The sequence below is a fragment of the Trifolium pratense genome, linkage group LG2 (genome assembly GCF_020283565.1).
Source record: "Trifolium pratense cultivar HEN17-A07 linkage group LG2, ARS_RC_1.1, whole genome shotgun sequence".
Lineage (NCBI taxonomy): Eukaryota > Viridiplantae > Streptophyta > Magnoliopsida > Fabales > Fabaceae > Trifolium > Trifolium pratense.
This window is the reverse complement of record NC_060060.1, coordinates 69,076,640-69,148,728: the sequence shown is the minus strand read 5'-3', so window position 1 is coordinate 69,148,728 and position 72,089 is coordinate 69,076,640. Positions and strand designations below refer to the sequence as shown.

The following is a 72,089-nucleotide window of genomic DNA, read 5'->3' as shown; positions in this document are numbered from 1 at the left end:
CTCAGATTTGAAATAAAAATTCTGCACGAAAACAGAGTATCAGTATGCTGTACTATAATGCTACAGCATCTCAGTCCAGCATCTGGCTGGTTGGCTTTTGCAAAATGTAGCCAATCAAAACACCAACATAATTGAAATGAATTATGTTGTTACTAACAAATATGTTAGAAACTTCAATCCCAACTCCAACAATAAAATTTAATAAAGAAGAATATTATAATAAGAAAATGATATAGAAAAACAAGCACAACAGAATATTAAAGAACACATAAAAATAATTCATTCATTAAAGTCGTTGACACAAAACAAGAAACAACGAAGATTTAGTAAAGAAGGAAACATTTGAACGTAGACAAAGATTGAGGAAAGTAAAAGATTTCCTCTACAAACTCCCGCTTATTTATTTTCAATTCCAAAAAGAGCTAGACACTCTAGAATAAGAAGCAGAAAAATTTCAACCCCACAGTCTAGAAGGCATCTTGAAAACTCGTTGCTGAACAAAGGTCCACGTTAGAGTCTGTTAGTTATTATGAGAAAACAGTTGAAAACCAAGAGTCTCTGATCACAATGGTTCCTATACACAACATGTCCTATTCCAAGTCAACTCCGATCAACATATACAGTCAATATCGTTTAAGAATAACTGAGCGCTATATTTCCCTTATTCCAACTTATGCCATGACTCAAATTCTTACTATATAATTATAGAAAGGCTTAATTAGTCTTTTGGTCCCTTAAAGATATTTTAGGTTTCACAATGGTCCCTTAAAGAAAAAAAGATCAGGATTGGTCCCTTAAAGACACATTTGTTTCTCAATTGGTCATTTCCGTCAATTTTTTTACAAAAAACGTTAGTTTTAGTAGGCTGAATTGTGAATGTTATTAAGTGTAAGTGGTCCACCAAGAACCTTATTAATTTTAAAAATTTTAACCATTGGAATTTTTTGTTATATTTGGAGTTAAAATTTAACGGAAAGGACCAATATGGCAAAAATATATGTCTAATCCAGACATTTTTTTCTTTAAGGGACCAATCCGGACTTTTTTTCTTTAAGGGACCATTGTAAAACCTAAAATATCTTTAAGGGACCAATAGACTAATTAAGTCTAACTTATAGAAATGACTTTGGAGACAACTATTCCAAATTGGACTAAGGTCCAATCATATACATGCTCAGCTAGAGGCACACCGTACCTTACGCTTCACTATCCATAACAAGATAATGACCACTGTATGAAATGTATATTCCTCAACTCCACTCACGTAATGAGGTCTACAAGGTGTAACACCCTAACCCATACTACCCTTAAAAACGTAATTTTAAAAACTTTTCAACAAGTGTAAAGGCAGAGTGCCACGCGGTAATTAAAACACAAGCATACACACAGAGCATCATGAAATTTAACATGAAAAGCAACAGCGGATTCATTTCAAACCAAGCATGCATATATATACATATATAAGCCATAAGCCATATTCATCCCTAAGGATGTCACTTATACAAGAACTAGCATAACAAAAAGGTAACACCGATATACGATGAAATCCAAGCGTAACCCCGACTCGATGTTACATTACCAGAGCATTCACTATTTACAAACTCTAGTCAAAAGCTAGTACTAAGAGGAGTAATCTATGCTAAGTCTCCTCACCAAAAGGTACTTCAACACCACGCTAGAACAGCAGTCTAAACGTCGGCACAATCCTCAGCCTGAATATCTGAACCCCCAAAGGTCCAGCAAATAACACAAAGCAGAGAGTTAGAAAACATAATCGCATATCATACGAGCATAAGAAAGACCTTACACTTTCGAACTACATCATACATATTCTAACTCACGTCAAAACATCGCACTAAACAATTATCAATTAATAAGGTTCAACACCATTCAACCAAATAATGTCACTTACCATTTATCAAATATATGCGCATTTACCCTAAGGTATCTAATGCCAATTAATTCACTGTCATGCCATCCCTAGACATAACTAAATGCATGTGGTACCAAGATGTCTCACCAACGGTGGACCAAGAACAGTTTTATATCATGCTGGATATGTCGGAACTTACCGAACCATCTTATCTCCCTTGGATAAGCCAAAACAGTTTTATATCCTGTTGGATAGCAACTCCGGACTCATGGATTCATCTAATCCGATCCTCGGCTTCATTATGGACACATAATCCATTTTCGTTATTGGAACCCAAGTTTCCAATGTTCACATACAATCATGAATGCATGTATGCATACACATATCAACCATATGATATTCTCTAGCTCGAAGCTACTCTTTTATGAATGCGGGAACACAGATCCTAACACATTCACTTAACATTGCACATTAATGCCAAAACATAACATTGCTCATTTTAAGCTACAACTTATTGCATACACGTTTATCAATCATATAACGATTAACAATAAGCATTAACAGTATCAACATGTATCAACAATCATGTAAGGATACTCTTAAACCATGTTACAAGTGCCTAATTGCACTTAAAACAGTTATCAAAAATTGCTGTCACAGAGGCCTTCGCTAAGCGAAGCCTTAGCGAGACTTGGCGAACCTCACCAGGAAGTCACCTGCTCATGGCGAGACTTGGCGAGACTTGGCGAGCTTCAACGAACTATTCGCTGAGCGAAGGCTTAGCGAGCCTAAGCGAACCTCACCCGGGAACCACCTGCTCATAGCGAGCTTCGGCGAGATCCAGCGAACCTGTTCGCTACAGCGAACCCCTGGTCGCTTAGCGAACCACACCAGAACAGAATATCTGTTCTTGAGTTATCTAAGGCGGTTTAACCTCAAATCCACTCAAAAATCCATCCAAACATGTTATAAATTCATATAAACAGCCATTCCAAACATATATGGTATCAAGGAACATTAATCATCCCTTCCAAACATCCAAATACCTCTAACAATCAAAATCATGGCAATTACTTGAGTTTTAAGTAACTTTCTCAAACTTTTCAAAAATGATCCAAACACATACATATTCATCATGGAATCAAACTAGTGATTAACACATACAAAGTGATGATGAAGAACATCACACTCACATACAAAAGCTTAATTAAAAGTCTAAAAGAAATTGAGTGGGAGAGTTCGGGAACGGAGACATAGACAATCTCCCCCCTCCTTGTCACTCAAGAATCATGAATTCTAATCTCTTACCTTAAGCAAAGATGATGATTCAAGCCTTCTCTTGCTCAAGCTTTCTCTTAGCCAAAACCCTAGCTCTTGCTCTATCTTGCTTCTACTCACTCAAACTCAAAGAAAATGAATTTATGATACTATTCATAAGTTGGACTTGCTACTTATACTACTTCTCAAGTGTCATGAACCAAGCCCAAATGGCTTAGGCCCATGCCTCTCACGCCCCTTTAAGCCCAAAACAAGGTTCTCGCGCCTAATAACTTACGATCGGCTAAATAATTATTCGTCGCTCACTAAAATAATAAAAGCCAATTAATAAATAAAATAACATTTAATAAAATATACGAATACGAAAAATGGGTCGTTACAATCCTACCCCCCTTAAAAGAATTTCGCCCTCGAAATTACCTAGAAACAGATCGGGATAAGAATCTCTCATCTTGTTTTCCAGCTCCCACGTTGCATTCTCACCAGCCGGTCCTCCCCACACGACTTTCACGGATGCAATCTCTTTATTTCTCAACCTCTTCACTTCTCTTCCTTCGATTCTCAAAGGCACAGTCTCGATGGTCAAGTCATCCCTCACTTGAACATCGTCCGATTCAATCACGTGTGTCGGATCAGACACATACTTGCGCAACTGTGATACATGGAAAACATCGTGCAAATTCGCCAACGATGGCGGTAATGCAATCCTATACGCAACTTTCCCAACTCGCTTCAAAATCTCAAACGGCCCAATAAACCTCGATGTCAACTTCCTTGACTTCAACGCACGTCCTACTCCAGTAGTCGATTTAACTCGTAGGAATACATGATCCCCCTCTTGGAATTCAATATCCTTCCTCCTCTTATCATGATAACTCTTCTGTCGACTCTGAGACGCCTTCATCTTCTCACGAATCATCCGAATCTTCTCTGTTGTCTCTTGTACAATCTCTGGTCCAAGAATTGCACCTTCTCCAGTTTCATACCAACACAGAGGTGTCCTACACCTTCTCCCATACAAAGCCTCAAACGGTGCCATTCCGATACTAGAATGGTAACTGTTGTTGTACGTAAACTCTACCAACGGCAAACAAGAATCCCAATTCACGTTTTGTTCCAAAACACAAGCCCTCAACAAATCCTCTAAGGATTGTATCGTCCTCTCCGACTGACCATCTGTCTGAGGATGATACGCTGAACTCAACCTCAACTTCGTTCCTAAAGCTTCTTGCAAGCTTTCCCAAAATCTGGAAGTAAATCTCGGATCTCTATCCGAAATAATACTTGTTGGAATACCATGTAGCCTCACAATCTGCTCCACATAAATCTCGGCCAACTTAGGCACCAAAGTACCTTTCCTGATAGCAATGAAGTGAGCACACTTCGTCAGACGATCTACCACTACCCAAATCACCTCGTTACTTTTCTTGGTCTTCGGTAAACCTCCCACAAAATCCATTGCAATGCTATCCCATTTCCATTCGGGTATAAACATTGGTTGTAACAAACCAAACGGCTTCTGATGCTCAATCTTCGATTTCTGACAAGTCAAGCATGAATAAACAAATTCAGAAATTTGCCTCTTCATTCCCGGCCACCAAAATAACTTCCTCAAATCCTGATACATCTTGGTTACTCCAGGATGAATACTCAAACCACTTCTGTGACCTTCTTCCATGATCATTCTTTTCAATTCGGGTACATCCGGTACACAAACTCTTCCTTGAAATCTCATGACTCCACTTTCGTCAATCTTGATATTGGTCTCCTTACCTTCATTGATGAGTACCATCTTCTCCATCAATCTCTTATCCGATTTCTGACGTTCTTTAATATCTTCAAGAAAAGGATTCGTCAATCTTAACATTCCAAGCTTCACACTTGTAGAAGTAACCTCGCACACAAGACTCAAGTCTCGGAATTCCTCAATCAACTCTAACTCTTTCACCATCAATGATGACATATGCAAAGTTTTCCTACTTAAAGCATCGGCCACTACATTGGCTTTTCCGGGGTGATAACTCAATTCAAAATCGTAGTCCTTTAAGAATTCGAGCCATCTACGTTGCCTCATATTCAACTCCTTCTGGTCGAATAAGTACTTCAGACTCTTGTGATCACTAAACACTTCAAACCTCGATCCATACAAGTAGTGTCTCCACACTTTCAAAGCAAACACCACTGCGGCTAACTCCAAATCATGCGTCGGGTAGTTCCTCTCGTGAACCTTCAGTTGCCTTGAAGCATATGCTACCACGTTACCCCCTTGCATAAGCACTCCACCAAGTCCTAACTTCGAAGCATCGCAATACACGACGAACGACTCTTTGGCATCAGGTAAAATCAACACGGGTGCAGTAGTCAATCTTCTCTTGAGCTCTTGGAAACTCTTCTCACAAATACCATCCCAAACAAACGCTTGATCTTTCCTCGTCAACTTGGTTAACGGCAAAGCCAACTTCGAAAAACCTTCGATGAATCTTCTATAATAACCGGCCAAACCAAGGAAACTTCTAATCTCTGAAACAGATTCCGGCGTTCCCCACTGTGACACAGCGTCAACCTTCGCAGGATCTACCGCGATTCCTCCACTTGAAATTATATGCCCTAAGAAACTCACTTCTTTCATCCAAAATTCACACTTCGACAACTTGGCATACAACTTCTTCTCCTTCAAGACTTGCAAAACAATCCTCAAGTGCTCTTCGTGCTCTTCCTCGGATTTTGAGTAAATCAAAATGTCGTCAATGAACACCACCACGAATCTATCCAAAAATGAATGGAAAATTCGGTTCATATACTCCATGAAAACTCCAGGTGCATTGGTCACACCAAACGGCATAACTGAATACTCGTAGTGCCCATACCTCGTCCTAAATGCAGTCTTAGGTATGTCTTCCGTCTTCACTCTAATCTGATGGTATCCAGATCTCAAATCGATCTTACTAAACACGCAAGCTCCAACTAGTTGATCCATCAAATCATCTATCCTCGGGAGTGGATACTTATTCTTGATCGTCACTTTGTTCAACTGACGATAGTCTATACATAATCTCATGCTTCCATCTTTCTTCTTCACAAGCAATACCGGCGCTCCCCATGGCGAAACACTCGGTCGAACAAACCTCTTCTCAAGCAGCTCTTCAAGTTGCTTCTTCAACTCATTCAACTCTGACGCTGACATTCGATACGGCGCCATCGATATCGGACTAGTTCCAGGTACTAGGTCGATAGAAAACTCTACCTCTCGCTTTGGAGGCACGTCAGATATATCATTTGGAAACACATCTGGGAATTCACATACGATCGGTAACTCTTCTATCTTAACTCCTCCTTCGAGTTTCAATGATGCAAACATCATGAACATCTCGGCATGTTCTTTCAACGCTTCCGATACTTCCTTCCCATTCATCAAATGCAAGTTCTCCTTCGGCTTCGGAAAAACAACGGCCTTCTCACGACAGTTGATATGAATTCGGTTGAAGATTAACCAATTCATACCAAAAATCACATCCATACCACTAAGTGGAATACACACTAAATCCATACCAAAGTGCTTATCAAAAATGGTTACGGGGCAGTTACGACATACTTGTCGGGTAATCACTGAACCATTAGCAGGAGTTTCTATTTCCATCCTACCCATCATATCCGTTAAAGGAATACCAAGACGCTTCGCACAATCCAAAGAAATAAAAGAATGCGTCGCTCCCGTATCTATAATCGCAATTAAAGGAGTGTCATAGATGAAACACGTACCTCTAATGAGATTGTCCTCAAGGCTAGCATCCTCTCCACTCAAAGCAAACACCTTGCCCATCAACTTCTTGGGCTTCTTACAAGTCGGACTCTTGTGGCCTTCTTCACCACAGTTGAAACACACCACCTTTGTCCTACACACTTCGGTCTTGTGGCCCAGTTTTCCACAATTCTTACATCTATCTCCTTTCTTAGGGCAATCATAAGACATATGACCCCTTTCTCCACAGTTGTAACAACTTCCATTCACCGGCTTCTTACCACCACTTGTATTACCCCTACCGCGGTTATCATAAGGTTTCCCGCGCTCTTGTCCTTTCCCTTTTCGGTCGTTCACAGCCTTGTAGTAGTTCACCTTAGCTCTACCATCCTCATCACAGATCCTACTTTTGTTCACAAGGGTCGCAAAATCCCTTATCTGCGAAAATCCAATCATATGCTTAATGTCTGGACGTAGACCACTTTCAAACTTCACACACTTGTCGTTCTCCGCTTCCATAGTGTTGTAATGCGGGCTAAACGCACACAAAGTCTCAAACTTGACGGCATAGTCAGCTACCGTCATATTTCCCTGTTTCAGTTCCATGAATTCCACCACTTTCTTGTTCTTCACATCCACAGGAAAATACTTAACCAAAAATTCTCTTTTAAACATTGCCCATGGTATAGCCATACCACCGGGTCCTAGCCTCAACTTAGCGTTCTTCCACCACACGTTCGCTTCCTCACGCAACACATATGTCCCAAGGGTTGTCTTCCCTTCCTCGGAACAATCCATTGCTTCAAAAATTATCTCAAGTTCCTCCAGCCACTTGTGAGCTCCATCCGGGTTGTAACCTCCGGTAAATGTTGGCGGTTTCTGCTTCATGAACCTTTCCAACCTCATCTCTACCTCTCTTCCAGGTTGATGATCTCTAACCACAATGTTGGTGAGTGCGGCCAAAGCCTCCGCAATCTGAGCATTCGTTCTCGCAGCAGCCATGATTCCTGAACGAATCACAACTAGACGTTAGAAAGTACTAACAGTGTTCCCTACACATGCTCATACGGGGAAAAGAAAAGTCCTAATTGGTTCACACGAACCGACCTGCTCTGATACCACTATTGTAACACTGATAACACTGAAAAATATAGTATTTATTTTATAATATTAGTTAAGTATTTTATTATTTTCTTTGCACTTTAGTAGTATTATTATTATTTTTATTGTGTATTACAGGTATTTTAAGGAACTTATCTCAAAATAAAAAGCCACAAAATAAATGCAAAGTGTTCAAAAACACATTGGATCAATGGAAGTGCAAGCCCAAAAGAAAATTGGACGAACAGTGCCGGCCACACACAACCAAAATGTGGCGCCGGCCACACATAATAAAAGCATGGCGCCAGCCACACTTCATAAAAATATGGCGCCAGCCATGCATTACAAGGCACCTGCCACTACTACATTTAAGCAACTGCCACATGCTATTTTGCCACAGTCATAAGCCTTCGTCCTCAAGTTTCGGAGCACGTGTGTTCTTAAGTTGCTTTTCTTTTGGTGCAAGTTCCTAACCTTCCGGTGCAAGCTCCTATTTTTGCGGTCCAAGTTTAAGTCTAGATATTTTCTGTTCGTGCCTATAAATACATACCATCACTCAATGTATTTTTCTTGGGCCGGAACACACGCAATTTTAGAGCTAAGAGCAAAACAGTTTAATATTTTCTGAGCATTTAAAGTGTAGCTTGTGATTTCAATTCCAGTTCCGGTTCCAACTCTGTAAGTTACATTCAGTTTTTAATTTAAGTTAATTTCAATTCCAATTTAATTCCGTACTGTTATTTAAATTTCCAGTTCCTATTATTCACTGCCATTTGATTTACTCTTTCCAGTTTTATTTTTTATTCAACGTACTGTTATGATCTTATCCAATTTAATTATTTATTATTTTATGAAGTCTTCATTTATAATTATGTCAGGCTAATTTTATATAACTGGAATGTAAATTAAGGAGCTGATTTGGGTTTGGTAATTGAATTGTTACTTTTATTTTCAAACTAGTTTTCTGTATCAGTTTTTAAATAAACGATAGACTATAATTTTGCACGACAGTGAAAATTAACTAAGGTATAAATCAACAGCGCGACAGTGTGAGATTTGTACTAGATAGTAAAAACTGGACATTAACTTTAAACACCGCGACAGCTCTTTAAAGTTAATTAAACTATATTAGTTTTCAAAAAGTATTTTATAAATAAATGTGAGAGCAAGAGTGAAGCATTGATTTTATGAAATATAATATCAGTTCAATAGCGCGACGGCGTGAGACCTATATTTTTAAATTAATATTGTTTTGTGAAAACTAGATTCTTTTCTAATTAAATTATATTGATTTTCAAACAATATTTTCTTAAGTAAATGAAACAGTGACAGTTAAACATTTACTTTATTTTTATATGATATAACTCAATAGCGCGAGAGTGTGAGAGACGTATCTGTAAATCAATATTATTTTATTAAAAAGAAACATTTTTCTGAACACAATTTAATTACCGAATCCTTTGAAGCGACTAAAAGTAACATTCCAGTTTAATTAAACCTTATTATTTAAATCTTATTTTATTGTCTTATTTCCCTTTACAATTAATTATTAGCCTTAACCTTACAATATATTAAAAACATAAGCGAATTGTTGAAGAAATAGTCCCTGTGGGATCGATAATCTTTTATAACTACACGATAGGTCTGTGCACTTGCAGAAATATTGCATCAAGTTTTTGGCGCCGTTGCCGGGGACTAATTTAGTCAATAATTCGCAATTAAGTTTTTAATCCGTGACGATTAAGGCACCTTTGTTTCAATCTTAGGTGAATGGATCACCCATATTTTCTCTACGACTACCACTCCCAGTATTTTGAGGAACCACAATATTCCCATAAATCCGCCCTCGAAATATTAATGGAGAATTTCAATGCGACACTAACTTACTCCCACCCAAATTACCTCTACAACTACCAATCTCAACATTTTGAAGAACCGCAAGAATCCCATAATTTCGACTTTGAAACATTAATGGAGGATTTCGATGCGACGCTAACTCACTCAAGGCTAGAATCCATGATAGGGCACTTTGTAGAGATACAAAATGTCCAAAATGAAACCCTTAGGCAGCTGAACAATGCGATTGAGTCCCTCGCGACTCACAGCATGGCCTTGGAGACTCAAATCTCCCTGTTTGAACAAAAACTTCTAGGACCCTTCCTTGAGGAGCATGTGGATGTTGTAACAACCAGTAGAGAAAAACAAATTGAAAATCCTAAGGAAAGTGATACTGAGGTTGAAGAGAGTAATAATGAGGTTGAGGAAAGTTCTGGTGAGCAAAGAGTAGAGATTGAGAAAAATCCACCGACACCACCCGAAAGGGAGGTTGTCAAAGAGGTAGAGAAGGAAGCACCTTATGTTGTTCCTCCTCCCTATAACCCACATATTCCTTTCCCGCAAAGATCTGTAGAAGCTAAAGTAGACTCCCAGTCTAAAACGTATGTGGAGGTACTGGAAAATATCTACACTAACGCACCTTTATCTGAGGTCCTGCATAAAAAGAGAAAATTAGAAGACCATGAAACTAGTGAAATCATTAGTGTTAAGAAGGGGAAAGTAGCCTGTGAGGTGGTGGATGAAAGAAATGAACCCAAACTTGAAAATCTGATACTCAAGATAGACCCAGAACCACTGCCACAAGTTCAAGAGAGTGAACCACTCCACAGAAGAAAGAAAAGAAAAGGTGAGGGATATGTGAGATGGCTTGATAAGTGGCCATGGAAACCGAAAAGTATTAAAAATTTGATCGAGGAGTCATTCTCGAGAAAACCACCATGAGTGTTTGCACTCTTGAGTCGTCGAGCTATCGACGTTAAACAAAGCGCTGCGTGGGAGGCAACCCACAAGTTTTCAATTTAATATTTTTGTTTTCATTTGTTTATCAGCAAATAAAGAGATTGATCGCTTGGCACCTATCAGCTGCATACAGGCGTGAATCTCCAGGTTTCGCGCTCCAATCCTACTCTTGAGTCGTAACATTGAAGACACTGTTGGATTTAAGTTTAGGGGAGGACTTTATTGCTATTATTTACTTTTCAGTATAATTTTTATTCTAGTTTATCTTTCCCTTTTTGCAAATAAATTTTTTCGGGTTATTTTTAATTTTTCCAAAATCTTGAGCCATAACAAAAAAATTTTGAGAAACAAAAAATTTTGATGTTCCAAAGTCTCTGACGTAATTAAGACCAAATTTTCTTGTGAGTATATTTTTATACTAGCTATATCATTTTAACACCATAAATTTCTTAATTATGTAGATCAATTTGGATATTTGCCAGAACCCAGCTTAAATTTCTTAACACTTTACTAATCCTTGAGTAAACCCATAGGTAGTCGGCACCATCTACGATCACTATCTAAGTAGTATAGTCGATGAATATAAGTGAATGACTCCGAAAAAATATATAATAATAAAGGTAGTATAAATCTGAAAAGGGAATACGCATTCTAAGTCAGGTGACCCTCACCCGGTCATTTAGCCCAACTGCGAAATACCTCTAAGATATAAAACTATCCTATGCTAAAAAGACAATAAGTAATATGAAAAAAAGAATCGGGTCATAATCACTAACAGACTTTCTACCATGTGTGTGTGAAATAGATAACGGGCTTAATGTGATTACCAAGGGTTAAAAAAGGATGACGAAAGAAGAAATGAAAGTTAAGTTCGGGTATGGCAAAATAGTTCGGAACGGTCTATATAAGGAAGAAATTCATGATCATATTTGATTTGTGTTTTCATGATATTTTTAGTAGGATAAATAAACTAACTTGTTTAATTTGGTTGAGATTAAATATGTGACTTTAGGATGTCTTTTGTTTTGTTTTCTCTATCACTAAATGATATATCTTTTTGCTTGAGGACAAGCAATGGTTCAAGTTTAGGGGAGTTTGATAACACTGAAAAATATAGTATTTATTTTATAATATTAGTTAAGTATTTTATTATTTTCTTTGCACTTTAGTAGTATTATTATTATTTTTATTGTGTATTACAGGTATTTTAAGGAACTTATCTCAAAATAAAAAGCCACAAAATAAATGCAAAGTGTTCAAAAACACATTGGATCAATGGAAGTGCAAGCCCAAAAGAAAATTGGACGAACAGTGCCGGCCACACACAACCAAAATGTGGCGCCGGCCACACATAATAAAAGCATGGCGCCAGCCACACTTCATAAAAATATGGCGCCAGCCATGCATTACAAGGCACCTGCCACTACTACATTTAAGCAACTGCCACATGCTATTTTGCCACAGTCATAAGCCTTCGTCCTCAAGTTTCGGAGCACGTGTGTTCTTAAGTTGCTTTTCTTTTGGTGCAAGTTCCTAACCTTCCGGTGCAAGCTCCTATTTTTGCGGTCCAAGTTTAAGTCTAGATATTTTCTGTTCGTGCCTATAAATACATACCATCACTCAATGTATTTTTCTTGGGCCGGAACACACGCAATTTTAGAGCTAAGAGCAAAACAGTTTAATATTTTCTGAGCATTTAAAGTGTAGCTTGTGATTTCAATTCCAGTTCCGGTTCCAACTCTGTAAGTTACATTCAGTTTTTAATTTAAGTTAATTTCAATTCCAATTTAATTCCGTACTGTTATTTAAATTTCCAGTTCCTATTATTCACTGCCATTTGATTTACTCTTTCCAGTTTTATTTTTTATTCAACGTACTGTTATGATCTTATCCAATTTAATTATTTATTATTTTATGAAGTCTTCATTTATAATTATGTCAGGCTAATTTTATATAACTGGAATGTAAATTAAGGAGCTGATTTGGGTTTGGTAATTGAATTGTTACTTTTATTTTCAAACTAGTTTTCTGTATCAGTTTTTAAATAAACGATAGACTATAATTTTGCACGACAGTGAAAATTAACTAAGGTATAAATCAACAGCGCGACAGTGTGAGATTTGTACTAGATAGTAAAAACTGGACATTAACTTTAAACACCGCGACAGCTCTTTAAAGTTAATTAAACTATATTAGTTTTCAAAAAGTATTTTATAAATAAATGTGAGAGCAAGAGTGAAGCATTGATTTTATGAAATATAATATCAGTTCAATAGCGCGACGGCGTGAGACCTATATTTTTAAATTAATATTGTTTTGTGAAAACTAGATTCTTTTCTAATTAAATTATATTGATTTTCAAACAATATTTTCTTAAGTAAATGAAACAGTGACAGTTAAACATTTACTTTATTTTTATATGATATAACTCAATAGCGCGAGAGTGTGAGAGACGTATCTGTAAATCAATATTATTTTATTAAAAAGAAACATTTTTCTGAACACAATTTAATTACCGAATCCTTTGAAGCGACTAAAAGTAACATTCCAGTTTAATTAAACCTTATTATTTAAATCTTATTTTATTGTCTTATTTCCCTTTACAATTAATTATTAGCCTTAACCTTACAATATATTAAAAACATAAGCGAATTGTTGAAGAAATAGTCCCTGTGGGATCGATAATCTTTTATAACTACACGATAGGTCTGTGCACTTGCAGAAATATTGCATCAAACACCCTAACCCATACTACCCTTAAAAACGTAATTTTAAAAACTTTTCAACAAGTGTAAAGGCAGAGTGCCACGCGGTAATTAAAACACAAGCATACACACAGAGCATCATGAAATTTAACATGAAAAGCAACAGCGGATTCATTTCAAACCAAGCATGCATATATATACATATATAAGCCATAAGCCATATTCATCCCTAAGGATGTCACTTATACAAGAACTAGCATAACAAAAAGGTAACACCGATATACGATGAAATCCAAGCGTAACCCCGACTCGATGTTACATTACCAGAGCATTCACTATTTACAAACTCTAGTCAAAAGCTAGTACTAAGAGGAGTAATCTATGCTAAGTCTCCTCACCAAAAGGTACTTCAACACCACGCTAGAACAGCAGTCTAAACGTCGGCACAATCCTCAGCCTGAATATCTGAACCCCCAAAGGTCCAGCAAATAACACAAAGCAGAGAGTTAGAAAACATAATCGCATATCATACGAGCATAAGAAAGACCTTACACTTTCGAACTACATCATACATATTCTAACTCACGTCAAAACATCGCACTAAACAATTATCAATTAATAAGGTTCAACACCATTCAACCAAATAATGTCACTTACCATTTATCAAATATATGCGCATTTACCCTAAGGTATCTAATGCCAATTAATTCACTGTCATGCCATCCCTAGACATAACTAAATGCATGTGGTACCAAGATGTCTCACCAACGGTGGACCAAGAACAGTTTTATATCATGCTGGATATGTCGGAACTTACCGAACCATCTTATCTCCCTTGGATAAGCCAAAACAGTTTTATATCCTGTTGGATAGCAACTCCGGACTCATGGATTCATCTAATCCGATCCTCGGCTTCATTATGGACACATAATCCATTTTCGTTATTGGAACCCAAGTTTCCAATGTTCACATACAATCATGAATGCATGTATGCATACACATATCAACCATATGATATTCTCTAGCTCGAAGCTACTCTTTTATGAATGCGGGAACACAGATCCTAACACATTCACTTAACATTGCACATTAATGCCAAAACATAACATTGCTCATTTTAAGCTACAACTTATTGCATACACGTTTATCAATCATATAACGATTAACAATAAGCATTAACAGTATCAACATGTATCAACAATCATGTAAGGATACTCTTAAACCATGTTACAAGTGCCTAATTGCACTTAAAACAGTTATCAAAAATTGCTGTCACAGAGGCCTTCGCTAAGCGAAGCCTTAGCGAGACTTGGCGAACCTCACCAGGAAGTCACCTGCTCATGGCGAGACTTGGCGAGACTTGGCGAGCTTCAACGAACTATTCGCTGAGCGAAGGCTTAGCGAGCCTAAGCGAACCTCACCCGGGAACCACCTGCTCATAGCGAGCTTCGGCGAGATCCAGCGAACCTGTTCGCTACAGCGAACCCCTGGTCGCTTAGCGAACCACACCAGAACAGAATATCTGTTCTTGAGTTATCTAAGGCGGTTTAACCTCAAATCCACTCAAAAATCCATCCAAACATGTTATAAATTCATATAAACAGCCATTCCAAACATATATGGTATCAAGGAACATTAATCATCCCTTCCAAACATCCAAATACCTCTAACAATCAAAATCATGGCAATTACTTGAGTTTTAAGTAACTTTCTCAAACTTTTCAAAAATGATCCAAACACATACATATTCATCATGGAATCAAACTAGTGATTAACACATACAAAGTGATGATGAAGAACATCACACTCACATACAAAAGCTTAATTAAAAGTCTAAAAGAAATTGAGTGGGAGAGTTCGGGAACGGAGACATAGACAATCTCCCCCCTCCTTGTCACTCAAGAATCATGAATTCTAATCTCTTACCTTAAGCAAAGATGATGATTCAAGCCTTCTCTTGCTCAAGCTTTCTCTTAGCCAAAACCCTAGCTCTTGCTCTATCTTGCTTCTACTCACTCAAACTCAAAGAAAATGAATTTATGATACTATTCATAAGTTGGACTTGCTACTTATACTACTTCTCAAGTGTCATGAACCAAGCCCAAATGGCTTAGGCCCATGCCTCTCACGCCCCTTTAAGCCCAAAACAAGGTTCTCGCGCCTAATAACTTACGATCGGCTAAATAATTATTCGTCGCTCACTAAAATAATAAAAGCCAATTAATAAATAAAATAACATTTAATAAAATATACGAATACGAAAAATGGGTCGTTACACAAGGTGTTTATACATATCCTCATCCATATCCTAATATATATATACTCACTCTCAAAGTACACACATTTCACTCAATATATACACACTCAGTGGCGGAGCTAGACCTCAATGTTGGGGTGGGTCGCAACAGAGTTGTGAATTTTTTTATGAGGACTAAAAATGTATAAACCGTTAATCTTAATTAATCTCAATAACATATCAAATGAAAGAGAAACTTAAAAAAGATTTCAACTCACACTTTTATTCAAAATCAAAAAATTATAAACACCATTTTTTATTATTTCGTTAAACTCGATACCCCGTTTACATATATTATTTATAAAAATATATATATACAATCTAAAAATTCATAAACCATTAACATTTGAATAATGTTACATTATTTAATAACGTCTAAATTTTGAGATAATCATGTAAAATTTTAAAGAAATCTAAAATAATTTAATATGTTATTGAAACTCATTAAAATTAACGGTGTTCAATAAAATATATAAATTTTTATTTTTGTTGAGTTCCAATAACATATTAAATGATTTTATATTTTTGACAAATTTTACATGAATTTATATTTTGTGAGTTGAACTCAGACCTTTTGGTCTCAAAACAACTTCCTAACCAAACCACCACACGAGATGCATTATCTAATAATATGAATAAAGTCAAGGTTATTTGTCTTTCTCTCTCCTCTTCTCATTCATTCTCAATCTTCATGCATTTGATATTAAATGCTATTATTACAATAATTAATAATTAAATTAATATATTTTATAAACAATTCATATTTGATTAAAAATTCCCTTATTTTGAAATTAATATATTATTTTCGTGCAAGTTTTTTTATAAAAGTTCTTTTTTTTTCAAATATAAATTAAAATAATAATAGATTTTAAAATATTTTATAATAAATTTCGAAATTATTATTATTGTTGTTATTATTTTATTGGAAGGAATTATTATTATTTTTTATATTCTACTATTTTTATTATTATTTTATTTTTTATAATGAAATGGAATACATATGCCTTTCATTAATAGTGAATTAATGTGTGTAAAAGTCAAATAATTGTTATCATTAAAAAAATCGTTATTTTTTAAAATTAGAAAAGGAATCAATATATTTGTTTTTAATGAGTTTAATTGCACATGCCCATTTTTTTCTCTATAAATATAATCTTTGTGTGAGCATTTCATCTCATTCATTTTCTAACTCTTTTCTCTTTCTAACCCATATTTGTTGTGTTTACTTTTATTTTCTTCTTTCTTCTATTTTTTTTTAATCTTTTGATGATTTTTTCTTCATCTATTTTTTCAGGAATATCAAGAACATCTTGGGATGAGTCACAAAATTGAAAACAACAATGGCTTACTGTTAATCTAGATTTTTTGTAGAAAAATATTTCTTATGTAGATGTTAGTGGGAAAAGTGGTTATGAGAAGATGAACAATCAAGCTTTTTGATGGATAATATATTGTTTACTGCACTCTAAACTAACCATTTAATGCTAAATATTAATTAATAAAATAATTTATGTAGTATGTATTTTTCTTTTTTTAAAAATAGAATAAAATAATATATACAGTTTCTATTTACTAATTTATAATAAAATAAAACAGACTTTGTATTAATGTTGAGTGTTTTTTCATTTTAATATAATATGTTCCTCGGTTTGAAATTAAGGTGATGTATATAACGAGAAATAAAATTGGTAACAAAAAATTGAGATGATTTAGCAAATTATTAATGTGAAGAATTATATATGACATAAAAAAAATATACTATGCTATATATAGTAATATAAATATGATATTGTAGGTGATCATATATAATTGAAAAAAAAATGAATTGAATAACATAAACATATTAAATTGGAAAATAGATGACAACGAATTAAATTAGAATCTATTATTATATTATTTGGGACCATTTTTTCAAAGAAATTTGTACGCATGACATTGTAAAAATGATTCTCTTCTCTTGTGCATTTAACAATTAATTCTCACTTAGTCAAAAACAATTAATTATCATATTAAATTAATTTCATCAAATGAATTATTTTTCGGTTTTAACAATAGTGATGGGATGCATTTGCGATTTTTGGATCCGTAAAATTTGGCAATTAAAAGTCACATTCATTCTTTCTATACAATTCTTTTTTCGCAAAATTGGTGCTGATTGATATTAATTAATTGATTCACTCATCAATACATTTTTTTTACTGCAATTAAAATCATATATGGCAAGAATTCAAAGAATTCTAATTCTAATAAATGTTTACTAGCTCATTTTTTTCCAGCAAATAAAATAATGAAATTGAAATATATTAATATATTTGGGCATAAATTAGCCACGCGTTTTGTTTAATAAAAATGGAAATATCAATCTATATAATTATAGCAAATTCGAATTAAAAGTATGAATAAAAGAATATCCTCTAAAAATAATTTTGTATTAATATTTGGCATAAAATAAAAAATTAATTAAAAGAAGTATCTATCTAAATGATTTTTTTATATTTTAAGGAAAAGGATTTTAATTTTTATATTTTAAATAAAAGGTTTTTAATAATTTTTATTTTTTAAAAACTATAGGTACATTAAAACGAAATAAATTTTTTTAAAATGAAATATTTTTTATAAATAATTATAGCTACACTAATTTCTTTTTATGAATATATTAAAAAAAATTGATCGTAGTATATTTAAAATAGTTGGAAAATATATGGTAATGCAATATACTTTTGGAAATGTCAAATATTCGATGAACCCCATAAATTAAGGCAATTTCAAAAATTAAGTGATTAGTAAAAGCTTGTGGTGGTAAACAAGAGGGTTAATACCAAAAAAATATGTAAGTGTGGTCTAATATTGATTACCAGACATATAACACCATTAATTTTTCATTTGGAAACTCTTTGGACATCAATGCATTTTATAATCTGTGCGATACGAAAGTGGTTTTTCTTTTATAATGTAAATGTGGTTTATTAGCTTTGCTTCTATGTGACATTAATGTGTCCTTTGAATGGATGCGATTGTTTCCCATTAGATTATATTTTGTTATTTCAATTTTTGTTTTGAGTTCGGTTTTAATGTTATTTTTATTTTTATATGGTTGTAGAAGAATGATCACAACAAGGAGATTAAAATGGATAAAAGACATGTTAGAGGAAAACATAGATAAATTAATGCAGATAAATCTTTTGTTAGAAAATAAAAATTTGTTTTTATTCTTCTCTAAGATGATTAACTTAGAATGAATCACAATTTTGTTTGTAAAAAAAAAAATCAGATATTTCTTTTGTCACAAGATTTACTCTACCGAATAATTGAACAAAGAATAAAATTGAGACCAATTTTGTAATTCAAATACATGTGAATTTTGAATATGATTATACATTAAAAACACTTAATTATGTCCCAGAATTTTGACTTGACTTCTCCTACCATAACTTTTTCAACTTAATAATGGACATTTATTAAAAATTGAACTACAATAAATATCACAATTCTCAATTAATTATTTAGAATTATGAATTAAAGGAACGAAAATCATATCTTCTCAATTTCTTTTATTTTTTGTTTCAAATTGTCAGTTTTTCTATACATAATCAAAATAATCAATGATTTTTTTTTTTTACTTCTAATGCAAATTTTTTTAACACTCTGTCAACGTACTAATCATATACTTCCACATGTCAAACTCTACATGATTCTTAAAAAAAAAAACACTACATGATTCTTCTGATTATTTTTTAAGGAAAAAACTATTCAGATGCTATAAGAATATAATAGTGAAATATCCTAGACTTAATGAGTCACGGATAGTTTTAAATTAGTCAATTCAATTTCAAATTTTAAATGACTTTTGGTAAAAAAGAAATGTAAATGTGTTTTCTAGAAAAAAAAATTCAAATGTTATTATACTCCTAAATAATTACTTTCATCCTAAATAATTCCGTTAAAAAATATATTCAAATTCATTTTTATATTAACTTTTATTAAAAAGAATTTAAGGTAGACGGGATGATACTTACTCTAAGACATGAAACACCTTAGAGTTCAAAGAATAGTTGCAAAAAAAATTTTAATTATGAAATTAAATGTTTCATTAATTCATATAAATTCATATTTTCAATTTTTGTCAAAAAATAAATCATATATTCAATTAAATGTGGCAAAAATAGTTGTTTTTTAGGTTTCATTTCATTTTGCTAAGTGTTGTAAAAAAAATTCATGTTGCTAAGTGTTGATTATGCATCTTTTTCAATAAAAAGTGGTTAGTATACTTAAGTATGCAGAAATATTTGGACAAAATCGATGAACCCAAAAAATCAAATCAAAGTGAAAATCACTCGATCTTTTTTTGCTTTAAGTCAAAAAATTTACTAAACCAAAAAAACTAAACTGAATTTGTTTGTTTTTTGTTTTTGATTTTAATTAACCAATGAACTGCAGCAATAAATTTATTAAGCTTACGAATTCCACTTTGACTTTGCCTACGAGGTAACACTCAAACAATACGAGTCAACAACCTAAAATTTATCATTCTTTTTATCATTAAGTTCAACAAAACCATTGTTCTTCTCTTCATGCTTCAAATTATGTGTTTCAAGTTCTCTTGAATAGTTTTCTATTTGTGTTTTCATTTCTTTAAATCCATTGCATGCATCAAGTTCTCTCGGATACAAGGGCGGATCCAAACCTGACACATTGGTGTGGCAAAAAAAAAACACGTTCACAAATTTCATAGTTGAAAAAACATGTTTGATGCTTGCAGTTGCTATCGGCAAGACCAAAGCCAACTTCAGAAGCTTATAAACCATATCAAATGTGTTGCACTTATTTGTTTTCACAAGTTTTGCACAAAGATCTTATGTTTTTTTAACTTTGCAAATTTTGAGTCACATCGAACATAATTCTGAAGCTGATGTCAGGATTATAGCTTGAAATTTGAGACCTAATTTCTAGATGTGTTTCCAACAATTCATAATCAACAACTTTAACACTTTCATTGTTTGAGTTGGGTAGAATTTCAGCGTAGTATTAGTGCAGCCTGCAGGATATGAAGTAAGCAAATTATACAATTATAATTTATGCAAAATCAGAATTTACATAATTCATTTAGGGGTTAAATATGCAAAAGGTCCATGTACTTACGGGTCATTTGAGTTTTAGTCCCTGCATTTTAAAAACCTTTCATTTTGTCACTGCACTTTCATTTTATTTTTAAAAAATAGTTCATAAGCTGACTTTTGTGCTAATATCAAGAACAAGTATCCAGATTTTAAATTCTATTTTTTTATGTTGTCCTTGAGTCAAAGAGACCATTGGTGATTTGATTTCAACAATGATGTGATTTCTAAATCGGTGGAAGGTGTACTTTTGAAAATGAAGTTGTTGTAAAGAAATGTTTAAGATGTATTCCAGCTCTTGCGGAACATTATGCTGCCAACATGTTATTACCCAAAGAGATGAATGAAATTCATGTGGATATGTTCTGGTGAATAACTGAGTGGAAATAAGAACAAAAAAAAAGTCAAGCTTTGGAAGGTACTGAAATATAACATATTTATTAGAAATCACCTCACTAATAAGATTGACATAGGAAAATGTCAAGCTTTGGAAAGGAATTCATGTGGATATGTTCTTGGTGTTGTTGTGTTTGTATATTTTATTATTGTTGTTATATGAAAATGGCATGTTGTTCCATTTGCTTTGTACATTGTGGTCAATCGGCTGCGGTTTCATATATGTGTCATTTAATTGCCTTTAGTTATGGCAATTCTTAATCTCTTGCCTTTAGTTAACATTCTATATGTGTCACAAGCCATTCATATAAATTCCTTTAAAAAAAAAAGGCATTCATATAAATGACAATAGCTCGAAGATTTTTACCCAAAATCCACTACCAAGACAAATGTTTAGTCTTACCACCGAATCGGTTTCATTTGATTTGTTTCATGATTTTAAGTTTTGCTTTATAATCACTATAACAAGCTTTATCTTGAATTTTATTTGTTTTGTAATATTATACTTATATTGAATATTAACATTCAATATTTGATGTAGAGTAATAAGTCAGATTAGCAAACAAGTTCTTCAATAGCCAAGTTTTTGGTCAATGTAAGACCTCTATAAACAACATAAAGTTTCGCAAGCATCATGTCAGACGACTCACGAATGAAGCCAGAAAAGTCTGGTAAGTAAAAATATAAATTGTATCTGATAAGACCCTCATAACTAGCTCTAATCGGGGAACCTAAACAACTACGGTCAACGTTGAGGACCACACAAGAGAAGTTTTCATTGTGCCATTTGATGAACATGTACCAACGTGATTAGAGGAGAAAAAAGATGTGAAAATCTCGACCAAGCTCTGGATGTTGAAGGATAGCTGATTTAAGGACAAGATTCATTGTTTAAATAAATTAAATTATGATATCTCCATATACACCAACACCGCCCGAGAAGGAATTAGCTTGGGGACACATGGAGCCAACCTTGAGCCAATCATGTGCGTCAATTAAAGAGAAGAAAGTTCAGTCATTGAATTCAATGTGGTGCCAAAGGTTTCTAGAGAAGAAAGTCGTTTCCTGGAGGCCTAATCGAGTAAAAATAGAGGAAGTGTCCAACTTCCGATGATTGAGTAAGGATAAAGCAGGAACCGAATTATGACAGGCTAATCGTAAGAAAAAGATGATATTCGCATGTAACTATTTTACTTTAAATAAAATGCAGAAAGTCAAAAGTTTAGAAATAAAAAGATGATCTTCGAATGTAACTACTCTACTTTATTTTATGTGCGCATCAAATTTGAATTGTGTTAAATTGTTTTTGTAATAAAAATAAATTTAAATGTATATTGGTCTTCATATTTTCATAAAAGTAAAATTTAGATCCCTTATTAAAAAAAAAGATTTTTTGGGTTTTTTTTTTTTCCAAAATTTTAGTCATTATTTAATTATTGACATTTTAATTTTTGAAGTAGCAAAATTTGTTACACAGATTTTTAAAGACAAAAAAATTTGGTGACTTATTAAACATATATATTAGTGTAATTTATCATTTTTTGTGTTAGATAATTATGAAATTTGAAATATTAAAATCTTAATTTTTATAGTCACTTTTTAACCCGTGTTTAGCACGGGTCCGTATACTAGTTGTGTTATAAGATAGCGTTTACAACAATTAGCAATGCACATCTTGTTCAACTGGACAAAAATAAATAACCATTAATTATTGTTCAAAAATTTCATTAAATTATCTAGACTCACTTTACTAATTTACACCCACTCCAAATTCAAAATTTTAAGAACCCAAACCCTAGTAATTAGAAAACACGCTACTCCTTTTTCCCAATCAAATCGACTTCAATTATTTTCCCACGAATTCGCAGCCTCCTAATTCGACCTCCGGCATGCCGGAAACCACAAAAGAAGTCCTCGTCTAGATCACGTTTGGTACCATTCTCAACCAACCCCATTGATAAATACTGTCAATCTCACGTTTGGTGAGTTCGCTGTCATCCGTCTCGGCTGACGTGACGAGATCCAATGGCCACCGCCAAGGATGAAACCGTTGTAAGGTGCGTTGTTCTGCTTTGTATCGATCCCCAAATCTACTAGGATTCCTCATACCATTTACTTACTGTTGGAAAATGAACATAGTAGTGTTCATTTATGTGTGGAAGTTGATCTGTTCTGGGCCGAGCTTAGAAGCTCGGTACACAAACCAACGAGCTTGTGTAGTCGAACTGACCCTTGCCCACCGGGCACACCATAAATGCTCGGGATACCAACGGCTACTTCTCCATAGCTTCTGTAACGTCTAGACACCGGAATGATGAGCATTAACTGCGCATCATGGCTCCTTAGCCGTTTTCCGGCAGCCACTTGATGGCCATTAATGCCATCAAGGGCCTTAGCCCAGCGCTGGGGGCTATATATATGCATCTCCACTTCATTTGCAAGGTACGCATTATTTAGCTGAGAAAACCTCTACAAACACATACTGACTTGAGCGTCGGAGTGCCTGCAGGTACACAACCCCCCTCCGCTTCAACAGGGGTCTCAAACGCTCTCAACCACCGCAAACGCCGGCGAAGTCGCATCTTTCTGGTCTGCACGATCAGTGGCGCCGTCTGTGGGGAGATAGTTTCCCTGTTTATTCAAACCAAAAACTAAAAAACTTCCTCAAAACACCCTTTCACGACCAATGGCTGGCGTTAACAACCACCAAATCCCGGAGCACGTGGCGGAGAACCCTGGATCGCCGATGGACTACGCAGCGTACCACCCAGGGGACGGCCAATTCGCCTCCGTAACGGAAGATGGCCAGGGAGAGCAAAACGCGCATTACGAGCCCTACAACCCAGAAGAACCGCAGATCCCTGTGGCTACCCCGCCACAGGCGACTCCGGCAGCGGCTATCCCTCCGGGCGTTCCCATGCAAGAAATGATGGCTGCGCTGGTCAATGCAATCAACCGCCAGTCAGACTTACTGCTGCAACAGAACCAGCGATTCGAGCAGCAGAATCAAAGGCTCGAGCAACAAAGCCGTCGCATCGACGCAATTGCCGAGTCGAGGATCACGGCGCAAGCTCGCCCAGCTCGCCGTTCACCCACACCAGTGAGGAGCAGAACCTACTCCAGATCTCGCACACCACCTCGCCACAGAAGCGAAAGGAGGTCGAGCCCAAGGAGAAACGAGGCTATATCTCGAAACTCCACCCCGCCGAGGAGACATTCCCCTAGAAGGGACAACCCTCCTCGCCGCCAAAGGAACCGATCCCCGGAAGAGAGGGACAGTCACCAAGGCCCCCTCTCACGAAGGATCCGAGAACTCCCCCTACCGGTCGGACTCGAGAAACCACCGGTAATGGATACCTACGATGGCTCGACAGACCCGGACGAGCACCTCGAAAATCTTGAAGCTCTCCTCGAGTACAGAAATGTACGAGGCTCTATCAAGTGTAAGCTCTTTCCCACAACTCTGAGGAAAGGCGCTATGGCTTGGTACAAGAGCTTGGCGCCAGGATCCATAGACTCTTGGCCGGACCTGTGCGCCCGCTTTCGGGCTCACTTCACTTCCTCGAGGCGTCACCCGAAAACTGAAGCGACCCTCGAGGCTATCATCCAAGGCGAGAACGAGCCTCTAAGGGCCTACCTCGAACGGTTCAACAAAGCAGCCGTAGAAGTGAAGGTCGAGGAGGGCATGAAGCTGTATCTCCTCGACAGGGGATTACATCCGGACAGCGACTTCGCTAAAGCTGTCGGGATCGAAGAGCCGAAAACGCTGGATGCATTCTTCGAAAAGGCGAAGAATTACATCGCCTACGAGGAAAAACAGAGGGCCAAAGATCTAAGAAGGCCTAAAGGACAAGAGAAAACCAGGAACCATGAGAAAGATGAAGCTGGAACCTCGCGAAGAGGTAACGAAAAGCAAAGGGAGGAAAGGATCAAAGATTCCAAACCTCCTCGGGGAAAATTCACAACATATACTCCACTGAATGCGTCAAGAGATCGCATTTTTGCCGAAGTCTCCGCTGCGGACTTCAAAAAAGGCTGGGATCCACTTCCCAAGACAGCAGCCCATGAAGGCAAATACTGATACGACGAAATTTTGTCGCTATCATAAAAGCCACGGACACGTCACTGAGGACTGTGTCCACTTGAAAGATGCCATCGAGATTCTGATACAAAAGGGTTATGCCCGAAGATATGTTCAGAACGACGAACAAGCACAACAACAACAACAACAACAACAAAGGCGGGAGCCTCAAAAGGTCGCAATGGCCATCGATGTTCCCGAGCAGGAAAACAGAGGCATCGTCCCTCAGGCGCTTGCCATCTCAGCTCCTGAAATTCCACTCCCATCCCCGGGGTCAGACGAGGGAGCACTCCTGAGGCATTTCAACGCCCACCTGAACGGCTCATGGGAAAATTTCCCAAAAGCACTGGTGATAACAGGTGGCGGGCTAAACAAAATCACCCTCGGATCGGTGAAAAGAAAGTTCGATGAACTGGAGAATGTTTGCTCGGTGACTACCATCACCATCACCAAACCTGAGGGAGACTCCGACCCGCTAGCCTTCTACAAATCAGAAGTTCCTGGGGGCTCACCAAATTATCAGATACCACTATTGGTAAGGGCTCGTATGGCGAACTTCGACGTCCACCGCATCCTCGTAGATCAGGGGAGCTCGTGTGACGTAATGTACTCGGGGCTATTCAAAACTCTACAGCTGTCGGAGAAAAACTTGGTCCCTTACGTAGGACCCGACCTTCAGGGGTTCAATGGGTCGACTACCAAGCCTTGGGGATATGTGGACCTCATCGTCACCTTCGGCGAGGAAAAGGCTATGAAATCCGTGAGGACGCAATTCATGGTCGTCGACTGTCCCTCGCTGTACAACTGCATCATCGGCAGAACTACTTTAGCGGAGCTGTTTGCTGTGTCGTCCACCGTCCACTTGAAGCTGAAATACTACACACCGGACGGGGAGGTCGCCACCATCAACGGCGACATAGCTGCTGCGAGGAGATGTTTCGAGGCCGCGGCGAAAAATCTGAGTACCGTGGCAACCCCCAAGAAAACTGAAAAAAAAATCCAGGGGTAAACACTATTGGAGGATCCGTCGACATCGATGCTCGACTCACAAAAAAGGAGCATCAAGAAGAGAAACAAAAGGACCTCGCCGATGCTGAAAAGAAAATCTACCGCCCCATCCCGGACGGAGATTTCGAACTGGTGCCCTTGGGCGAAGACCCCCTCAAAGGGATCAAGATTGGAACTGGACTCCCCGACTTGGTCAAAAAGCAGCTGATCGCCTGCCTTAAGGACAATGCTGAACTGTTCGCCTGGAGCGCTGCAGAGATGCCCGGTATCGACCCTGAGGTCGCCTGTCACCAGCTGACTTTAGATCCTAAGGCTAGTGCCGTTGTTCAGCGGCGTAGGAAGCAGTCTCCCGAAAAAGCGGAGGCTGCCGAAAAAGCTGTAAAAGACCTCCTCGAGGCAAATTTCATTTCGGAAGCTAGGTATACCACCTGGCTATCCAATGTTGTACTTGTTAAGAAATCGAATGGAAAATGGCGCATGTGTGTTGACTATACCGATCTTAATAGGGCTTGCCCTAAAGACGCTTACCCTTTACCTAACATAGACAAATTAGTGGATAATTCATCAGGATTTAAAATACTATCGTTTATGGACGCGTACTCGGGTTATAATCAAATAAAAATGGCTGAAATCGATAAAAAGAAAACAGCGTTTATGACCGAATCCGGTAATTATTATTACAACGTAATGCCTTTCGGGCTTAAAAACGCAGGCGCCACCTACCAAAGGATGATGAACAAAGTCTTCAATAATGAAATCGGAGACATGCTCGAAGTCTACATGGATGATATGATCGTCAAGTCCGAAGAGGAAGTCGATCATACAGCCCATCTAAAAAGAGTGTTCGACCAAGCGAGAAAGTATAACATGAGATTCAATCCTGAAAAATGCACGTTCGGCGTAAAAGCTGGGAAATTCCTCGGGTTTTACTTAACCGAAAGAGGAATCGAAGCTAACCCCGATAAATGCAGAGCATTCTTTGAATTCCCTACGCCGGACTCAAAGAAATCAATCCAATCATTAAACGGGATGCTCACAGCCTTATCTCGTTTTGTCGCAAAATCCGCTCAACACGCGCTACCTTTATTCAAATTACTTAGAAAAGAATCCACATTCGAATGGACAAAGGAATGCGAGGATGCGCTACAACACTTAAAGCGAGCATTATCCGAACCCCCAGTCCTAACGCGACCCAACGAAGGGGAAACCTTATATCTTTATCTCGCCGTAGCTTCGGAGGCCATCAGCGCCGTTCTCATAAGAGAAACCGAGCAAGGGCAAAAACCCGTCTATTTCGTGAGTAAGGCTCTGCAAGGACCAGAACTCCGGTACTTACAGATTGAAAAAACGGCCTTAGCAGTAGTCATGGCCGCGAGGAAGCTAAGACACTATTTCTTAGCTCACTCCATCGTGGTTCGAACTGATCAACCGATCAAGCAACTCCTTGCGAGGCCGGATATGACAGGACGAATGCTAAAATGGTCGCTCGAGTTGTCCGAATTCGAAATCTTTTTCGAAAGCAGAAAGGCTTTAAAAGCCCAAGTACTGGCAGACTTCATAGCCGAGATGACCACACCATCTACACCAGACAAAAACAAATGGACCATCTTCGTAGATGGATCCTCGAATCCACAAGGGAGTGGTGCGGGTATCATACTCGAAAGCGGTGAAGGAGCGCTCATAGAAGTTTCACTCGAGCTCGCCTTTCCAACCACAAACAACCAAGCCGAGTACGAAGCTTTCTTGGCAGGATTAAGGTTGGCTCAGGATATGGAAGCTGAGGAAATTAAAATATTCACGGACTCACAGCTCGTCGCATCACAAATAACCGGGGAATACCAAACAAAAGACGAGCGACTCACGGAATATTTAAACTTGATCAAAGAAAAATTAACCAAATTCAGACAAACCGAAATCAAGCACGTTCCTCGCGAACACAATGCAAGAGCAGATATTTTATCAAAGCTCGCAAGCACTAAGAAAAAGAAGGGCGGAAATCAATCGCTTATTCAGGAAACGCTATCCAAACCAAGCATAGTAAAACCCACCGAGGTATTCCTGATATGCGAGATCGACGCCAACAGCTGGATGACACCCGTGTTCGAGTTTCTGAACACTGGAAACCTCCCACTTGATAAGAAGGAGGCGGCTAAGGTAAAAAGGAGAGCCTGCGCATATGTAATCCTAAATGGAAAAATGTACCGCCGAGGATTTTCCATCCCTCTGCTAAGGTGTGTCGAGGAAAGCGAGGTAGCCTCGATCCTCGGCGAGATCCACGAAGGAATAAACGGTCAACACATCGGTGGACGCTCCTTGGCCAGAAAGGCCTTGCGAGCAGGATTCTATTGGCCTACCATGCAAGCAGACGCAAAAGAGCATGTCAAAAAATGTGACAAATGCCAACGTCACGGGGATATGCACTTGGCCCCTCCAAACGAGCTAAGAACGCTATCGTCCCCGTGGCCGTTTTCTTGGTGGGGGATGGACCTCTTAGGACCATTTCCAACGGCAGCAGGACAAAATAAATACCTAATAGTAGCTGTCGACTACTTCACGAAGTGGATCGAAGCCGAACCTCTCGCCCACATCACAACATTCAACGTGTTGCGATTTTTCAAACGCAATATACTTGCAAGATTTGGGATCCCTCAAGTTGTCATTACAGATAACGGGACTCAATTCACGGACAAGAAAGTGCGAGAATTTATGGCAAAAATAGGTACAACCCAACATTTCACCTCTGTCGAACACCCTCAAACGAACGGACAAGCCGAAGCTGCGAACAGGGTTATACTACGAGGACTCAAAAGAAGGTTGGATGAAGCAAAAGGAAAATGGACAGAGGAACTACACAGCGTACTCTGGTCTTACCGAACCACTCCACATTCTACAACGGGAGAAACGCCTTTCCGACTGACGTACGGAACAGAGGCCGTAATTCCAGTAGAAACCGGAGCATCCTCCTTCCGAACAGAAGTACCCCTCGAAGGGGAAGACAACCATGAAATGCTCAGAGAGGAGCTCGACCTCTTGGAAGAACTCCGAGACGGCGCAGCCCTCCGAGAAGCTACCCTGAAACAAAAAATAGCAACGCGGCACGACAAAAAGGTCATCAAGCGAGAATTTGACGTTGGGACACTAGTACTCCGACGCAACCAAAAAGATTCTCGTGAAGGTAAACTCGCGGCAAATTGGGAGGGACCTTATCGTGTTCGAGCCAAAACCGAAAACGGTGCCTATTATTTGGAAGATCTTTACGGAAAAGAAATTCCCCGACCTTGGAATGCCGAAAAGCTCAAACAATACTACAGTTGAGAGAAGGTCAAAACCATCCCTCAACGAAGGCTGTGTCTTCGCCCATGAGAAACACGCCTATACAACGGAGGAGTGCTTAGGTACGGGCATGAATCTTAAAATATAAAACAAAGTCGAGACGTTTTGAGCTCGATGATGTTGGCGAGGAAAGCTCTAGACCACGGAGCACCATCGTCGTAGTACACGCCCGGTAGAACCCCAGCTCGCGATGGGATGTTCACACCCCGAGGAGGAAAGCTTAACAACAGCCCCTCTCCTCGTTGTTAGTTTGGATTAACATCTCCAAACACTTAGAATGGTTCCCCACACCTTCTAAGCCCGGCATCAAATGGTACCAGCTACCACAACGATGACCACCATCCAAACACACACTAGCGCGAAGAAACAAATAGTTCGGCGTATAGAATGTTTGGAAAATTACCAAGTTAAAAACCTCAAATTTGGTCGAGCGCAAACAAAAAGACAATCAAAGCATAAGCTTAAAAGCGTCGAGCGTATAAACGATCGGTTCGAACATTCAGAGGAAATTAAAAACGTCGCCATACAAACCCTAAATCTAGACGAGATAAAGGTAAAAGAGCAGGTGGATAAATTAAAGTACTGATAGTTAAAGACCCCGAGGGGCCATAATTGTCGATTACATCAGAAGGGCAAACGCCCGGACAAAATAAAAGAAGGAAAATAAAATTACACTTCGTCATCAGGGGGGGTAAGGATAACCCCATCACGAACTACCTTATCCTCGTCCAAACCCTCCAAAGTCAAAACCTTGTCAGCATTCAAAAGCTTCAACTGCTCCACGGCATTGGTAAACTGAGAACTCGCAGCATCAATCATGCTATCATTCAGCTCCATAATCGTCTGAACCAGACGGGCTCGCGAGAAATCAGCATAAACACCAGCCGGATCCACTTCCTTCTCTTCCTCATCGACAACCTCAGGGACCACCTGCTTGGCACACGCCTCCAGCTTCAACTTCAACTCCCGAATCTGACCCTCCAGCTCTTTAACCCTCGCCAAGGACGCTTCCCTCTCTTTGGTGACCTCCTCCAACTTCACCTGAGCAGACTTTAGGGACTCCTGCATCTCCAGTTGCAAAGCATACTGCTTCTGGTAGTCCGAAAAAGCAGCTTGAGTCGAGCTCAGATGACCAGAAACCTCCTCCAACTTGGCAAGAGCAGCATCCCTCTCCTGCAAATAATGGCACTCTCGACCATTCAAGAAAGTTACCATCTCTAGAAGCTTGAACATCGCCACCGAATGCTTGGCGATTTCAGCTCTGATGGCAGTTGGTCCCAAAGAAGAAAGGATGCCGGAGTCGGGCTCGGATACAGAAATTTCCGTCTGATCGTCGAAGATTGGGTCGTGAGCATACACGGGAGGGAAAACAAAATGGGCTGCAGGTTTGCCGGGCTGAAGTTTGTGGAGACCAGATGTCGAGTTCATTAAATCATCGACATCATCCACCCTACGATGTCGACGGGAAGAATTCGTATCTTCAAGATCCTCTTCACGGGTACGTTTCTCCCTCGATGCATCAATAATCTCGAGAGAAGGGGTGGGATCCTGCCGAATTGAAGAACTGGCCGGCATCGATTGCGAGCCACCAGCAGCCTGCATAATCTTTTTCTTGGCAGTTTTAGCCTGGCGAAGTTTTGCCTGAGCGCTCGACATCTCAACTGCACAAACAAAAGAGGAGAAAAATCAGTAAAGTAAACCAGATGGAAAACTAAAACAAAATAAGGGCATAACAAACGAGCATACGGAAAAAAGCGGCCACATCCCCATCAGTTTTACAGGCCAGCAGCCTCTTGGTATCGATTAATTTCGGAACTTTTTTCGGGCGGCCTGCCTCGTCCCGGATAAGATTACCGTTGCTATCCTCCAAGGAAACCTGCGGAAAAGAGCCTACATAATCCTCCAACCTCTTATAGTCCGCCACCTCCTCTGGGCTCAGGTCGGATTTCTTAATGGACAAATCCCGGGGAAGAAGGTCATAGTGACCCTTATTCCAGTAGAAGGGAAAACTCCCATAATCCGCCTCCACCGTCGAGCCGCTCGGGTCCCTGATTATCTCCCCGTTTGCATCTCTCTTAGGCCCTCGATAGCAAACACGCTTCCATCCCTCCACGCTAAGGGGACGAACGGCATAATATCTCTCCTTAAAACCTCGGATCGAATCCTCATACATCCGGAAAAAGCTCTTCCTCTGTCGAAAGGACACCCATCCGAACTTACCACCCTCCGTCACCTCGCCACTTCTGAATGCCTTCCCTTTGGCTTTTTCGCCCTTGGGACATGAGCGTTGGAGGAAGAAAGCATGGAAAAACAGTTTCAAGGTGGGGGCAATGTTCAGAAATTTGCACGTCACTTGAAAAGCCCGCAGAAAAGCCATCGAGTTCGGGTGAAGCTGCGACGGGGTCACCCTCAAGTACCGGAACACGGCAACTTCGAGGTCGTTAAAGGGAAGCCGATACCCCATATGCTCGAAAATTATTTGGTATACCGGGATCGTTCCCCAACCCCAATTAGAGCAAATCCTCCTTCCAAGAGGGGGCACCCTAATCTCCCAATTGGAAACACTGGGGTCCTCGACCTCGTAAAACATCTCCTTGTGGCCACCGGTACACCCTGAGAAAATAGAGGGCGTCTCTCGAACCTCATTCGCTACCCACGAAATATCTACGGACAAACGTGGTAAGCCCTCGTCTGGCCTGGGTTGGTCGCCCTCCATCGGATACCTGAAAGCAGAGGAAGGAAATGTGAATTCGACATTCGCAACATCAAATCCACCCTTCCACCGCCAAATCAAGTGAAAGGGCGTGGATAATAGCAAGCGCGTGGTCGCCCAGACGCCAAGAACGCGAAACAATAACAAAGGGGGAAATCTATTCGAAAACCCTAAATACGGGCGCAGGAAAACCTAAATACGGGCGCAGGAAAACCCAGGAAAGGGTACACTGACAGCCTAAAGCTTTCTAAATATACGCCCACCAAACCTGGAACTAAGACTAACCACACTAGTCTCAACGATTGAGATCGCTGAAATACCTATTTTGGGAGCACTAACCACTCTAAAACAACTCTCCTAACCACTACACCAAAGCAAAAAGCTAGGCAGCAAAAGCTAAAAATCTAAACAATCGTTCAAACCAGAGATAGAGAAAAGACTTACTTAATCGGTGGAAAGAACAAAGCTTCAGATAAAGAAGGTGAAGGGAAGAACACGCTGAGAGCCGCTTGAAAACTTGCAAAATATAAAGTGGGAAGATGGAGAGAGCAAAGGAACAAGGGAAGTTTGGAAGAAACTGTAAAGTTTCGTAAAACATCTCCTTCCCATATATATAGGCAAACGCAACTGCATACGCCAAATCGCGCCACACCACATCCTGAACGTTGCTTCGATCCAACGGGTGCGATGGCAGACAATCCAACGGTACGGAAACGATCCCATAAAGAAACGATAAGGCGCGAAAATCCAACGGCCCAGGTAAAGCCTCGAAATTCAAAACATTTCAAATAGCCACTCAAGTGCTATTTGAATAGCTCACACACGTGGCGCAAAGAAACGAAACGACTCGTCCCTTCAAGTCACTTCCACCTGCACGCAAATCTCGCGAAAACCAACACGCTATAATCTCGGGGGATAACGTCCAAACACGCTTACCGAAATATCGGGCACCATCTATCCGAAATTTTCGGCAGAACCAAAGGAATATCTTGCGATACCTACGGAATTGGTAAACGCCCGAAGTGAGACACTTGCTCTCGGTAAAACGTGCAGTTCGATAAATCACGAACTTCAAACTAAGTGTATGCTCGCGATAAAACGTACAGTTCGACAATTGTGAATTTCGAAAGAAAAAGACTAGGAACAAGCAAAATTTATTATTATCATTATAAAAGGCAAAAGGCCAAAGTACAGAGCAGGAGGCAAAGGTACAAAAGAGAACGAGCATCTACTGCTCGTTATCCGAATCAACTTCCACTACGACTACAGGCTTGGATTCCACCGTCTTCTGAGAACCCTCCTCGCCGCTAGAAGCTGAAACTTGAGGGTATGAGTCCTCAGACTTATACACCTTCAGAAACTCGGCATAATCTTCATCAGTCTCGTCCAAGTCAGAAGAATCGGAAGAAAGTACGATCACCTCAAACTTGGCCTTTCTGGGACGCCTCAAACGAGCAGACCGGCGAGAGGGTTGAGGCCTGGGAGGCATGGTTCCCTTGCTCACGCGAGAACTCCTCTTATCAGCAACTTCTTTGGTATTCTGCCGTTCCATCTTGCTTACCTAAAAACACGAGTAAGGGTTAGGGAAGGGAGCCAGGTATTTATAAGAAAAAACTTGCCTCTTTCCAAGAAAGCCCAATACCTCTGTTAAAAGGCCCACTTCAAGAGAATGGGCGGCTGCAATTCCCAAAGAACGTCCCGTCTGACGTGCACAAGCTTCAGAGTTGACTGTCTTGGAAAATAGCATGGATTCACCTGAAAGTCCTGACTATCAACCAAGCGGATCATGAGAGCTATCACTCCAGTTCCCTCGAGGGATCGAACAAACGCTCTTGAAGTATCATTTCCCTCGCACAGCATCAGATGGTACGACTCCAAAGTTATTATCCTCAGTTAAGAGCATAACAACTTGGGGGGCTCCTGTTCTGGGCCGAGCTTAGAAGCTCGGTACACAAACCAACGAGCTTGTGTAGTCGAACTGACCCTTGCCCACCGGGCACACCATAAATGCTCGGGATACCAACGGCTACTTCTCCATAGCTTCTGTAACGTCTAGACACCGGAATGATGAGCATTAACTGCGCATCATGGCTCCTTAGCCGTTTTCCGGCAGCCACTTGATGGCCATTAATGCCATCAAGGGCCTTAGCCCAGCGCTGGGGGCTATATATATGCATCTCCACTTCATTTGCAAGGTACGCATTATTTAGCTGAGAAAACCTCTACAAACACATACTGACTTGAGCGTCGGAGTGCCTGCAGGTACACAACCCCCCTCCGCTTCAACAGGGGTCTCAAACGCTCTCAACCACCGCAAACGCCGGCGAAGTCGCATCTTTCTGGTCTGCACGATCATGATCCATTGTGATTGGAAATAAAATGGGATGAGCACTTTGGTCTTGTAGGACTTGGAACTAAGTAGTGTGAATTAAAAAAAGTGGAAAAAATCTCACATTACTTAGAACACTCTCTTTAGTAGTGTGTGTATATCCCAATGTGGCTAACATTTCTTATTCACAAAATTAACTAATTTTTTAGTTAATTAAGCTGGTCCAAGGAGCCACTTAGTGCTGACTCATTATAGCAGCCAGCTTGATTTTGTTCCGTTTGAAAACGGATTCTTTCATTATTGCATTAATCCACACATAATAGTGCACATTATAGTGCATTAGTATTGATCCCCAACGTTACAATTTCCTCTTCATTTGGCTGAAGCTTGTTTTTATATACGAACAGTAATTTAGAAAGCAATACAACATATATATTTCATTCTTCTTTGTTTCAAGTAAGAAATACGGATAACAAGAATTCATAAAAATAAAAACACCACTCTCTCTTGAAGCCTTGTTGTATACACAAAATTCTCTTCTCTTCCACATAATTTTTCCATCAAAATAAATTATTCTTTCTTTTGTGTTTCATTGGTTTTGTGAACTGGTATTGTTGTACCAGCACTGATATTGTTGTATCAGTGAGATTGATATTGTTGTATCAATTTTCGAGTGGTTTTGTAGAACCATTCAAGAAGGTGTTCCTTCTCCGATCATTACAGTGCAGTAATTGATCGGTTCTGTGTTGAACAGGGCTGTTTTATCCTGGGGACGACGCGGTTGGATTGTCTGCTTTGCACAATTTGAGCAGTACCGCGAAACGTCTTAAAGAGAGCGACCTAGTACGCGACTCAGCCAATAAAATCTTCAGTTCTAATTTTTAGAAAATTATTTTTTCAATATCAAAAACAACAATTTTAAGACGTTTTCAAAACTGCTATGGATACTGAAGATGTTATTGGCAATTCGGTTGTTGGTGCAACTGAAAGACCGTTTAAGTTTGAAGGACTCCACTTCAAACGTTGGCAACAGAAAATGTTTTTCTTCTTAACCTTAGAAAAAGTTGTCTACGTTTTAAGTGATGAGATGCCTCTTGTTGTTTCTACTGGTTCAAGTTTAGGAACAAATCAAACTCTCGCCATCAATGGTGAAAACGGTGAAAAATCTGATGCTGAAAAACAAAAAGAAAAGGATTCGATTGATCCTACAGCACAAATTAAAGCCCAAGAGCTTCAACTGAAAAAGGAACAACAAATATGGTTGCATTATGATTATGTATGCAAAGGCTATATCATAAATGGTCTCTGTGATGATTTGTATGACTATTACAGTACATACAACCGTGCTAAAGATGTTTGGGAGGCGCTAAAAAAGAAGTATGATATTGAGGAGGCTGGTGTGAAGAAGTATGTTGTTAGTAGGTACCTGAAGTACCAGATGGTGGATGAAAGATATGTGGAGGCGCAATCCCATGAGCTCCAGAAAATTGCTCATGAAATCATAATTGAAGGTATGCCTCTTGATGAACAATTTCAAATTGCAATGATGATTGACAAACTGCCCCCGAGTTGGAAAGAATTCAAAAACCAACTTCGGCATAAAACAAAAGAATTTTCTATTGAAAGTCTGATTACCCGCCTCCGAATTGAGGAGGAATCCAGGAGACAAGATCAGAAAGAAGAAGAAAAGGCCTATGTGGTCACCATTAACAAAAAGAATTTCGGTGCGGTTCTGAAGCCTAAAGGCAAACAATTAAAGAATCAAAACCGTGGTCAACTGAACCGAAATAAGAATGGTAACCCTTCAAGGGCCCATAATGCTAATCAGCAGCCACCAAGAAATGACAATGGTGCAAGTGGTGTAACATGTTTCACTTGTGGTAGACCTTGTCATTATGCTAAAACTTATAGACTCAGAAAAAAAACTTGTTGCTACCTCTAATGCACAAGTTAACGTGACTGAAGAGCCATATGTGGCTATGATCACCGAAATCAATATGATTGGTGGTACTGATGGTTGGTGGATAGATACTGGCGCTACACGCCATATCTGTTTTGAACGTGCTATGTTTAAGACATACACGGCTGCTGAAAATAAGAAGGTGCAAATGGGTAATGCTCACACTTCTGATGTTGTTGGTATTGGGGATGTTGAATTGAAGTTCACATCTGGAAAGACTCTGATCTTGAAGGATGTCATGCATGTGCCTGACATGAGAAAGAATTTAGTTTCTGGTTTTCTTCTTAATAAGGCTAGGTTTAATCAGAATATTGGGGCAAATTTGTACACCATCACTAAGAATGATATTTTTATTGGAAAAGGGCACGCCACTGATGGCATGTTTAAGCTTAATGTTGATTTGAATAAAATTTCTCCTTCCGTTTACTATGTGTGTGATTTTAATATTTGGCATGCTAGACTTTGTCATGTTGGTAAAAAAATCTATGTTTAATCTAAGCAACGTAGGATTAATTCCAAAGTTTAATAATAATAATAATAATAATAATAATAATAATAATAATAATAATAACAACATAGAAAAATGTGAATTTTGTAGTCAAGCGAAAATAACTAAAACTTCACATAAATCAGTTATTAGAGAATCTGAACCATTAGATTTAATTCATTCTGATATATGTGAACTTGATGGAACTTTAACTAGAAATGGTAAACGATATTTTATCACTTTTATCGACGATTGCTCTGATTATACTGTTGTATATCTAATAAAGAATAAAAGTGAAGCGCTTGATATGATTAAATTTTTTGTGACTGAAATTGAAAATCAATTTAGTAAGAAAATTAAAAGGCTTCGTAGTGATAGGGGAACTGAGTATGATTCTATTTTGTGCAATGAATTTTATAAACAACATGGAATTATACACGAAACGACTGCGCCATATTCACCTGAAATGAATGGTAAAGCAGAAAGAAAAAATAGAACTCTTACTGAACTAGTTGTAGCTAGTATGCTCCACTCTGGTGCTGCCTCACACTGGTGGGGGGAAATTATATTGACTGTTTGCTATGTCCTGAATAGAATCCCCAAGGCTAATAATGTGGTCTCACCTTATGAGATATTATAGAAAGGCCAACCTAACTTGTCTTATTTGAGAACCTGGGGATGCCTAGCTTATGTCAGGATACCTGATCCAAAGCGAGTTAAACTCGCTAGTCGTGCCTATGAGTGTGTCTTCATTGGCTATGCGGCAAACAGTAAGGCTTATGGGTTTTTTGACCTAAATGCTAAAGTTACCATAGAATCGGTTGATGCTGATTTCTATGAAGATAAATTTCCTTTTAAATCAAGAAATAGTGGGGGCAATGAATCCACAAATAGTGGGGGCACCGAATCAAGTCACATTCCTGTGATAAGAAATTTTGAGAGCAACAAAGAAATTGAACTTCGAAGAAGTAAAAGAGTAAGAGTACCTAAAGATTATGGACCGGATTATTCGGTATATTCTTTAGAAGAAGACCCTACGAGTCTTCAAGATGCCTTGTCATCTTTGGATGCAGATTTATGGCAAGAAGCTATAAATGATGAGATGGAATCTCTTGAATCTAACGGGACCTGACACTTAGTAGAGTTGCCTCCTGGTTGCAAACCAATTGGTTGTAAATGGATTTTGAAAAAGAAGCTAAAACCCGATGGCACTGTTGATAAATACAAGGCTCGCCTTGTGGCCAAAGGTTTTAGACAAAGAGAAAATATAGATTTCTTCGATACTTTTTCTCCGGTCACTCGAATAACATCCATAAGGGTACTATTTTCAATTGCTGCTATTTATAATCTAACAGTACACCAAATGGATGTTAAAACTGCTTTTTTAAATGGTGACTTAGACGAAGAAATCTATATGGAACAACCTGAAGGATTTGTAATACATGGACAAGAACATAAGGTCTGTAAATTAGATAAGTCCTTGTACGGACTTAAACAAGCGCCAAAACAATGGCATGTAAAGTTTGATGATTTGATGATCTCAAACGGATTCAAAGTGAATGAAAGTGACAAATGCATTTATTATAAATATGAAAATGGAATTTGCACTATTGTATGTCTCTATGTAGACGATTTACTCATCCTTGGATCAAACATGACTGCTGTAAACGCAGTGAAATCATTGTTGTGTAACAACTTTGATATGAAAGACCTCGGAGAGGCAAGTGTGATTCTTGGGATCAAGATCACTAGGTCAAAGGAGGGAATAACTTTAGATCAATCCCACTATGTGGAAAAGATTCTAAAGAAATATAATTACTTTGACCGTAAACCTGCTTGTACGCCGTATGATCCCAGTGTAAAATTGTTTAAGAACACTGGTGAAAGCGTAAGACAAACTGAATATGCGAGCATCATTGGCAGTCTTAGGTATGCCACTGATTGTACCAGACCCGACATAGCATATGTCGTCGGACTGTTGTGCAGGTTTACTAGTAGGCCCAGTAATGAGCATTGGCAAGCCATTGAGAGAGTCATGAGGTACCTTAAAAGGACCATGAATCTTGGATTACATTATCAGAGATTTCCTCCTGTACTTGAAGGGTACAGTGATGCTGATTGGAACACCTTGTCGGATGATTCCAAAGCGACTAGTGGCTATATATTCAATATAGCTGGAGGAGTTGTGTCATGGAAATCAAAGAAACAGACTATATTGGCTCAGTCCACTATGGAGTCTGAAATGATAGCGCTTGCCACTGCTAGTGAAGAAGCAAGTTGGTTGAGATGCTTGCTATCTGAGATTCCCTTGTGAGAAAAACCTATGTCAGCTGTTTTGATCCACTGCGATAGTACCGCGGCTATTGCTAAAATTGAGAATCGATTCTATAATGGCAAGAAACGTCAAATAAGACGTAAGCACAACACAGTGAGAGAGATGATCACTAAAGGTGCTGTGAGAGTGGATCATGTACGCACTGACAAAAATTTAGCGGATCCTTTGACGAAAGGACTAGCTAGAGAGAAAGTCCATAATACATCTAAAAAGATGGGACTAATGCCTATATGAATTTCTCATGATGGAAACCCAACCTAAAAGACTGGAGATCCCAAGAATTAGGTTCAATGGGTAATAACAAGTCGTGAGAAGTTAATGATGATCATGCAAATAAAAATAAGAAAAGCATGATTCCTGAAAGCGAAAGGATGAGTTGAAACTCTTAATGAGATCTATACTCTGTATGAGTGGAGTACCGAGCTTCAGGAGTACTCTTGATAGACTCACCTATATGAATGTGGAACTGAGGCCGGTTCCTATGGAATTTAGAGGCGAATTCCTAGAGCTTTCATGAAACCGGGATTAACATGCAGGGCCAATAAAGCACGGGCTATTAAGAAACACCTTGTGAAAAGTTTGCGTGCGGGTTTGAGAAAAATCTGAGATAGAGTTCAAGACAAGTGTCACTCTTGCTAAATCGGACTCTTACTCGCTATGCAAAGGTTCAAGTCATAGACACATTTGCTTATGCACAATCTTTTAGAAACCTTTGAAACACTTTTTTAAATTCAAGTGGGGGATTGTTGGAAAATGAACATAGTAGTGTTCATTTATGTGTGGAAGTTGATCCATTGTGATTGGAAATAAAATGGGATGAGCACTTTGGTCTTGTAGGACTTGGAACTAAGTAGTGTGAATTAAAAAAAGTGGAAAAAATCTCACATTACTTAGAACACTCTCTTTAGTAGTGTGTATATTTCCCAATGTGGCTAACATTTCTTATTCACAAAATTAACTAATTTTTTAGTTAATTAAGCTGGTCCAAGGAGCCACTTAGTGCTGACTCATTATAGCAGCCAGCTTGATTTTGTTCCGTTTGAAAACGGATTCTTTCATTATTGCATTAATCCACACATAATAGTGCGAGTAATCAGTCAATTTAATCCCTAAACTATCATTCTCTCACCAACTTAGTCCCTAAACTATTAAAACCAACTAAAAGGTCCCTAAACTATATTCACATCCTTCAATTTAGTCCCTAAACTATTAAAACCAACTAAAAGGTCCCTAAACTATATTCACATCCTTCAATTTAGTCCCTCGGTTAACTTCCCCAAATTGAGCTTCAGCATTGAATTGTGGATATATAACTCTCACTGATTCATTCTCTTCATCAGATGAACTAATAGGCCCTCTAAGTTCTTCTGAGTGATAAGAGAACCTTCCTCCATCACTTGTATCATCATCACTTTCAGCCATCTAATATAATATAATGTATAGTATTAACAGGGAGCACAAATTGAGGAAACATTGAGGAGACAAAACAGGGATCACAATAGGACCACTATAGAAGAAGCAACAACAACATGGTTCACGCTAAAACAAATTTGGTTCAAGCTAAAACAACATGGTTCATTGCACTAAAAAACACAAATTTCATTCCTGAAAATTAACAAGTGAGAATAAACCCTTACAAATTTATAAAAGTTAGAACGAAAAACAGTGAAAAACGTACCTTAAAACAACGACGACAACCGGAATTGGAGCGTATAGTTGGCGCTAGGGTTTTCAGATTGAGATGATTTAAGAGAGTTGATCGAGAAGAGAGATATAAGCGTAAAAGTAGCTTTTGGATTTTAGGGTTTTAAAGAACATTTAACGGAAAAGATAACGGAGGACTAAATTGATGGATGGAAAATAGTTTAGGGACCTAATTGATGGATGAAAAATAGTTTAGGGACCTTTTAGTTGGTTTTAATAGTTTAGGGACTGAGTTGGTGAGAGAGTGATAGTTTAGGGACTAAATTGACTAATTAGTGCATTAGTATTGGTCCCCAACGTTACAATTTCCTCTTCATTTGGCTGAAGCTTGTTTTTATATACGAACAGTAATTTAGAAAGCAATACAACATATATATTTCATTCTTCTTTGTTTCAAGTAAGAAATACACATAACAAGAATTCATAAAAATAAAAACACCACTCTCTCTTGAAGCCTTGTTGTATACACAAAATTCTCTTCTCTTCCACATAATTTTTCCATCAAAATAAATTATTCTTTCTTTTGTGTTTCATTGGTTTTGTGAACTGGTATTGTTGTACCAGCACTGATATTGTTGTATCAGTGAGATTGATATTGTTGTATCAATTTTCGAGTGGTTTTGTAGAACCATTCAAGAAGGTGTTCCTTCTCCGATCATTATAGTGCAGTAACTGATCGGTTCTGTGTTGAACAGGGCTGTTTTATCCTGGGGACGACGCGGTTGGATTGTCTGCTTTGCACAATTTGAGCAGTACCGCGAAACGTCTTAAAGAGAGCGACCTAGTACGCGACTCAACCAATAAAATCTTCAGTTCTAATTTTTAGAAAATTATTTTTTCAATATCAAAAACAACACTTACTCTATATTTTCTTATTCTACTTGTTGATATCTTTTCACTTTTATTTATTGGTTGTATTTCTGTTTTCATCTTATGTCAATGGTGTTCTCTTTTTACAGGTTCTTTGAGGGGCATTTTTCTTGGTAATTGTTGTTCTTATTCATGATAATAATGATTGATCACATAACCCTTCTTTGTAGCGTAGTGTAGTGTAGTGGGCTTAAGGGTTTTAATTTTATGTTTATTATCAACAAATTATTTAGTTTTACACTAGAAAAATTCTTTGAATCTGCTTTGTTTGTACAATGAACATGTGTTGGTCTCAATGTTTTGTATAACTTGCTTTTGTTTTCAAAATTATGCAGTGACTCGGATCTCAGTCCAAAAGACAAAAATCTTCATATTAGAGTAGAGGAAAAATAACTTGATATTAGTTTAATATATAGAGATTGTGTTCAATATTCATGATTTTTAATCAATCTATTTACTCATTCATTTTTAATCTTCTCATTTCATTATTGATTAGTTTTCTTCTTTTCTTATAACATGTAAATATTGATTGATTGGATTGAATGATGCTTGTTCTCTGACAACAACCCCTAGTCCTGTTGTTTTGTGATCCAGTTACCAATTTCATTGGTAGGTCAATTGTTTAACCATACTATGTTTTTTTGTTTGTTTTTTGCTTTCATCACTTTTTTCAACATACCTGATATTGCAAATAGGTTGCTTGAGAAAGCATTAATATTTATCATCATCTACGGTATGTATGATAAGGTATATCTATCATCATCTTCATGAATTTGATACTTAATATAACTTCCTATGTATTTATGACACTATAACTGTGACAGTTCTTTGAGATGCAACCCAAAAATGCTCTGGAAGATCTTGATATATACCGAAGGGTGGGGCTACAGGTATCTCTTGCTATTTTCTTTTCAATTTGTCTAGTATTAAATTCATGTAAGTGTATATGGAATCTAGGTGAGTCCATTATATCAAAACTAGGTGAGTTGGTGATTATCTCTCGTCAAATGTAGTTTTTAGAGTCTTTTTAATTAAGTTTTAGTCTATTTTTATTAGTTTAATTTCTATTTTAGTTTCAATTTGAATAAATTATGATTTTTAAATTTTAAGAGTCAATTATATGCTTATGCTTTTAATTTCTTCACTAATAAAATATATTTGTGTAGTGTTTGTTTCATTTCATTGCTTCAGTTAATCAGGTTATCATTTAAGTGGAACACTACTACTAAAGTTGTGAAGTTATTGCTATTATGCCAAATATTACAAAGAATTGAGGATTATATTATGAGCATGTGCCACATAGCAAAGATAAAAGCAACTCAATTACGTGGGCTCAAGGAAAATTGTGTTTGCAAGCCCATGTGACAAAGAGAGACAAATAGGTTACTTGCTCTTGGCTGACTTATATATAAACAGGAGGTTACGCACTCAGGGGGGATTCACGCACGGACAGACAAAAGAGAAAGGCAACACGCACGCGAGAGAGAACAGAGAAACGAGGTTTCGCACCGGAAGAGCAATTCTTTGGTGCTGGCTTTGTACACATTCAACCATAATTTTATGTGTAATTCTTAACTCTTTACTATCTCTAATCAACACTATGAGTAGCTAATTTCTCAATTGTTAGGGATGAGTAAACCTAGATGATTATTCTTGTTCTATGATTTGATTTATGGTTACTGAAGAAGTTTATTGAATTATTTTACTTATCTCCGCGCTTAATGCTTTTATCGCTTGGCCGCCGTTAAATTGATTTGTGGTTCATATTGTGATACGGGAGTTGAATTTATGAATGCTTTGAGATAAGAAATTCTTGCCTTTGTAGTCTAGGAATAGATGCAAACCCTTGAAACCAATTAAGAATTCTTGTTCACTCATGCTTAATTCTAATCTTAAATTCACTAAGGAATTAGGGGTTATTTTAGAATTAAAGATTCTGTCATTAAGGAATTAGGACACGAATAATTTAGAGAATTCGGTAATAATTTGATAAATAGATTCAATTGTTATAGTCAAGTCAGAAACTCAAAATAGGAGTCTAGTGAAACTCATCCCTGACATTTTTATTATTATCAAATACAAAGGAATTTTCGTTGTCATTATTATTATTGCTATTGCAACCAATTAAACTAAAACCTTTTGTTCAATCGAGTAAAAATCACAATTCAACAGTATAACGCGATCCTTGAGTTCGACACTCGGTCTTATCGTTTTAAATATATTACTTGCACGATTCAGTACACTTGCTGAATTCGCCATCAAGTTTTTGGCGCCGTTGTCGGGGATTGCCAAATCACTGTTGAATTTTTATTTTTGCTTAATTGAAATTTTTTGCTCTGCAACAAAATTCTAGTTTTTCTTTTATTTTTATAATTTTTTTTTATTTGTTGAGTTTACTAATGTTGCGTGCTAGTGGTGTTTTTCTTTTGTTTGAGATACTTATCCACCATATAGCATGAAAGACTTTGATGATTCTGTCCTACGACAAATATTGGAAGAGCTTGATACTTGTCTTCTAACTGCTCAATGTCGTATACTTGAGGGACAAATCACAAGAGATGAACTTGAACAAGAGCTTCTTCAGGTGCGATTTCTTAGGGATGATGTTTATGAAGAAGAATATAAGGATGAAACTTTTGAGTATAATTTTCCACCACCAGAAGAAGAGGAATGTTACATGAAAAAGATCAATTGGGAACAAATGTTACCTCCTCAAGTGTTACCGAAAGATTCATATGACAAGAACTCTCACATCAAAGATGTTTTGATTAAATTCATGAATATTAATCAAGGTTCAATTGACAAATTTGAAAGCCAATGCGAAAGGTTATATGAACAAATAGTGGAATTTGAAAAGATGAATGAGAAGTTGGAGATTGGAGATGACCTCATTGATGTGAAAAAGAAAGATGAGGAGGAAGAATTAGTAAAAGTTGAGGATGATCTAGTGGAAACTCAAAAGTCTCAACTTTTGAGTACTGAATATGTGGAACAAGAAATTTCTCAACATAAAAACATTCCTCAAATTGTTTTTAGCAACAAGGTAGAGAAAAGAGAGGAGATTGATGCAGTTTTGGATGCCATTTATGCTTTGTTCATTAATTTCCACTTGAAAAAGTTATGGAAGAAACATCATCTATATCTCAAGTTCATGGAGTTCCTACCCAACAAAATGAAGAAGAAGGATGATGTGTTCTTTGTGTCTTATATGCCACCTTAATAGTAGTTGAGGCGTCAAGCTAATGACGTTAAAGAAGCGCTGCATGGGAGGCAACCCATGAGAGGTAACTTAGCTTTATTTCAATTTCATTTTCTTATTTTTATGTCAATTTTGAAATTTTCTTTTGCGTCGGAATAAATACTTTTGAGAGAGTTTGTCACTTCCCGAATTTGATCTGTTTGAAACATTAATTTTCTTGTGTGGTTTGATTTTGAACACTTGACTTGACTGAACTGTTAGTTTGTATCTACATTAGAAGAAATTGTTAGCTTGCACAATTGATTGCTTTTTGATTATATTAGTCTGCCGATGATTTTGATGGAATAATATCTTTTGTTTGACATGATGCCAAATGCTCTTATTTCTCTCTATTGTCCCAACTGTGAGCTTTTGAGCCTAAACACTTGAATTTTTTTTCTTGATGTGTGATATGTCCAGACATGTGTTTTTCCTTCAGAACTTGCATTTATTCTTAACGGCATTGCATATGATTTTTGCATTACACTGAGGCATGTTGTTTGGTACCTTGAGCCTTTTCTGACCACCCTATGAATAATATTATCCTTTGCTAAACCCCTTTGAGCCTGATACCCTTTTATTGTGTTACTGAGCCACATTACAAGCCAAAGACCGAAAAAAAAATATACCCACCTTACTTGGAGTTAATTAGGGACTTCTCATTGAGTCTTGGTAAAATTTTAAGTTTGGGGTTGCTCATGGGATAGCAACCTTTAAGTTTGGGGTGACAATTGAAAGAAGAATGAATGGTTTTGGGGAAAAGAGAGCAAACACAAAAAAATTGAAGAACTGTGAAAGAGAAAGAAAAAAAAAGAGAATTGAAAAAAAAAATGAAAGAAAGAAAGAAAAATTGGAAAAAAAAAAAAGAAAAGAAAATCAAAAGCCAAAAATATGCATTTAAATTTTTGTGCTAAAGGTTGTGATTAGACAACAGTTCTCTAAGCTCTCATGTTTTATCTTATTAAAGGTTTTGATGTGAATCGTAAGAAGTGGATACATTGAGATAGTCTATCTAACTCCAAGTCTTTAGCCTACTATCCAAAAATATATATCCCACCTTCACCTAAGCCCCGTTATAACCTGAAAAGTCCTCTAAAAGTGTATGCATAATTATTTTGTGATTGCTGTATAGAATTTTTTCAAGCTTATGGTAGGCGGATGCATGATCTAGGATTTGAGTGATATTCTTAACCCTTAAACACTTGAGAGAATTTTGTGAGATTGTGTGAAGAGAGAGATATGAACCTGATGGATAAGTGTTGAATGAATTGCATTGCGTTCCTGATTGATTGTTTGTAGATGAAAGTGATCTTGAGTATGATGTTTTTGCTTGTTGGCATGTTTGCTAATACTGATTATGAAGATAGATTGACAGGAAAGTTTGGTCATGTGTTTGAAGCTGAATTGCACTCTCACTTTTTGAAGCTTTGTTCCTTGAGGACAAGTAACAGATTAAGTTTGGGGTTGTGATTATCTCTCGTCAAATGTAGTTTTTAGAGTCTTTTTAATTAAGTTTTAGTCTATTTTTATTAGTTTAATTTCTATTTTAGTTTCAATTTGAATAAATTATGATTTTTAAATTTTAAGAGTCAATTATATGCTTATGCTTTTAATTTCTTCACTAATAAAATATATTTGTGTAGTGTTTGTTTCATTTCATTGCTTCAGTTAATCAGGTTATCATTTAAGTGGAACACTACTACTAAAGTTGTGAAGTTATTGCTATTATGCCAAATATTACAAAGAATTGAGGATTATATTATGAGCATGTGCCACATAGCAAAGATAAAAGCAACTCAATTACGTGGGCTCAAGGAAAATTGTGTTTGCAAGCCCATGTGACAAAGAGAGACAAATAGGTTACTTGCTCTTGGCTGACTTATATATAAACAGGAGGTTACGCACTCAGGGGGGATTCACGCACGGACAGACAAAAGAGAAAGGCAACACGCACGCGAGAGAGAACAGAGAAACGAGGTTTCGCACCGGAAGAGCAATTCTTTGGTGCTGGCTTTGTACACATTCAACCATAATTTTATGTGTAATTCTTAACTCTTTACTATCTCTAATCAACACTATGAGTAGCTAATTTCTCAATTGTTAGGGATGAGTAAACCTAGATGATTATTCTTGTTCTATGATTTGATTTATGGTTACTGAAGAAGTTTATTGAATTATTTTACTTATCTCCGCGCTTAATGCTTTTATCGCTTGGCCGCCGTTAAATTGATTTGTGGTTCATATTGTGATACGGGAGTTGAATTTATGAATGCTTTGAGATAAGAAATTCTTGCCTTTGTAGTCTAGGAATAGATGCAAACCCTTGAAACCAATTAAGAATTCTTGTTCACTCATGCTTAATTCTAATCTTAAATTCACTAAGGAATTAGGGGTTATTTTAGAATTAACGATTCTGTCATTAAGGAATTAGGACACGAATAATTTAGAGAATTCGGTAATAATTTGATAAATAGATTCAATTGTTATAGTCAAGTCAGAAACTCAAAATAGGAGTCTAGTGAAACTCATCCCTGACATTTTTATTATTATCAAATACAAAGGAATTTTCGTTGTCATTATTATTATTGCTATTGCAACCAATTAAACTAAAATCTTTTGTTCAATCGAGTAAAAATCACAATTCAACAGTATAACGCGATCCTTGAGTTCGACACTCGGTCTTATCGTTTTAAATATATTACTTGCACGATTCAGTACACTTGCTGAATTCGCCATCAGTTGGGTTTGCATTTTGCTGGTACACTTTACCTGTGAATGACTTTACTTTTGATTTGTTATCTTTTACATTTGTTCTTGTGCTTCCGTTGTTACTTTTATCTTAATTGTATTTATGGATTAGATTTTTAGACACATGGTGCTTTGTCATCATCACAGTTGATTGCTTCTACTACTGTTTAGCTTTATTCCAAAAGTTTCTCAACTTCATGGGTAAATGGTACTTGATTTGCTTAAATATTGATTATTCATTTTTAGTTTATGTTGGATTAATTCCTTAAATCTTTGGACTACTTGATTTTGTTGAGGTTTGTTAAAGAATTGTTTGGTTCGAATCAGGATAAACCAAAATCGGTTCAGTTTTGCCTAATTGAAAACCAATTTGGTTTGGTTCAGATTCTGTTTTAGAATTTGTTCAGTGTTTTTATGCTTTGGAGGAAGAACTAATCATGGTTGTTCAAGTACATAATTTTATTTTACTCTTCGTGTTCATATTTCGAATATCATGAAAACATCAATTAAATTGAGTTTGTAATTTGATCTCTTTTATTTTTTATAGATTACAGATGCTTCTAGTGCCCCGACCAAACATATTCTCAAAGTCCATACAACGATGAAGATTGAAAAGAGAGATTAGAAGTAAACAGTGTAAGCTGTTGCAGCTTATTGCTCGGTGGGAATGTCATGTACTGTGTTGTGGGTTGTGAGCCGTTGCAGTTTATTGCTTGGTAGGGATGTCATATGGATGTTTTTGTTGTTGCTAGTTTTTTAGAAGTAACCAATAGTTCTCTTAAGTTATTTGGTGCAACTTCAATTTTGGAAGATTTAGCCAAGTGACATTGTTTTGGTGTTTTAATGTACTCCGCTAGTTTGTAAGACTTTTTAGTTTTTTTAATATAATAATCAATGTTTTAAGAACCGAACCGGAGGTCGAGCCGGTGTGGTCACTGGTTCATGGTTCAACTGGTTAGACCGGTTCAACCACTATTGAACCGTTTATATGAACCGTTCATATAATTTTCGTATCTGATAGCTAATAAACAAATTATCAGTAACAGAATAACAAATACTTAGACATAAATTGACAAATTAACAAAATTTAGTTTTAAAGTGCATGATGTTCATAACAAAATTTAGAAAATAAACTTTAAATTGGTAAACAAAGCAACAAATTACTAAAATTGGTTCATAATAATTATTCTACTTCACAGGTGATAAACAAACTAACAAAATAGAAACTTTAAAAACCTAAAACAAACAAAACACAAATTAGAAACTACTGTAATATAAGAAAAAAAAATCCCTTTTCAAATATAAATCGGTCAACAAAATAAAAGAATTGGGTGTCAAGATAATATAAGCCAATTTGTCATATAATATAAGCCAAAAGAGTGATAGAAACCATTTGTCAAGATTTTCCTTTCTCCCAAACTTCTCTCTCACGTGTCCCTCTCCCTCACCACTTACCACTCACCTTTAATTCAACCAATTAAATCACATACAAGGACAAGAAAAAGAGAAAAAATCAGTAACCTTCCCTATTCTTTCTCTCTTCCACGAGACAACAACAACAACACTCCAAATCACCTCTTCTCTCAACCATTCACATTACATGCAAAGTTAAGAAAAATGAATTGAAGCTAATTCCTTTCTCTCTTCTCTCTCTCTCGTGCTGCTATCAACAAAACAACAACTTGACCCAACTCTCTTCCTTTAGTTCATGCCAACAACATCATCATCTCATAAGCTTTCAATTTTTACCCAAAACCCATACGCAATTGGAATTCAAGAAGAAAAAAACCCTTTTCAAAAGATTCCGAACCGGCCGGTTTTTTCAAACCGCCCCCGGTTCACCGGTTCGAACGGTTCCGGGCAGTTCGTACCGGTTTCAAGCGGTTTTTTTCCGATTCTGCAGACTACCGGTTCTCAGCACTAGCCCGGACCACTGCTGTGTCCGGTTCCCGGTTGAACCGGCCGGTCCGGTCCGGTTCTTAAAACATTGATAATAATTGAAATTCTCTTTTATAATTATAGTTGACTTTTTTTTACACTATAATTATAGTTGAATTGGTGTGTAGAATACATGCATATTGGCAAATTATTGTTATTGTTATTATTATTATTATTTTAAAAAAAATTACAATATGTCAAAAAAAAGATGCAAAAAAAAAAAATCCAAACCTATACCAACGGACAAATTCGTGGATAAACCGGTTTACAGTAGTTTGTAATGTCCATAGGTATAGCTCTCAGGTTAGTTCAACAAAAAAAAAACGTTGTAGCTATAGGCTATAGCGATGACAAATTTGCCGTGGGTACAGCGAGATAAAGTAGACGAAATGTTCGTGGGTATAGATTGTATAGCCTATACCCAAGGATTTTGGACCTTTACCAACAGAATTTCTCCGTAGCTATATGTCAAGTTTCTTGTAGTGAAACAATCAATGAAAAAGGCATTTTTGTCTAAATAGAAAAGATGCGCATTACTATGTTTTTAAATGAGTGTAAATTAGCAAACCCTGTATATATATATATATAGGGGCATATCAAGTGAGAGGAATGTTTTATTATGAGAGATGAGAATAACAAATATATACCATTGGATATAAAAGAACATTCTGATTAAATTTTAACTTTAATTAATAATTAAGATTCAATGCACGCTATAATGTTTCACTTCCTAGACACCTAATTTATTGTACCCACTCATAACCATTCAATGATTTTGCACAGTTTTTTTTTTTTTTTAAACAAATAGCTAGCTAAATGTTTCGTTCCAATATTCATATTGATTTAGTTGTTTTGCCAAGTTTTACCCTCAAAAAAAGGCTGTGCCAATTTTAATTCAATGGAGGATTGATTTCGATTTTTTATTTGTTATTATTAAAAATAACAAGATTGATTTTGATTTTGTTTTTGTTGGTCCTGTGTGCATAGATGACGAGATTCTCATATGTTTTTTCTAGCAATGGCATTAGAGCATACACAATGTAGAAATCCAATTTTGGGTACCTAAGTGGATCCTGCGTGTACACATCACTTATTTATAATTTTTATAATAATAGTACCTAATAAGCACTCAATCTCTTCAACCCAGCACCTCTTAAAAAATTCTAAACGGATCCCACAAATAACTCCACATCTCATCAATAACTCTACATCTTTATAAATTGGTCCCACGAATCCTAATAGGTACTATGAGAAAGAGTGCTTATTTGAGAAGTGATACCTATTTAGTACTAAAATGTGTTGTGCTCTCATGATAGTATCTAATAAGTACCATGAGTACCTAATAAGTACTACACCATTGAAGATGGTCTTAAAACTTAAAAGGTATCCGTATAAAATGGACCCATGAAAAGATTGGTCCAAAATGGACCACTCCTTTTCACCGTCAGATTATAAACATCAAATCTAAGCTTATTTACCAACTCTATCTTCTTCAGCTCTCGGATCCAGGACCCCGGATCAGGGGGTGCAAACTATTTTTTTTATAAGAAAATGAATTAAACTATTAAATAAAATGAGGCAAACTAACTCCTCTTACATCATCTTCTAGAAGAAGTTTCAAAGCAAAAGGAGAAACATAAAAAAATTGCAATTAAAATCTAAAGAAGAGTGCCCGAAATTTGCTAACAAGGTGCATATTATTTAATCTTAATAAATAAAAATATGCAAATGTTAATATGCCTCCTAATCACATATTAAAAAACTAAATAAAGAAATATTATTCTAAAACTTCAATTTCTTAAAAAGTCTTAAAAAATATTCAATACAAAATTTGATCGGTCCTCGACTCAATTAATACTCTAATCATTGAGTTATTGATCCATCCAGTGAATTACTAATTGAAATATACATTAAAAAAAGCATTTATAAAACACATATTGACTGTCAAATAAATATAAGGCTTAAATGCAGTTTTGCCCACCCTGTTTTGATTAAATCGGAATTTTACCCCTCCTGTTTTAAAACGCGGACTTTTACCCCCCCAATTTTATAATTTTTTGGATTTTGCCCCCCCCCCCCTAAAATTCTGCTTTCGAGTAACAACTTCAAAGCTTCGCACACAACTCAATTTGGATCAATAATTCACCAAATGGATATCGAAATGACCGTAATAGAGTTATCTTTCCACAGAATCAAACCCCACTAAATTTGGAGTTACAAAGAGAGATTAATTACCGTTTTAGCGAAGGTATGTGCCCCAAAATTCTGCAAAAATCTGCTTTCGAGTCACAACTTCAAAGTTTCTCACATAACTCAATTCGAATCAATAATTCACCAAACAGATACCGAAATGTCCATAATCGAGTTAGCATTCCACAGAATCAAACCCCACCAAATTTGGAGTTACAAAGAGAGATTAATTACAGTTTTAGTGAAGGTCTGTCCAATTACTAATTTTGCAAAAATTTACTTATGACCTTCAAATTCAACATCGTCTACCAAAGACATCGTAACTCCAAATTTGAAGAAATTTAAATGAAAACAAGGGTAATTTCGTTAGCTTTCCGAACATGTAAATACTATTGAAAAATGAGCTACAGGGTGAGAGACATTACAAAAATATCAGCAGTAGTAGTTCCATACAATAATTGATTTGGACAGACCTTCACTAAAATGATAATAAATCTCTCTCTGTAACTCCAAATTTAGTGGAGTTTGATTATGTGGAAATATAACTCGATTACGGTCATTTAGATATCTGTTTGATGAATTATGGATCCAAATGGAATTCTGTGCAAAGTTTTGAAGTTGTGACTCGAAAGCAGATTTTGTGCAGAATTTTTGGGAGACATACCTTCACTAAAACGGTAATTAATCTCTCTTTATAACTCCAAATTTAGTGGGGTTTGATTCTGTGGAAAGATAACTCGATTATGGTCATTTCGATATCCATTTGGTGAATTATTGATCCAAATTGAGTTGTGTGCGAAGCTTTGAATTTGTTACTCGAAAGCAGAATTTTAGGGGGGGCAAAATCCAAAAAATTATAAAACAGGGGGGTAAAAGTCCGCGTTTTAAAACAGGGGGGGTAAAATTACGATTTAATCAAAACAGGGCGGCAAAACTGCATTTAAGCCTAAATATAATCTATACAAATTTAATAATAATAGAAATAATAATATATTTTTATTTTTATAGATGAAAGTCATGTGATCATTTATTTACTATGATTTAGAAGACACATACATAAATTTGTATCCGAAAAAAGAAAATAGTGGACTAAATAATATAGTGGACTTTTATTATATAAAAAAACTCAATTAAAAACTAGGTCATTGAGGTAATGCAGTAAAGCCCAAATTATGTATTCAAACCCTAAATTGAAGATACAAACATTTGTTACATGTTGTGGCCGCTACTTTTGTCTAAAAGCTTACTTCTTTTACATTCTGCTTTCTTTCTGCATATCATGCTGCAGTTTTCTTCTTCTATTTTTTTTTCTCTACATTGCAAATGCATCTTTATGTTTCATTTCTTCTTTCTCATATTTTTCCCCTTGAATCTCTTGGGTGAGGGTGTGCAAAAACAGAATTTCAGAGGGTGTAAAGTGCAAAAAATACAAGATACTATGTATAATTTTTAAAAGTTCAGGTTGTGCAGATGCACACCCTCACTTCAACATAGATCCGCCCCATCAAACTCATATGTACACAAGCAATGTCTTCACTCTTCAAAAACTTGTTGGATTTCAAAATTACAAAACAAAAACCACTTATTACCAAGAGTTTAGAAGTCTTAAATTAACTAATCAAATGAAAAACCAAATTAGATGAAATAATATTGAAAAACAAATAGCATACGCATTTAATTTTTAAACATACGTGTGATGTTATTAGTGACTATGGTGTTTGGATTCAAGTGACAAACTCAAGGCTGCACAGCTCAAGAGGGTTGTTTCTCTATTTCATGTGGCTATTTTGTTTTTGTTTTGGCTTACATGTTTGGTAATGGTGATTTTATTTGGGCTTTGAGGTTTGTCATTATAATTAAAAAATAAAAGATGGAACTTGCTTCAGTCTTACAAATGGTGTTTTCATCATTTCATGACATTGAGATGATGCGGCAGCAGCAGTGGCGGAGCCAGAAATGGTATTAAGCCCGGACACAATTTTAACCACAAATGCACAAATATTTATTGATTTAAAGTTTTCGGATCGATCGGACGGTTTTAAACTAATAATATATATTATTTATATACTGAAATTATAATAAAAGTAATGAATTTTAAGAATTTTATCTAAATATTTGATTCATAATAATTACATAAGTAAAAGTCATAAACTCCCCACAATCCTACATATAAAAGAAAGTAGAATTACAACATATTTTACATATTTGAGATTAACACAAAAGAATAATATTTTTTTTACATTTAATGGTGTATATTTGTTCCTCTCATCTCTTCTCATAATAAAAAACACTTGATATGCCCCATATATATATAGGAGGGATCAAATTACACCGGTGTAACGTTTAAGTAATGTTACACCGTCAATAACGCTTTAACGAATACAAATTTTACAAAATCCACCGTTGGATTGAAAGCTTATATCGTATAGATCATCCATGTTAAATTTTACAAAAATCTAAAATCGTTTGATATGTTATTGAGACCGATGAAAATTAATGCTTTATGCATTTTTATTGAATACCGTTAATCTTGATCTATCTAAAAAACATATCAAACGATTTTAGATTTTTATACAATTCAACATAGATGATTTATATGATATAACCTTTCAATCCAACAGTGGATTTTGTAAAATTTGTATTTGTTAAAGCGTTATTGAGCGGTGTAACATTACTTAAATGTTACACCGGTGTAATTTGATCCCTCCCCATATATATAAATGAAAATTTTGGGATGGGTCGCAACCTTGTTTGGCCCATATCCAGCTCCGTCGCTGTACATATTCATCTTGAGTTATTATTGATCTGAGTGTTGGATTACTAACGTTCTTACAGGTACTCGGCGCCGGTTCCGAGATTTTGGAGGCCCAAACAAATAACAAATGAATCTCTAATAAAAAATATAATTTTTTTTTTACGCAAAATATATATATATATATATATATTTGAAAAAAAACATCATTTATTTAAATTGCAAATGGTATTAAAAACATTAAAAATAATCATTTATCCATGTAACTAACATAAAAAAAAGTCATATTCTGCATCGTTGAAATTGAACCGATAAATAAAAAATTAAGAGATAATTAATAAAGAAAATTAACATTTACACAACAAATAAAATAAATAATAAAATGCCCAAATGTTCAATGGATTCAATTCCCCACAACTTTTCTTTAATTTTTTAATAAAGAGGCTCTTAAAATAAATAAAAAATAAACAAATCCTTACCAATTATTTTGTAAAAGGAAAAAAAAACAAAAAAAAAAAAACAAAAAACTTATCTCAGAAAAACTACTTAGAACACATTGAAGTATTGAACTCACCACCACATGATACTGAAACCTTAGAACACATTCACAAGACCAATAAACCAATTGTCATTTTATTAACTATGTTGTCAGAAAAACTACTTAAGCAATAGTTTAAATATTGGGCTTAAAAAAACGAGGCCCCATTGTTTTGGAAGCCCTAAGCTGCGGGCCTGGATGCCCCGACCCAAAACCGGGCCTCGAAGTACTCTTTCCCGTTGTGCCTAAAGCTCACAACCACTACCATAATACATCTTATTTTATTGGAGGAACCATCTAATTTCAATACATGGTGAATATACTACATAAATTCTTCTCATGGCGAGGGCACATTTAATTAGCATTTCGTATAAATTAAATATGGCCCATAAAATGTCTACTTAGTAGCCCAGTGACGTGATCTCCATATATACTCATCACTTCATTCATCTTCCTTCAATTTCTCCTCCTCCTATTTCGTTCACCTTTCTCACCTCCCTTTTCTCTTGGCTTTATTATTTTTTTTTTATATAAAAAAAAAAAAAAAACTTTTCAATCTCATTATTCATCAACAATATGTCCAAAAGTGGTGGTATCAATATCCATGGCAAGAATCTGGAAGAATCATCAACAACAACAACCATTCCAGTAGCGGCTACACTTAGCCGCTACGAATCACAAAAGAGAAGAGACCGGAACACTTTTGGTCAATACTTGAACAACATGAGACCACCAGTTCCACTTTCTCAATGCAACTCCAACCATGTTTTGGATTTCCTTCGTTACTTAGACCAGTTTGGAAAAACTAAGGTTCATTTACAAGGTTGTATGTTTTATGGACAACCTGAACCACCTGCACCTTGTACTTGTCCTCTTAAACAAGCTTGGGGAAGCTTAGATGCTCTAATTGGAAGATTAAGGGCTGCTTATGAAGAAAATGGTGGGTCCCCTGATACTAATCCTTTTGCTAGTGGTTCTATTCGGGTTTACCTTAGAGAAGTCAGAGAGTGTCAAACTAAGGCTAGAGCCTAGAGGTATACCTTACAAGAAGAAAAAGAAAGTCACGAATGTTGAAGGCAAAGGAAATGATGAATCCAGCTCCACTACTATTCACTTCTCTTGAGTATTCTTCTTGCTAATTTATGGTAATATTAATTCATTTTGATATTATCAATTTTTTTTTTTTCCTTTCACCATTAGTTTGACCTGATTCAGAGTCGGTTCTGGCATCAAGTGGTTTCAACCCCTCCCGATGTGATATTATCAATTTTATTGCTTGTCTTTGCTTGCTTAATTTACTTTGGAAGATTAACTCATTGTGGTTAATTAGCATCAGTTAATGGATAATATAATCTTTTTTTGGTATTACATATCTAGATGTTTTAGTTTAGTTATGTTTATATAATCATTATGATTATAACCAGAGCAATTTATGGAAATATTAAGTTAACGAGTGCCCCGAGGTACTCTTTAAGACCTTATATTAAATTTTTTTTATAGAATTTTTATGAAAAATAAAAAGTTTCTTTAAATGGAATGCTTAAAGAGTATTCCGGAGGATATATATATATATATATATATATATATATATATATAAAGAGATACAAGATTGTATATACTTATCATATACTCCTTTCGGTCCTTTTTATAAGAAACACTTTGAAAAAAACACACGAACCAAGGAAGCTAATTTTCTCATTAATAATTCTAGAGTTTTTATATTGTATTTGATGGAAATTTAGCAAGTGTACTAAATGCCGTCAAGTAGTATAAAAATTGTTCTTTCCACAGGGATTGTTGTAATTCAAACACAAGTTGAATACATACTTAAACACATAAATTTAAATGTAAAAAGGGGGGGGGGAATTTGTTTGGTTCAAGTTTGATCATAAACTGACAAAATAACTTAGGTTTTAAATCAAATGAAGAAAAGCGATTGATCCTTTTGGTTCATCTAATTACTACTTCCCTTGGTAATTTCATGTATGATTACAAATTTACTCAATTTAGTTTCACGATTAGATTAAATCAAAAATGATTATGCCCAATGTCTTGGTAACATAATCCTCTCCCTTGATCATCGATTCCTAATGTCTTAGGTAATCTATGATCAATTGAGGATTACAAACTTTAATCTATAAAATCTCAATTAACAATCTGAAATGTCTTAAGTGAAAGTTAATCGATCAATTATTCCTAGATCGATGATTCATTCCTATTGTCATAGTAAAATAAATCATTGAATTCATCATATAAGTAGCTAATTCATATAAAGCATTAAGCATAAGGAATAATCAAAGAAACTAACTTCGTAATTCATATATCAATTCAAATGAGAATCACATGGTTCAAGAGAAATAGAAATCAGAATCCCCTAAGGACCAATCATGGGAATTTAGTTACACATAGTATAAGAAAACATTACAATCAAAGAAATGAGAGAAAGCATGTTTACAAAATGATCTTGATGTGTTTCCACACTTCAATCCTTGCCTCTGGGCTCCTAGATCTTCAAAAGTTGTTCAATTTGATGTTTCCAATGTCAATTTTTCGATCCACTATCTCAGATCTGCGTTTTCCTTTTATAACCGGAGTCAATAAATGAGAATTTCGCCTCAGGCACGAGCATTTTCGCCCCAGGCACAGAATTTTCGCTTGAGGCGCCAACATTTTCGCCCCAGGCGAACAGGCAAACAGAGAGGTACTTTTTCTGTGAAATTTTCGCCTGAGGCACAGGATTTTTTCGCCTCAGGCGAACAAGCAAACAGAGAGGTGCTTTTCAACTGGGAATTTTCGCCTGAGGCACCAACATTTTCGCCCGGGGCGAAAAAAGCAGAATATTAGCTATTTTCTTCATTCTTCAGCTACTTTCATCCTTTGCAAATATCTTCAAACTAATGCATTATTCTTCCATGAAATGAGTTACAATTCTTCTAAAAAGACTTGAAATTGGTCTTATTTTCATGTAATGACGCATGTCATCACAACCCCAAACTTATTTCATTCCTTGTCCTCGAGGAATATCTGAAAACCTGATTCTTTTTTTTTTCTTCTTTTCAGCTTTCGAATGCACTATACTCCAACTCCTTTATTGTCTTCTTGAACCTGCAAAACACAAAACAAAAACAAAGAAAAACATTGTTTAGTGAATAAAACCTTGGGTTGCCTCCCAAGCAGCGCTCTTTTAACGCCAATAGCTTGACGGTCCATGACTTCAAATTAGGGAGGATATTTCAGACTTGTTTCACCCCAACTCCTCTTTTGCTCTTTCTTCAACCGAGAATTATTCTGATCAACAAGCAATGATTTCACTATTATTGGACGGCGAATGAACTTTATCTACTTATTCCTCCCTTTCTTTCTTTTCTTCTTTCGTGCTCCTTTTGGACCTTCCTTAGAATCATCCACACTCTTTTTCCTAAAACTCATCATGATGGTTTCAACTAGCTTCGTCACTTCTTTCTTTACTAAACATTCCAATGGAGGGATAACAATTTTACAAGCACCCACACCCGGATTGACTTCTTCCTCCTTATACACCTTGTGCAACCAAAAGGCAGGGATTATACCATTTAAATTCCAAGCCGAAGTGTCATAATCCTTCTCCAATTCTTTAACAAGGTCATCTTCTTCCAAAGGAGTAAGCAAGCTACTAAGTATGACTGGTTGCTTTGAATCTTCTCCCAAGAATACATACTTCCAATTAGGAGGAAGTTCTTGCAACCCCGGAGGACTTGGCTCAAACTCTTCATCCACTAGCAATGTCTCCTCCACTTTTAGCGTTTCCGCTACTTGGCACTCATCCAATTGTTGAAGAAAAAGTTCAATTTCATGATCGCCTTGCAAGTTTCATTCCTTGGGTTGTCTTTTGTAGAAGCTTCAAAGCCATTATTTTGAGTAGCCGAGAATTGTCTTGACAATTGACCCATTTGATTTTCAAGGTTTTTAATCGAAGCTTCATGATTCTTGTTAGCAATATCTTGGTTAGCTTTCATTTGGTCTTGGCTAATCTTCATTGCTTCAAAATTTCCTTGAGTCACCTTGATAAATTGAGAAAGAGTATCTTCCAGTTGAGACGGTTTCCTTTGTTGAGAACTTTGTGAAGATGATTGTTGTTGAGATTGAGAAGAGCCTTGATTTCCTCCCCAACCAAAGTTTGGATGATCTCTCCAACTCGGATTATAAGTGTTCGAATACGGGTCATGATTTGGATTGCTCCTCTTGAAATTAGCTAAATATTTAGCTTCCTCCGAACCTTCAGAAAAACATTCACCATTGGCATGGCCTTGCCCACAAAAATCACACTTCAAATCTTGAGCTGCCCTTACTTGCATTTGGGAATTGGAAGAGTTGGTGAAATGTTTCAACATAGCCGCCATTTGAGAATTCATCAAAGTGGATTGTGCTAGAAGAGCAGTTTGTGTATCAAGCTCTAGCATACCACCCTTTTTCTTTGCACCTCTGTCATTTTGAACTCTATACTCATTCTGGGACATATTTTCAACTAGCTCTCTAGCTTCATTCTCATTTTTATTCTTCAAAGAACCACCTGCCGATGCATCCAAAAACATCCTGGTTTGAGGCCTCAATCCTTGAGTAAAGTGCTGCATTTGAGCATGACTATCAATACCATGCTTTGGACATTTCTTCAAACTCAGCTTAAATCTTTCCCATGCATCATACAATGTTTCAGAGTCACCTTGCTCGAAGCTTGTTATGTCTTGCCTTCTCTCAAGGTACTTATGGATGGGAAAGTATCTTTCTAAGAATTTTACCTCCAGTTCTTGCCAAGTGTTGATGGTATTTGGTGGTATAGTGTCCAACCAATCTTTGGCTCTTCCAGTTAGAGAATACTTGAAAAGCCTTAACCTCTTTGCAGATTCTGAAACACCAGGAGGGTCGGTATAGTCACATGCCTCATAGAACTTTTGTAGATGAAGGTTGGGGCATTGTGACTCCGAACCTGAAAATTGGTCTTCCTTGAGTGCACTTAACACATAATTTTTAATCTCAAATGAAACTGGGTTTCTCGGTTGAAATCCCAAGTTGGCCAATTCTCCATTGTTTCTCTGACCGTAATCACCTAATGTTCTCAAAGGAGGCGGTGGATCAGCAGCCATGATGTCGATGTTGGCTTCGTTGTCCGAATGTTCTGGACTAGAAACCTCTTCTTCACTGATGTTTTGTGCAATATTGGCTGACCGAGTAGCTGCACGAGCTAACCGGGCTGCTTTTCTGTTTGCTCTAGCGGTTTTCTCGATCTCAGGATCAAATAAGAGTTCTCTGGCGACCTTCCTACCTTGCATAAACAACAGACAATACCTTAAGAGGCAACTGCACTAAACAATAGTGAAAATAAAATTTAAATTAAAACTTATTTTTGTAGATTTTCTTTTATATAAACAAACAAAACTTAAAAATAATGAACTAAATATGTCCAGTTGCCTTGTTGAATCAATCAACAATCCCCGGCAACGGCGCCAAAAACTTGATGAATAATTTGCAAGTGTACTAAATGCCGTCAAGTAGTATAAAAATCGTTCTTTCCACAGGGATTGTTGTAATTCAAACACAAGTTGAATACATACTTAAACACATAAATTTAAATGTAAAAAGGGGGGGGAAATTTGTTTGGTTCAAGTTTGATCATAAACTGACAAAATAACTTAGGTTTTAAATCAAATGAAGAAAAGCGATTGATCCTTTTGGTTCATCTAATTACTACTTCCCTTGGTAATTTCATGTATGATTACAAATTTACTCAATTTAGTTTCACGATTAGATTAAATCAAAAATGATTATGTCCAATGTCTTGGTAACATAATCCTCTCCCTTGATCATTGATTCCTAATGTCTTAGGTAATCTATGATCAATTGAGGATTACAAACTTTAATCTATAAAATCTCAATTAACAATCCGAAATGTCTTAAGTGAAAGTTAATCGATCAATTATTCCTAGATCGATGATTCATTCCTATTGTCATAGTAAAATAAATCATTGAATTCATCATATAAGTAGCTAATTCATATAAAGCATTAAGCATAAGGAATAATCAAAGAAACTAACTTCGTAATTCATATATCAATTCAAATGAGAATCACATGGTTCAAGAGAAATAGAAATCAGAATCCCCTAAGGACCAATCATGGGAATTTAGTTACACATAGTATAAGAAAACATTACAATCAAAGAAATGAGAGAAAGCATGTTTACAAAATGATCTTGATGTGTTTCCACACTTCAATCCTTGCCTCTGGGCTCCTAGATCTTCAAAAGTTGTTCAATTTGATGTTTCCAATGTCAATTTTTCGATCCACTATCTCAGATCTGCGTTTTCCTTTTATAACCGGAGTCAATAAATGAGAATTTCGTCTCAGGCACGAGCATTTTCGCCCCAGGCACAGAATTTTCGCCTAAGGCGCCAACATTTTCGCCCCAGGCGAACAGGCAAACAGAGAGGTACTTTTTCTAGTGAAATTTTCGCCTGAGGCACAGGATTTTTCGCCTCAGGCGAACAAGCAAACAGAGAGGTGCTTTTCAACTGGGAATTTTTATAACACCCCGAACTAACTACCCTTAAAAACGTGATCTTAAAAACTTTTTAAAGATAAGTAGCCGGAGCGCTACGGAAAAACATTTTCAAAAACGATCGTGCACATGACACGAAACGTCGCAGCGGAAAACATAACATAAAGGATTTTCAAAGCAATGAACAAAATAGTTCAAAAGATAATTCATTAACATAAAACATAAGTTAAGATGTTCGCATCGATATACGACGGAATACAAACGATCCCCGACTCGATGTTACAACATACCAGAGCACTAATATACATCACAACCAAACTAACTTAACAAAACTATACAAAGGTAGCCTACACTAGCTCCTCACCAAAAGTGCTCCACACAAAAACGATCTACAGCTAAAGCTCGATCGAAACCTCGACCTGAATACCTGAACCCCCAAAGGTCCAGCACATAACAAATAGGTAGAGAGTTAGTAAACATAATCACATACATACGAATATAGAAACGCACCTATATTCAACCTATCACATATTACTAACTCACACACATGCTTCCATAAGCAACACACCAGATAACACATACTCACAAATACACAACCAGATAGTTTCGCGTCGTTTCGGACCACACAAAGAACTCACATAACACATAACACATAATTGCACATTTACTCAAATGCGACTAATGCCAAACATTCAATGTCATGCCAACCTAGACACGACTAATGCATGTGGTACCATCTTCTTTATCAAGGAACTTACCATTGATATCCTTCTTTATTGGACAAGTCCAATATCCTTCTTTATCAGACGAGTCTGATATCCCTAAATAATGCATGAATTTATGAATGCCATGCATTTACCAAACATATGATAATCACTTAGCACGAAGCTACTGCTCACTACATGGATAACATAATCCATTAAACTTCTTTATCAGACAAACTGATATTCTTCTTTATCGGACAACCCGATATACAAAAATACATATACTTCTTTGACATTTTATATAAATGCCATTACACAACACAATTATTAAACATATAATAATTCCAAACCAAAACGAAACCAAATACATGGATACACACACTTTACAAACATTAACAAAATTGCTGTCACAGAGCTGTTCGCTGAGCGAATCCGTAGCGAACCCGTAGCGAACACGTAGCGAACACGTTCGCTGTAGCGAACAGGTAGCGAACTACATCAGAGGGTTACAGGTACATGGCGAACATGTAGCGAACACGTAGCGAACTTATTCGCTAAGCGAATCCGTAGCGAATCCGTAGCGAACTTATTCGCTAAGCGAATCCGTAGCGAATCCGTAGCGAACTACACCAGAAAATATCTGTTCTTGAGTTTCTAAGGCGGTTTAACATTGATTCCACTCAAAAATACATCTAAACATGTTATAAATGCATAACAAGTGATCAATCATGTATATACCATACATATATACATGAATCAACAATCAAAAACACCAAAACACATCACACATACAAAATCATGTCAATTTCTTGCAAAATAAGCAAAGTTGCATAAACATGCAAAACCATCATCAAACATAAACATATTCCCTCCTAGATGTTCATTAAGCATACTAAGATGAAAAGACATGTTTATGATAAAGAAACTTCACCCAAAACCCCAAAGAAATTGGATGAGAGAGTTTAGGAATGGAGGCTAGACACCTCCCCTCTCTTGGATCACCCAAGCTTATGCTTAACCACTCTCACCTTAGATTGAAAGATGATTCTTGGCCTCTAAATCTCTTCTCCTTGCTTGTGTTCTTCTTCTTGCTCTCCTAGGGTTCTTGCTTTGCTTCTAAGCTTACAAACCTCACTTCTCATGAAAAATGAATTGTGAAACTATTCATGGCTTTGACTTGGTTACTTATACTACTCTCCAATTCTCTTGGTTCAAGCCCAACTTGCCTAAGCCCACTAAGCTTCTATCACACGCCCAAGCCCACTAACACGACAAAGGTTTCGCTCACAAACTTATGTTCGCGATAAATAATCATAGGTCGCGTAAATAAATATTTAACACTAACCCAAAATATATGCAAATATATAAAATATCGATTTACTGAAAATCGGGTCATTACAATTTTCGCCTGAGGCACAGGAATTTTCGCCTCAGGCACAAAATTTTCGCCTGAGGCACCAACATTTTCGCCCGGGGCGAAAAAAGCAGAATATTAGCTATTTTCTTCATTCTTCAGCTACTTTCATCCTTTGCAAATATCTTCAAACTAATGCATTATTCTTCCATGAAATGAGTTACAATTCTTCAAAAAAGACCTGAAATTGGTCTTATTTTCATGTAATGACTCATGTCATCATATTCCAAAAGTAACCTTGGACTAACATGAGGAATATATCTCTCTAATTAATGCTAGTGCATTGGAATGAAGTATTTGATTTCATTTAATAAGGGTACAAATAGAATTGTGAATTTAAGAAAGAATAAATTTAAAGAGTGTTTCTTATAAAAATGACCAAATAAAATTTCCAAAGTGTTCCTTATAAAAAGGACCGGAGGGAGTACTTGTATAATAATTATTATAAATTATCGGACTCAAGTGATTGACGATATTCATTTAAGACGGATCGTTTAAAAGAATTTAAATTTAATTTTTAAGATAAATAATTTTTTATCAAACTTTACTTCGAGTTTCAAATTTCAATCTCTTCCTCTAAGAAACAAAAATTACATAAAAATAATAATAATCATAATAACACTTACTAGTGCAATTTTTATTTTATACTATTCATTTATATACACCGACAGGCGACAGACATCAGAATCATTTCAAAATAACAAAAGAAAGACATCAAAACTATAAGTTGAAATGATTAATTGTAGTCAATATTAAAGGGGAATTATATTTGGTATCAAGAGTTTTGCTGTATAAGTGAAATTTATTTATGATCTATGGACTGGGCAATGGGCTTAAAAGCAAAATCAAACTAGCCCAATTAATATGAGAAAGGAAACAGGCCCAAAACAATTAAATCCTAAACGTCCATTTGGCGACATAAGGTCTGGGCGAGGTAGGCAATGACGGATAACGCCCATAAGACGGATTTACCCACGATAACAAAATATCTTCATCCTTCCCTGCCTTGGCGATTAACTTGGGAATGAAGAAAACAACTCCTTGAAACTGCCTTGGCTTGGAGACCAAGGTTTTTATTCCTACTTTCACGCTGCATCACCGGAAAAGGCGCTGAAGACCGGATTTGTAGGAACCCTAGCTTGGAGAAGAAGGCTTTAATGGTCTATAAATAGTTTCATATTTTCATCTGTAGAGAGATCGAATTCTGACTTATTAAACTCCCAGGTTGTTGGGATTGAACTGAGTGTAATCACACCATTTAATCAATAATACAAACCCCCTTGTTTTTTACCAGAACATTTTGGCGCCCACCGTGGGGCTGCGGTAAAATCATTTGATCCCAGCCTATCACATCAACTAGACGAAAAATCAAACATCTTCACATGGCTGGAGAACATGGAAACAACGACAACTCTAGCGTTAACACCTTGCAAGCCGCCGTTGTAGAAATACGGCGCTTACAAACTCAGATTGCGGCCATCGAAGCCGAAAGAACTAATGAAAAAGAGAAAGCGAAATTGATTTCGGAGGAGGAGGAGGGAGAGGGCGTCATGGACGTACAGCCTTTAGCACAACACTTGTGGGATTCCCAAGTGGTGGAAACAATCAAGGTTCCTCACCTTCCTACCTTCGACGGAAAGACGGATCCAAGGGAGCACCTGATGGCAATCGGAACACAAACCGCCATAATCAATGCTCCGGAGCATCTAAAGGGCAAGCTACTAGCCGGCACCTTCAAGGATGTCGCCCTACGTTGGTACATGAACCTTCCAAAGAATTCAATTGAGAGTTATGCTGACTTTCATAAAAAATTTATTCACCAGTTCGCTGGATCGAAACACGTGAAAGTCACATCAACCAGTCTTTTCTCCATCCGCCAAAACCATGGCGAGTCATTGCGTAACTTCCTCGCCAGATTTAGCGAAGCCACCATCAAAGTCTCAAATCCAAATCAGGAGATGTTCGTGGCAGCCTTCCACAATGGGCTAAGAGCAGGACATTTCAATGAGTCCTTAGCCCAAAAGCCAGCCTCGTCAATGCAAGAGGTGAACAAGAGGGCGGAGTGTTATATAAAGGGCGAAGAAAGTAACGCCGAGAAAAGACAAAGAGACGTTAAGGAGAAGGAATACGTGGGCCGTGCCACTAGAGCACCCGAACACCCACGACCAAAAACGGGAGGCCACCAAGGGGACCCATGGCAGAGGCATCATGGGAAGCCCTACCGCCAACCGCCCAGAAGAGAATTCAGGAATCATCCCTCCAATGAAGACCTCACGCCATTAAACGCCTCAAAAGTTTACGTTTTAAACGAAATTCTGGCCACTGGTTTGGCAAACCTCCCCCCAAGGAGAACCAGTAACATCCCCATGGGGCTGGACGATAACGCCTGGTGCGCATATCACAGGTGTAGAGGTCACTCCACAGAAAAATGCTTCCGCTTAAGAGATTTAATCGAAGAGCTGATAAAAAGCGGACACCTTCGCAAATTCATTGACGACGCCGCCCAAGGGCGGGTTGTCGTGCCAAAAGTCCCCCGACAGGAGCCACGAGACCCTCCTGGGCCAAATAGAGAGCCTCCCAAGGGGAGAATCTCCGTGAATACAATAGCGGGAGGATTCTCAGGCGGGGGCGAATCAAGCTCAGCAAGGAAAAGGTATGTACGCCGAGCCATCTCGGAAATATACCTCGTAAGTCAACCCCAGCCATTAGACGTACCAGATTTGGCGTTCACTGCAAAGGATGGGTTGGAGGTAGCGCCTCATGACGATGATCCGTTAGTGATACAAGTCCAAATTTTGAACTGCGATGTAAAAAGAGTACTGATAGACTCAGGGAGTTCAGCGGACATTATGTACTGGGAAGCTTTCAAGGCCATGCAATTAGCAGAAGAGCAATTGCAACCATACTCCGGAACCCTGGTTGGGTTCTCTGGCGAACAAGTGGATGTAATGGGCTATGCCTCTCTTCTCACCACATTTGGAGAAGGCAGCAACGCCAAAACTATCAAGGTGCGATACCTGGTAGTGAAAACTCCCTTTACCTCCTATAATATTATTATAGGTAGGCCCGCCTTTAACACCTTGGGGGCGGCCATGTCCACTCTATACCTAGCAATAAAATACCCCCTTGATAATGGGGGAGTAGGGACGGTAAGGGGCGATCAGATTCTCGCCAAGAAATGCTACGAATCTAGCTTAAAGATACGACACCGAACTTCCAGCGCAAGCGGAAAATTCGAAAGAAGACAAGCCGCAATTCCAGGCGGCATAAACATCATAGAGAGCGCAGATATGGATCCGAGGGAGGAATTTCAAGATCTAAGGGTAAGCCCTATAGAAGACCTGGAGCAGGTTCAAATTGGCGATCACCCACACCAGACAACCAGCTTGGGAACAGCGTTGCCCAGCGAGGAGAGGAGACGAATCATCAAAATCTTGAAGGATAACGCTGACCTATTCGCATGGAAGCCTTCAGATATGCCAGGGATTGACGAAGGGGTGATAACACATAAACTTTCAATATCACCCAGCACAAAACCAGTCTCCCAAAGAAAGAGAAAGGTAGGAGAAGAAAGACGAGTCGCTATAGCGGAAGAAGTAGGGAAGTTAAAGGAGGCCAGATTCATCGAAGAAATAAAATACCCCTCATGGTTGGCAAACGTCGTCATGGTGAAAAAGGCCAACGGAAAGTGGAGAATGTGCGTGGACTTCACAGATTTAAACAAGGCATGTCCCAAAGATCCATATCCTCTGCCCAACATAGACAGGTTAATTGATGGCGCCTCGGGGTGCAAGATGCTGAGTTTTATGGACGCCTACTCCGGATACAATCAAATAAAGATGAACCCCTCCGACGCCTGCCATACAGCCTTTATGTCGAATACCTGCAACTATTTTTACAACGTCATGCCTTTTGGATTGAAGAATGCGGGAGCAACATACCAAAGGTTGATGGACAGGGTTTTTGCCGAGCAAATAGGGAAGAACTTAGAGGTATATATCGACGACATGGTAGTAAAAACTTCCGAGGGAAGTCGCCATGATGATGATCTGTTGGACATCATGGGATCAGTAAGAAAGTACAACATGAGACTAAACCCAGCAAAGTGTTCCTTTGGAGTACAAGCCGGAAAATTCTTAGGGTTTATGCTCACCAGTAGAGGAATAGAGGCTAACCCCGAAAAATGCCAAGCCATCATAGACATGAGGAGCCCTACATCCGTGAAAGAAGTACAAACCTTGACAGGCAGAATAGCGGCGCTATCCAGATTTCTATCATGTGCGGGCGAAAAGGGTTTCCACTTCTTCGCATCCCTTAGAAAAAATGAGAGATTCTCCTGGACACCAGAATGTGAAGAAGCCTTCAGACAACTAAAAGAGTTCCTAGCATCACCGCCCATCTTGACACGCCCATTACCAGGTAACACCCTTTACCTATATCTCGCAGTTTCGGATAGAGCTTTGAGTTCAGCGCTAGTTCAGGAAATAGAGGGCGAAGAAAAACCTATATATTTTGTAAGTAGAACCCTAAGGGGAGCAGAAACAAGGTATCAAAGAATAGAGAGGTTATCCCTCGCAGTAGTTGTCACAGCCAGAAAATTAAGGCAGTACTTTCAAGGCCACCAGGTAGTTGTTAGAACAGATTACCCTATCAAGAACGTCCTCCGAAAGCCAGACCTGGCAGGAAGGATGGTAGCGTGGTCCGTTGAACTATCAGAATTTGACATCACCTTCTCACCTAGAGGGGCCATTAAGTCACAAAGACTAGCTGATTTTGTATTGGAAATGTCTACTCCGCCAACAACTGAAAAAACAGCGTCTTGGACACTCTCAGTAGATGGGGCCTCCAATGTGCGGGGAAGTGGAGCCGGAATAGTACTGGAAGGACCAGATGGCGTTATGATAGAACAATCACTACGTTTCGCCTTCAAAGCCAGCAACAACCAAGCGGAATACGAAGCTTTGATAGCAGGAATGAAGCTAGCAAGCGATATGGAGGTAAAAGAGCTAAGGGCCATGAGTGATTCCCAACTGGTAACCAACCAAATATCAGGGAAGTTTCAAACGAAGGAGCCGCAGTTAATCAAATACGTGGAGAAAGTGCAAAACCTAGCTAAACATTTCGATTCGTTCGAATTAGTTCACGTTCCCCGCGAACAAAACATGAGAGCAGATCTATTGTCAAAGCTGGCGAGCACCAAAAAACCAGGAAGCCATAGAACCGTTATCCAAGAGACCATAAAAACTCCCAGCATCAGCGGGGAAGAGGTGATGATGGTAATAGAAGAGGAAGACTGGAGATCGCCCATTATCTGGTACCTCCAAATGGATGAACTCCCGAAAGAAAGGGAAAAGGCCTTTAAATTGAAGAAAATGGCGGCATGGTATTCAATGGTAGGGGATAAGCTATACAAAAGGGGATTTGCGTCCCCCCTCCTTTTATGCGTCAGTACCGAAGAAGCCAAGCGCATCATGTCTGAAGTTCACGAGGGATCGTGTGGTAGTCATATCGGTTCAAGAGCACTAGCAGGAAAGATATTAAGAGCAGGATTTTATTGGCCAGATATACATGATGATACCGCCATGTATGTAAGAAACTGTGACAAATGCCAAAGACACGCCAACCTGCATCACGTTCCGGGGGAGCCGCTAAAGTCAGTATTATCCCCATGGCCCTTTTTCATGTGGGGTGTAGATATCGTTGGTCCATTTCCGGTTGGCTATAAACAAGCGCGATGGATCATCGTCGTCGTGGACTACTTTACAAAATGGATTGAAGCAGAACCGGTATCCAGCATCTCGGCGGAACAGGTAAAAGTCTTCTATTGGAAGAAAATCATCTGCAGATTTGGACTGCCCAAGTATATCGTATCCGACAACGGTACACAGTTCGCCAGCGAAAAGGTCGTAGAGTTCTGTCGAAGCAAAGGAATCAAAAACACCTTTATATCAGTGGAGCATCCACAAGCTAACGGACAAGTAGAGTCAGCAAATAAGGTGATACTAAGAGCCTTAAAAAGGAGGCTAGATAGCAAAGGCGAAGCTTGGGTAGCCCACGTCTCACCCATCCTCTGGTCGTATCACACCACTCCCCAATCCTCGACAGGAGAAGCGCCATTTACAATGGTCTATGGTTCAGACGCGATGATCCCGGTGGAAATAAATCCTCCTAGTTGGCGCAGAGAAACCACGACGCAGGAAGAGAACGACAGAGCTTTGGAAGAGAACCTAGACATGATCGAGGAAAGAAGAGAAAGAGCGCATTTCAGAGAATTCGCCATAAAGCAAAGGGCCGCTAGGCGTTATAATACGAGAGTCAAACAAAGGAGTTTTCAAGAGGGCGATCTAGTGCTGAAAAGACCTATGGGAAAGGATAAAGGAGGAAAGTTCGCGGCAAACTGGGAAGGCCCCTTTCGGGTGCAAGAATCTTTCGAAGGAGGAGCATATCGTCTAGAGACCATGGAAGGAAGAGTCCTCCCCAGGACGTGGAACATAGCAAACTTAAAGTTCTACTACAGCTAATCGCGGGGCATCACGTTACTGGTGGAAGAATAAGTAAAACCATTCTCTTCTTTTAGCAATATTTTTAATGATGTATAAGAACCGTTTTCATAAATGAATAAAAAGACAATGAGACACTCTTTTCCCCTGTTTTAACTGGGGTTTTTATTGAGGCTCATTGAATTTCAAAATTCTAGTAGTTTATATCTTCTTGCATATGTCAAAATATTTGCGTCAACCTGATTAAGTTACGGGCTCTGAATCAACGAAAATGGTTATCTCAAACTTGAGCTCCGAATCTTTATCAAAGATCAACTCAGATGTGAGCGCTGAACCATAAAACAAGGTTGCAAGGCCTTGGCGTTACCTGTAAGTCTTACGAGTTGGGTACGTCAGAAAAAGAAAAATCAAACAGGGTTGCAAGGCCTTGGCGTTACCTGTAAGTCTTACGAGTTGGGTACGTCAGAAAAAGAAAAATCAAACAGGGTTGCAAGGCCTTGGCGTTACCTGTAAGTCTTACGAGTTGGGTACGTCAGAAAAAGAAAAATCAAACAGGGTTGCAAGGCCTTGGTGTTACCTGTAAGTCTTACGAGTTGGGTACGTCAGAAAAAGAAAAATTAAACAAGGTTGCAAGGCCTTGGCGTTACCTGTAAGTCTTACGAGTTGGGTACGTCAGAAAAAGAAAAATTAAACAAGGTTGCAAGGCCTTGGCGTTACCTGTAAGTCTTACGAGTTGGGTACGTCAGAAAAAGGAAAATCAAACAAGGTTGCAAGGCCTTGGCGTTACCTGTAAATCTTACGAGTTGGGTACGTCAGAAAAAGAAAAATCAAACAGGGTTGCAAGGCCTTGGCGTTACCTGTAAGTCTTACGAGTTGGGTACGTCAGAAAAAGAAAAATCAAACAGGGTTGCAAGGCCTTGGCGTTACCTGTAAGTCTTACGAGTTGGGTACGTCAGAAAAAGAAAAATTAAACAAGGTTGCAAGGCCTTGGCGTTACCTGTAAGTCTTACGAGTTGGGTACGTCAGAAAAAGGAAAATCAAACAAGGTTGCAAGGCCTTGGCGTTACCTGTAAATCTTACGAGTTGGGTACGTCAGAAAAAGAAAAATCAAACAGGGTTGCAAGGCCTTGGCGTTACCTGTAAGTCTTACGAGTTGGGTACGTCAGAAAAAGAAAAATTACACAAGGTTGCAAGGCCTTGGCGTTACCTGTAAGTCTTACGAGTTGGGTACGTCAGAAAAAGGAAAATCAAACAAGGTTGCAAGGCCTTGGCGTTACCTGTAAATCTTACGAGTTGGGTACGTCAGAAAAAGAAAAATCAAACAGGGTTGCAAGGCCTTGGCGTTACCTGTAAGTCTTACGAGTTGGGTACGTCAGAAAAAGAAAAATCAAACAGGGTTGCAAGGCCTTGGCGTTACCT

The 72,089-nt window shown here is 37.5% G+C and overlaps 2 protein-coding genes, 1 long non-coding RNA gene and 1 pseudogene across 7 annotated transcripts in view; all 4 read left to right on the top strand.

Annotated features, from left to right (window-relative positions):
- Positions 1–8,031: 8,031 nt before the first annotated feature.
- Positions 8,032–12,591, top strand: LOC123906434. Its single transcript, XR_006808913.1, has 2 exons — positions 8,032–8,669; positions 11,990–12,591. It is a non-coding gene; the product is annotated as an uncharacterized LOC123906434 (long non-coding RNA).
- Positions 12,592–23,002: 10,411 nt separating this feature from the next.
- Positions 23,003–49,054, top strand: LOC123906433. 5 transcript variants are annotated; one of them, XR_006808911.1, is made up of 4 exons: positions 23,003–23,355; positions 42,208–42,865; positions 42,943–43,008; positions 48,652–49,054. XR_006808911.1 is itself a non-coding variant. In XM_045956336.1 (2 exons), exon 2 carries the CDS (start codon positions 35,703–35,705, stop codon positions 36,702–36,704), a length of 1,002 nt encoding a protein of 333 aa, XP_045812292.1. In that variant the 5' UTR covers positions 23,003–23,355; positions 35,517–35,702; the 3' UTR covers positions 36,705–37,172. The 5 variants fall into 5 exon arrangements, 1 of the variants encoding a protein (XP_045812292.1); XR_006808910.1 differs by lacking the exon at positions 23,003–23,355 and adding an exon at positions 48,217–48,305 and having other exon boundaries at positions 41,015–42,865; positions 48,652–49,052; XR_006808912.1 differs by lacking the exon at positions 23,003–23,355 and having other exon boundaries at positions 41,015–42,727; positions 42,814–42,865; positions 48,652–49,050.
- Positions 49,055–56,098: 7,044 nt separating this feature from the next.
- Positions 56,099–56,768, top strand: LOC123905315 (annotated as a pseudogene).
- A 9,768-nt stretch (positions 56,769–66,536) lies between these two features.
- Positions 66,537–72,089, top strand: part of LOC123905314 — a 10,243-nt gene continuing 4,690 nt past the window's right edge. Inside the window, exon 1 of the mRNA XM_045954923.1 lies at positions 66,537–67,178. Coding sequence (XP_045810879.1) covers positions 66,537–67,178 — 642 coding nt within the window. The remainder of the gene's footprint in view (positions 67,179–72,089) is intronic.

Coding starts and splice junctions, on each gene's coding strand:
- LOC123906433 (XM_045956336.1), top strand. CDS start 35,703: ATGGATACTGAAGATGTTATTGGCAATTCGGTTGTTGGTGCAACTGAA.